Here is a 72,089-nt window from a genome sequence, read left to right on the forward strand (position 1 = left end):
TGGGAGGGCTACTTTTTTGTCCTTAACCTTACCTACTGGTGCCCTCGTTTTGTGTCCTTTTTAGGTGGGGAGGGCTGGGGCAAACACCTTAAGCTATAGTGAGGAGCATATTTTAGATATTATAAAGGAACCATCACTGTTTGATCCATCAACCGCTGGGCACATAACTCAAGGATCAACAAGTGCTGGTAAGTGAACTCAAATTGAAGTAAAAGGAATTCTGCACGGACCTCCATGGCCATTTCCTTAGGGAATAACTTAAATCCAATGTTATTCCAGTGGGACTAGTAGTTCGGAATGAACCAGCACTGTTCCTGGAAGGTGAGATTTATTAAACCAACTTCAGTTACAAAGCAACAAAGAGAAGTAGAGACCTAATGGTACTAACCATCACTACAGCACAAAGATTGGGAGCAGGCATTCAGAAAAAACTATAGACTGAGGAAGAGAAATTCAGAGAAAATACAGCAATTTTGAATGTTAAAAAAAAAAACTTAGGGAAATAAACAATTTGAAGAGTTCAAGGCAGCAACACTGAAAAAGAAGACTAAAAAATGGAATAAGGATATTCAGGAATTAAAAGCTGCGAAAATATATGCTTTTCTAGCAGCTAATTTCTTAGAACCACGTGACACAGAAAGAGCACAACAAAACATAAGGAGAGGCCCATGCAGGTGGGTGACCTTCTCTGACACCGGCAGGGGAAGATTCATACAACTACAGATACAAACAACCTCTGAGGGCACGGGGACTGAGGCCTGTTTAAGGCAGAGGCTTCCTACGTGGATACTCCTGAGAGTGCTTCAACCAAGAGCATCAATCCTGGGGAAGCAGGAGGAGACAGAGACCCCAGAGGAGACTGTACAATCAGTGACAATGGGGCAACAGGAGTTGAACATTGAGCAGGATGAGAAACTAGAAGTTTTTAATCTCTCAGTAGTATTATTAACACCAGCACAGAAACAAGTTATAGCAAAAGGCCACTCGTTTGTGCCATCCAACCGAATACATTGTTTCACCTCAGAGTTAGAACTTAGGAAATTCTTTAGAAAATTAAGCCTGAAATGTTTTTTCCAAGAACAAGAGACAGAGAGCGAACATGAGGATACAGGTCCGCATATACTGTTTTTATATACACCCCAAGACATCCAACAACCAAAGGAATTACTACTTTTTGAAAGTTGTATACTAGGGGAGATGAAGAGACTGAACGCTGAGAAAAACAGAAAAACAGAGAGAGAAAGAACTTTTCCAATGTGGCACAGGAAGCACTGGAAATGCTTAGGGATGAATCAGAGATGGGTAATAAAACCTGCGGATAAGGGCTGAGGCATTGTATTGTTTAATAATGCACAATACGATGAAATGCTACAGGAACTATTACAGGACGAGCAAAGCTACAAGCTTCTGCGCAGCGACCCTACACCAGAAATAAAACAAGAAATCTTGGAAATGACACAGTTTGGTGTTGACAGAGGAATTTGAATATCTTAACTTCTCAGAACAAAGAATCCACTCTTTTTATGTATTACCTAAGATCCACAAAGATCCATCTAAACCGCCTGGACCGCCAATAGTTTCGGGATGTGGCTCTATATTAGAACCATTATGTACATTTGCGGAAGTTTTTCTCCAGCGCAAAAGCCAGGAGACTGTCTCCTATATTAAGGATACTATTGCTGCCATCAAAATCTTTCAAGGACTACGGTTCAATCCAGAATGTAGTCTCCTGATCACAATGGATTTCAAATCACTCTATACAAACATACCCCAAGATGAGGCCTTTGAAAAAATATGGCAGGTATTAACATATGGAACAGTACAACATGGGGTCCCAGCTGACATTATAATTGAACTCATGAGCTTAGCACGTAAGAAAAACATCTTTCAATATGGAAACCGCTGGGAGCAAGTCTGGCCACTTTGTTTATTGCAGCCTATGAAGATGAACTTGTCTTGACTGATAATAATCCGATTGTACATCAGATCTCTAATTGGTATCATTATATAGTCTATATAATCTTCGTATGGACAGGGGATCATGGCTCACTACTTGACTTTTTCAACATCTTGAACAGTTACTATAGTACAATCAAATTCACGATGGAATTTGACAAGCACCAAGTACATTTTCTGGACTTGAAAATCCAGGTGGAGGAAGGGCATTTGAACTGTTCGTTATATAAGAAAAGTACAGATAGGAACACCACGTTGCATTTTCGTCCGAGATCATTGAAAGAGAATTTACCGTACAGTCAGTTCTTAAGCCTAAAATGTAATTGCACTTCAATTGCAGACTCGAAACTTGAACTTGAAAGACAGAGGTTATCTGCACAAACTTGTGTCACACGCTTTTAAGAGGGCATGATTTGCACCAAAGGAAACACTCTTGGAGCTTAAGGAGAGACACAATGCTGAGGACAGACTCATATGTGTGACCTCTTATAACACAAATTCTAATCAGATTAAAAAAATATTGTCCAATGGTGAGTTCATGTTTAGAAAATACACAACTACCCCTTTTTGCATTAAAATGCTCAAAAATCTAATTAGTCCACTTAAGACTCCAAAATATAAGGAATACAATCAGGAACTGGCCATTACACCCCTTTAAGGGTCACTTCCCGTGTGGGATGTGTAAGGCTTGCAGCTACACCAAAAAAAGCTTACATTTATGATTGAAGACAAGATATGGGATACTACATTCTTCTTGTAATACTTCCTAGCGTGCATTGTTTCTTGTTGTAATTCTATTAGTGCTACCTTTTTAATTGAAATACTACCGGTGTTCCATACTTACTACTACCCGCATTGTGCTTTAATATTTTAGCGATTTTAGCTCGTGCCACAAATGTATTTAATATATTTTTAAATTGTAACAATCTACTTAGGGTATTTTATTGTACCATTGTTTGCCTTATTTGCACTTCCTGAAGGCTCTCTAGCCTCCAAATCGCCTGCTTTCCGAGTTAAGAGCAGAGCAGGCTTTGCCTTATAAAAAACTACAACTCCCTCCGAGTTTGTAGTTTTCCAGTGTATTTAGAGACACGTCAGGTGCGTCAGCACATCAGGGACAGTTTGTGGTGGTTCGTGGAGGGTAACATCATACACTGCTAACCAGTCCACTTCTATCTTTGCCCTCTCAGTTTAATCTATGCCATTCCGTTGTGACCTTGTCTCTACAATCCTCAAAAACCGCAGAACAAGACTGCAGACTGCGTTGCACGATGACTATATTGAGAACAATGTAACAGATAATAATCACATGCCGGTTCTGCCCAGGAAACATCTATTCCCATTTTATCAGAGCAGAACACGTCTTTAAACCCAACTTTACATTCTACTGCTGTACCTTTACACGCATCGAGTACTGCTACACATAATGTCTCCTCTAATAAGCACACTTTGAACTGTATGCTACTAAACACAAGATCACTTGTTAAACATTGTCACAAAGTGGCATCTCATCACTCCGGCCACACCGGACACATGTGCTTTGACTGAGACATGGGTCCACGATGCTGCCCACCACTCCTTCCAATTAGCAACTCCCAATGATACTCCTACCTCTACTTGAACCGGCTGGATAAGAGGGTTTGCGGAGTAGCTGCCATTTTTAAATCTACCATTAAACTACATGTATTAAGTTCTCCCATTTTAGATCATTGTGAGGCCCTCCTCCTGAAACTTAACCTTGATTCTGTATCATCCCTAAATATCATACTTCTTTACAGACCACCTATGCAAACTCACTTATTTGAGGAACAGCTATTATTCATGTAAATTACATTCTCCCACTTACTTTGGGAGATTTTAATCTCTAGGCAAATGACCCTACAGATGGTGTGGCCATATCTCTCATGGAATCTCTGCAAATTGTAGATTTCCATCAACATGTCAACATGTTAAGGCTCCCACCCATACAGGGGATAATACTCTGGATTGGGCCTTGTCCAAAAATCTCCTAATCACGAATTAAGGTTGATAATTGCATTTGGTCTGACCACCATTTGACTCTTTTGAAATTAACCACAAGAATATAGTTTCTAGTAACCAGCAGTCTCCCAAATCTCGCCTATCTAGAAATCAGATTAAGGTAACTCATGAAGCTTTTTCTGCCTTAGTCCTTCCTTTAGTACCTTCTCTTGAAGAGAATGTGCCCCCTGAAGACTTCATCTCTGGCATTAGATAAGCTGTAGATCGTGCGTTTAAGACATTGGCTCCTTTGAAATCCTCATACATAAAAAATCTTCTACCCTTAACATTCCTATTACACCCGAGGTCACTGAGGCTTGTGCACACAAGAGCAAATTAGAAAATGTATGGCTAAAACATCCTTCAGAATCAAACCATAGATCTTACAAATTTGCGGTTAAAATGTTCAAAACTCTCAGCTGTAAGGCAAAATAAATCCACCTTAATCATCTGATCTCACAAGCCAAATCTCAGCCTAAGGAGCTTTTCTCAATTCTCCAGGAACTTAAAGGGTATACCGCCACCTCGTCTGGACCTGCAGACAACATTTGGTGCCAACACATCCATGATAGTTTCACCAACAAAACACTTAGACATCAGGAGATTATTGACGGCCAAGTAAATTTACTACCTACTCACATGATTTCTATCACTAATGAGGCTGAATTAACTGCTGATCTTCCTCTCTTCACCCTTAAAACAGTCTACATAGATGAGGTTACGGAAGTGGTTCGTAAACTCAAAACCACTTCCTGCAAGGGGGATATCTTCCCGGCATCTCTCTTTCAAGAGTTTATTTCGACTCTATCTTCATGGGTAACCCAGATTCATAAATTGTTTTTTTCGAGAGTCATATGTTCCGGAAAGTATTAAGGAGGCGTGGGTCATGCCTCTGCTGAAAAAGGACAATCTAGATCCAGCAGAAGCTGGAAACTATCGACCAATAGCCAACGTCCCTTTCATCTTAAAATGTTTGGATAAAATAGCTTACCTGCAGTACCAAGCATTTGTGGAGAACCATGACATCTTAATGTTCAGCAATCCGGATTTTGCCCAAATCATGGGCCTGAGTCGGCTTTGCTTGATTTAAAGTCACATATCACTGGTCTTATAGATGAAGGTAATACAGCACTATTGCTGTTTTTAGATTTATCCGCCGCATTCGATCTTGTTGATCATTAACTTCTGGCAGATAGACTGTCTACAGTAGGCATATGTTCCACAGAGGCAACAGCCTGGTTCTGATCATTTCTGGGCCCTAGAAGCATTAATGTCACTAGGGACAATGCTTTCTCCAACAGCTCAACTCTTATGTGTGGTGTGCCCCAGGGGTCTTGTCTTTCGCCACTACTTTTGAATGTTTATTCAAGACACCTCTGTAACCTCCTCTCCACCATGGGAATATATTTTGCAAATTATGCCGACGACACACAGATTGTCATTAGGCTATCTGGCTTGTACACTGATGACTTGGAGTTTATTAATTATATTGTCACTCAAATTCAGAATTGGATGGCTCTGAATTCACTGGAGCTTAACAACGCCAAAACAGAGTTGCTTATTTTGGGCACTCAACAAAGACTCAAAAAGCTTGATGCCAGCTATGACAAATTTATGATCGGCCAACATACCATCCCTGTCTCGAAGACTCTTAAGACCTTAGGAGTTTTCTTTGATCCGCAATTGTCGTTTAATCATGAGGTCAGCTATCTAAAATCATCTTGCTGTTATTTTACACAGCTACTCTGGCAGAGCCAGCCCTTTCTGTCCAAAGACAATCTTTTCATGATCGCAGCAGCCATTATAAACTGCAAGTTAGATTATTGTAATAGCCTTTTAATCGGCACCTCACAGGCCAATATTAAAACATTACAAGTTATTCAGAATGGTGCTGTACGTGCTGTGACTGGACTTAAATGCAATGCACACGTCTCAGAAGCAAGAAGGAGCCTACATTGGCTCCCCATTCAACAAAGGCTACAGCACAAGGGCTTAGCCACTGTGTTTAAATGTGTTTGTGTTGAAGCTCCATCTTATCTCATCTCCAGGCTTAATAAGGAAGAAATCGGACTATCCTTGCGTTCCAATGACACCATCTGCTTGGTACAACCATGCTCTTCCGTGGAGAAAATTGGTGGTGCATGTTTCAACCTCTGGACTCCTTATGGAATTCACTGCCTAAACTCCTCGCTGACAGTGATTCAACGGCTCTTTTCAAGAAGCGTCTGAAAACTTTCTTGTTTGATGCGGGTCATGGTTAACTGATCTCAACGCCTCCAGCATCTACCCTATGAATACGCCTGCTCTTTATTAACATCTCCTGCTATTTTTGTCTTGTCCTAGGGTGGTCCTTTCTTCTTCTTTCTTTTTCCCACTGGATTTTTTTCACTGTCTTTGTGTGCGACCCTCTTGTGAGTGCCCTGAGGCCTTGCGGGTTAGTGGCGCAATATAAAAACACAGATAGATAGATAGATAGATAGATAGATAGATAGATAGATAGATAGATAGATAGATAGATAGATAGATAGATAGATAGATAGATAGATAGACTAAATTTCATGACAAACTGTAAAACAACAAACGTAGTTTACTGTATTGAGTGCCCCTGTAGCCTGCGATATGTGTGCCAGACAGGAAGAGCAGTCAATATCAGAATTAATGAACACCGTTCAAGAATACGATGTAAAAACATCACAGCCTCATTTGTCTCACACTTCCTTGAATGCCAACATACAGCGGAAGACATCAGATGGTGGGTACTGAGTGTGGCACAGAATCAAATCAATCAATTGCAAATGCTACTCAGAAAAGAGGCAATGTGGATTTCATATTTGAAAACATTTGAAAGAGGATTGAATGAGGAGATGCCAGCTCTATAGATACCATCGTGCCAGATGCCAGCTCTATGGATACCATCAGCATTTTCATCGTGATGCCATTTTTTGAGCTTTTTAATACCTGGAGCTGCCTTACTATTTTGAAAGCACAATTTTTTTCCCACAATTGCCAGTTTATTTGACAGTTTTTTGGCCCTTCCAAGATTGCTGCCGTGGTTTTCTTTGTTGTGTAGGCAGGCTGTGCTGAACCACCTCTCCCTGTGCTGCACTCCCATTGGTTGCTGAGTGTTTTCTTCCATCCAATCAGGGACCGGCAGGCTTCAGCCGGCCCTCTCAGCAAAGTCCCACTTTTAAGGCCCATGTCTGCTCCCTGTCTGCTTCTGGAACGCTGATTGGGGTTCTCCCTGCACCTTAACCACAATAATGCTGCCACCTCACTCCTCTAAGAAATCCGGACTGCCTTGACTTTGCCTCCTCCAGAACTATGGGTTAGTTCCCTCCTTATGGACTCACTCCTACCGCCTTTGACTATCACCGTTCTTTCTGCTTGTTACTCCCATGTTGTCATCCTGATGCACAGTGCTTCCTAAAACCCTTTGCTAACATCCGATTCCAAGATTGAAAAGTCAAATCTTGTTGATTTTGCTTTGTGCTAAAAAGTCAAATCTTGCTGTTTTTGCTTTGTGGTGAAAAGTCAAATCTTGCTGCCCATTGTGAAATTCTCTGTATTTTGCTTGAATACTGTTTCTTCTCTGTAACTTGCCAGCCAGTGACCTCACCACTCTCTTTTGTCCCCCACATACCTACCTTAGCCCCCCAGTATCTCCATCCTCTCCTCGCTTCCACCCCAATGGCGCTTTCTGTTTCTCCTATCTTTTCCAACTGCTTCTCCATTGAGTATCCTTTCCTTCTAACAAAATCTGGTAGGAAGAAGTTCAAAAAGGATATCTTGGCCTCTAACCCTGGTCTTCCTATCACCGACACCTACTCCAATGCTTCCGCCAGACAGACCCTCACAGCCATCCTCTTTGTCGTTCCTTCGCCAGATCTATGGACTCCTCATATGGTCTTGCTGCTCTGCCCTATCTCCTCCTCTCCCATTAATGGTGGCACTCACTGGGAAGTTCTCATGGCCTCCTTCGACTCCTCTAAAGTCACCATTAATGTCTACCTAAATGGTCATGGTCCAAGGCCCTCAGGCCAATCTCCTCCTCTTTGATAGGCGCTTCCCTCGCCTCATCATTTCCTCTCATCTCCTGCTATCCCCTCCTCTCCCCCCTTGGCTACCTTGTCCTCTCTCTGCTCCTCCTCCTCTGCCCCTCCCAGGGCTCTTTCTCCTCCGCAGGGCGTACCTCTGATCTGTACCCCTCCCCGGAAGGTCTTTAAGGCTGGCAAACTTCTTCATATTGCCACTCTCAACTCTCGCTATGCTGTCAAACACTCCTCTGACATCTGCCACCTCCTTGAAGAACTAGACCTTGATGACCTTGGTCTTACTGAGACATGGTTCACAGCCAGCTCTGTCACAAGCTTTGACACTCTCCTCCCTGATGGCTACAAGATCCTCTCAGCACCAAGATCCTCCCGGTCTGGTGGGGGGTGTAGCCCTGATCTTTCGTGAGAGGATTCCTGCCTCTATCATTCCCACTCAGACCTACTCCTCTTTTGAATGCCTTGTCTGTAGGCTTTCTCTCTCGCCTACCCATTCTCTTAATGTGGTTACCATCTATCGGCCTCCTGGTCAAATCACCTAATTTCTCTGTGAGTGGGCAGACCTCTCCTCCTCCCTCCTGGCCTCTACCATTCAACTCCTCCTCCTCAGTGACCTCAATATACATTTAGACTCTCCTTGCTCCTCATCTGTACTCTTCCGTGACCTCTGTGACTCCCTCTCCCTGTCCATCCTCCCCTCTGGCCCGACTCACTATGCAGGGCACACACTCGATGTCTTGATCTCCTCTGACCTCCCCCTCTCCATGCCTCTGACCGCTCCTCTCTCCTGGAGTGATCACTCACTCCTCTCCTCTCATCTCTCCCTCTCTTCCACCCAAGCCAAACCTACCCCAACACTTCCACCTACCTTCTCGGACATCCGTCCCATGAAGTGTGTGTCAGTTGAGGCTTTTGCCGCCACTTTCTCTCCCCCCTCCACCATTGGTTGTCTCACATCCTGACACAGCCCTGTCTCTGCTCTACTCTTCAATTTCTGATATGCTTGATGCTCTTGCCCCTGTCATGAGGATCTGTTTGAAGTCCAAAGCCAAGTGCAATTCCTGGTATGACTATGTGTAAGTGTAGGGCGGCTGAGAGGAAATGGAGGACTTCCTGTTCATCCTCTGACAAACTGGCCTGTTGCCTGCTACAAAGGCAATACCGACTCTCTGTCCTCACCAAGAAGAGAGTCCACATTCAAGCTCGTGTCTCTGCGGCATCTAACAACTCGGCCGAACTCCTTAAAATCGGCAAGGAGCTGGCCAACCCTACTGCAGTCTCTAACCCGACTGTTGCCTCCCAGGCTCTTTGCAATGCCCTTGCCTCTCACTTCATTTCAAAAACCCAGGACATCCTGTCCACCCTATTCACCCACACCCCTCTTCTCCCCTCCCCATCTGTGCTTGCTGACCCTCCTTTAGCCACCCCCCCACCATCCTTCTCATCCTTTCCTCTTTTCTCCCCTGACGAGGTCGCTAGACAAGTCCGATCTATGAAAGCCTCATCAAAACAGGTTCATCCCTGTTCCTCTAAAACCATCAAGGACCACATTGACACCCTCGTTCCGGCCCTTGCTGATTTTTGCAACCACTCCTTTGCCTCGGGATCCTTCCCCTCCTCTCTAAAGCACTCCTTTGGGCATCCTCTTCTCAAGAAACCCACAGCTGATCCTTCTTGTCCAGCTAACTATCGCCCAATTTCCATTACTCCTTTTCTTGGCAAACTCCCGGAAAAGTTGGCCATATCTCAGCTTAACCTTCATTCTAATTCTGTTGGCTATCTCCATGACCACCAGTCTGGCTTCAGAGATTCCAGAAGCACGGAAACTGCTTTCCTGAACATCCGTGAAGATCTGCTCTCCAACCTTGACCCTAACATTCCCTCTGTCCTCATCCTCCTCGATCTCTCTTCTGCCTTTGACACGGTCAACCATACCATCTTGCTCAACCGTCTCCGTGAAAACCTGGGTATCACTGATCAGGCTCTGGCCTGGCTGACCTCTTTCCTCTCAGATCGACCCTCCCAGGTCCAACTTGGGTCCTTTCCGTTCATCCTTCTTCCTCCATACCTGTGGTGTTCCCCAGGGGTCTAACCTCTCGCCCTGGCTTTTCAACCAATACCGGGCAACTCTCTCCCACTGCATTACCACTTTCTGCTCAAATTTCCAGTGCTATGCTGACGACACTCAACTCATTTTCAGGCTGCCCTCTGCCACCTCCTCTCACTCTCCAATCTCTGATTGGTGTGCCGCCAATGATCTTTGTCTGAACGCCAGCAAGACGGAAATCCTCCTCATCGGCACACCTTCACCATCCTTTCCCCTCTCTCTAGCCGGCCTCCCTTGGCCCTCTTCCTACCCTCACCTGTGAGGCTAAGAACCTCAGGGTCATCTTTGACTCCCCACTTTCCTTCTCCGCCCACATCTCTGAGGTCTCTAAAAAGTCAAATTTCCGACTGCACCTCCTCAGAGGTACTCTGCCTTTCCTCTCCTTCCCCCAGAAGCTCATGGTATCCCAAGCTCTAGTTCTCTCAAGCTTGGACTATTGTAAAAGCCTCTTTCTAAATCTACTTGCCTCTACTCTCCGCCCTCTGCAACTAATCCAGAACAGGACTGCGAGACTTGTCCTTGGCCTCAAGCCCTGGGATCGTATCTCTCCAGCCCTGAAATCTCTCCATTGGCTCCCAGTGGATGCAAGGATTATGAAAGGATGAGCCACACTGAAGAATTTGTGAGTTCTTTTATTACGGAGCTCGCCGGTCGCCCCTTTCCCTCACCAGCTTCAACGTTTCTCTCTCATCAACCGCCGTCTCTCGCTGCGGTCACGCGACTCACGTTCTAAAAGCAAACACGAGAGCGCGCGCGACCGCCGCGAGACACTATCTATTCTCTACATATCTTCCCCCTCAAACAGGGCAACCACTTTTTATAAAATTATAATAGTTGGAATGTAAACTTAACAACAACAAGTAAAATCAATCATAAAATAGAAAACGACATTAATACACTATATGTGCATGACCTCAGTACTCTCAATATCCATTTACCTCATGGATTACTTAACTACTAAATGAGCACTACAGTATCAAGTTTCATAATCCTTCATCCACACTGGCTTAGACCTTGCCCTATGTGAAAAATCTTCATTGACTTTAGAACCTTGAAGGTCATCTTTACCAAACTTCACATCTGTCTTTCTCATGTTCTCATCTTGCACCCCTCTTTCCTTCTTCTCATTCAATCTTACTTTATCATCTTCCACCTTCCTCAACTGTTTCTCACCTTCACCTTTTTTTTCCTCGCCCACCTTTGCCAAACTTCCTTTCGACCAAACTTCCCCACCTTCCAGAACTACCACATTACTTTTTACTGCACATATCTTCTTAGGACCCAGAAATCTACTTTCTACACACTTGTTCACTAGTCTAGGATTTCTGACATACACCTTTTCTCCCACCTTCCATTCACGTACTTTCACTCTCATCCTGTCATCAAACAATTCCTTGTTCCTTTCCTGATCCCATCCTCGTCGCCATTTGAAAGGATGAGCCACACTGAAGAATTTGTGAGTTCTTTTATTACGGAGCTCGCCGGTCGCCCCTTTCCCTCACCAGCTTCAACGTTTCTCTCTCATCAACCGCCGTCTCTCGCTGCGGTCACGCGACTCACGTTCTAAAAGCAAACACGAGAGCGCGCGCGACCGCCGCGAGACACTATCTATTCTCTACAGATTACATTCAAAACCCTCTGCATTGTCCACAAGGCTCTCTGGGGCCTGGGTCCAAAATACCTTCAGCTATCCCTCCACAAATACCTCCCCTCTCGAGCTCTTTGCTACTCTACCTCCAACTCCCTCAGGGTCAGTCGTTTTTCAAAGAAACAAGCTGGGGCTAGATCTCTATCTTTGGCTGGGGCCTCCCTCTGGAACAACCTCCCTGCCACTCTAAAACGTGAGGAGAACCATCTCCGGTTCCGGAAGCACCTTAAGACCTTCCTCTTTTCTTCTGCCTTCGCTCCCCTTCTCCCCTGCTCATCTGTTCTCTCTTGGCACCGTGCACCTGGCCACCCTCTGTCCTCCGGGCCCAGGTACCTGCTCACCCTGCCACCCTCCCGCACTGCCTCCGGGCCACCCCTTGCACTGGGGTCTGTATATGTACCCATACACACCCCCCTTTTTCTTCCTGCACTTAGCAGACCAACCCTGCCTGCTGCCTTAAACCTAGCACTTGCAAATTGCTGGCTGCACTAAAACTGTTTGTTGCCTTTATTATGTATGTATTGTTATTTATATGTTTCTCCTCTGCTTTGCACTTTCCACTTCTCCCCTTCCATGCACTTTTCCCATCCCCCTCTCCATGCACTTGCGCATTCTCAATTTCACTGGGCCTAGTAAGATCGCTGTTTTGTTCTCCCCTGTTCCCCTCCCTTGCCTTGTCGCGCTCCGAAACACTTGTGGAAGAGCGCGATAGAAATAAAATATCATATCATATCATAACCTTGACAACCTACGATCACGATGGTGAGCCACGATTCCCCTTGTTTACAATATGTACAACAGATTACAGTATTTAGTAAGGGAGTTATATGGCATTATTAGCCACCCCGTAGTTGCATCCCTCTCCCCTGATATATGACCACTGTGCCAGATAGACTTGCATTGAATGGTTTCCTTTAGTGTTCACAAATTGGTTCTTAAGCACCCTACAGAGTTTGGTGAGTGTTGGACTGCATGACACCTTCTACAGCCCCCCTATAAGTGTAGTTAGCCGCAGCTAGTATATGTGTGGCTCATTTATGCTCACAATTTATATAATTCAGATTTGCCAGATGATCTAAATACTTGGGTGCAGGGTATATTTTGAATAGTGATTCCGCCTATTAGTTCACCTAGCATTTGCATGCTACATGATAGTGTAGACACTTGGCCATACCCATACCACTGCAAGGTGGTGGTTCGAAAAGACTGCCTCTTGACATTACAAGCAGGGTAATGGAGCTGACTAAACTTAGACTAGCCGGATCCTGACGCGAGGTTGCAGATTAGATAGAAGGCGCAATATTGTCCCATACTTCCTGTCCACTCCAAGATGGCGATTTGAACAGACTGCCTCTTGATGTTAAAAACAAAGTAATCAGGCTGTCTAGTGGTTGCTAACCGGAACCAGAGGAGAGTATTCTCCCAGACGCGCAGATATATATCAGATAGGGAACATTACATTTCTCCTTCTAACTGTTAAAGTATCATGTTAACACTTTAATATGTACTGGTAGTATCTGAACCTGTACCCCAACGCATGTGCTTATGCATTCGCCTGCACATATATCCCTTTTTGAGCATGCTGCGACTTCTATCTTTCCCTCTTCTGGTAGTCTATGTTAGGAACTCCTAATAGTTACAAACTGAACTTGGAAGTTGGGTTGACACGAACCTGGTGAATGCTGTACACATAAGATATTGACAGTCTACACATATGAATGAATTATTGGTCGAGAAGGTATTCACTAGGTACTGCTTCCACATCCTAGATGTACTACCCAGTGTTTATTGTGATTATTCAGTGTGTACACACTGCACACACTCACAAGTTCTAAGCCTGCCTCTCATCTTATCCCTCATTTTGAGGGAGTCATTGTTACGCAGCCTTACGTCGCAGTATGTAATGGAGCATGAGTGCCCCAGAGCTTTAAGGAGTCATAATTCACCATAGGAATTGATGTGTCAGCAGGTCTGGAGAATGATCCACAGGCAAGGACTCTATATATGATAGGCATGAATGTATATGAGGCCCATTTGGAACTTAAGATTGTTCTCTCACTCTAGATGTCTGTTTTCCAATAGTTAGTAAGAGCAAGCTGTGTTTGTTTCATTATACAGCTAATAGGGGACCATTCATCCCAGCTAGGAACGGACCACAAGTGATGCCTATTCCTTGATGATATGGAGGACTGCAGAACATACCATAAGGTTAGGCCCATAATACATACATCCTGCACATAACTATTAGATTAAGCATGTGAAAAATGATCATTCACCTGACCTATTTGTACGATACATAGGTCGCATATGTTTGAGATTCTACCATCAAGACATAGGAAATGACAAAGATGCTCTGGGCCAATTGATCTGTAATTTGCTCGAAATTCCCATCCAAGTGGGGGTAAGCATAGCATGGGTGTGTGTGGCTCGGCAAACACATGGTGAAGGACATATTTTAAGCTTCCATGGTGGTTCAAGTATTATGTTGATTGCACAGTGTGTACTTTGTTGGTAAGTGCTTCTACTCTTTAGAGTCCTAATGGTAACAGGATTCTTTTATTTTTGTTTTCTGTTTTAATTTATAGGCCTAAATGGCTTAATCTACGTTACCTCTAATGAGACATATCTGTGTGCTTTCTTATCTCCCTACTTTTCCTCAGGAGTCGGTTATAGAAAGTCAATTTGTATTGGTCCTGAGGAAGGCGAAGCTACATCGACACATCTCCGAAACGTATAGCCACTGGTGGATAAATTGCAAACATTGGAAAAGAGGCAGCACAGTTCCAATGTTGGAAAGTGTGCTTTATATTATATGTAGACCCCTGAGCATATAAGCCATTGATTTAGGTGTATTGACAACAATTAGTTAGAGAGGCATGTACCCCGAGTACTACATCTTACAAAACAAAATTGATACTACACTACCTGTGTCTCTGTTGTGAATCTAATTGTTGATAATTTTTTTTGAACGTATGTATATTTGAGACTGTTTATTTGTTTTGTATATTTGTACATATGTTTTAATTTACTGTGATATATCTTTAAGAAAAAATAAATACCCTGTCAGGCTCAAGGATAAAAATAGTACTGACACATTTAAGGGTTTGATTTTACCTATTGAGGTTAAGAAATCCTGGAACATACATCAGATTGCCAGGACGAACCCATGAAATAATATTTGTAGTTTGCATTAGTGACACTGTGCAAAAACAGAGGAATTAGGTTCCATTGTAAAATCAGTTTCCTGTCAGGACACCCTTCTGTGCTCTATATTCGTACTTCCTCGGTCCTGTACAGAGTAGGGGATGACCTTTTAGAATATAACAAAAACGAATGTCCGCCATGAACATCACTTTTCATAGTAAATAAAGAGCTGTGGGGTGTTTTTGTATGGTGAATACAATATAAGAAACATGTTGTCAGAATCAGATTCTACTTTCATTTTCCCCTGCTGATTTAAATGTCTTTTTAGGTCCAACAATTGAATTGCCTCAAATCACAGGAAGCATCATACGAATTAGGTCCTTTTCTCCTGAAGTCGCCCCTTCAATCATTGGGTAATTCATTTGCACACACAATTTCCACATACATTTTCCTAAGCACATGATTACCGTTGTTTTGCCAAGATTAACATCCTTTGAAAGATCAATATATTAGATGCAGACATCTTGTGGAAGTCTTTTTTATTTGTTGTACTAGTCAATTAAAGTCGGTAAGAATATTACACCAGCATCCACATGTTGATGTCAATAAGGATATCTGTTTTGCATTCCATACATCATGTTTTATTCATTCTCAGTAATGAACTGGCATATGGCATTTCATTGAATTGGATTCGTGAGCAGTGTAATGTGCCCTATTATTTATAAATAAACATACTGAAACAAAACCATGTTTTTGTGTGTGCCAGAGTGTGGGTATGAAATTGCTGTATTTTGAAACTATTAAACTAGGGTTAATCTTATGTATCAAAGAATCTGATACAATATTTATGCAAATACAAAAACATAGATTTGGAGTGGTTGGTTCAATGTCCATGAATGAGTGTGACTCAAATCATTCTTACAGTATTGAGCTGCTACTGTGTTGGATGGCAGATGATAATCCTACATTGGGGCTGCATCTGCTTCATCCACAGGTTCCTACTGGGTCTAAGGACTCGGGCTTGGCACATGCACAAGGGTTGCATGTTCCCCTTGCATCTCCTGTTAGGAAGGTTGGCAATTGGTGTGTGATTGTAATGGTTCCATATGATGATTCCAGCCAGGTGTGCCTGCCCTTTGGTAGAGCACTAGCATTTATTGAAGTGGAGGACAATGTGTGCATTCTGTGCAGTTTAGGTTTGGCTTGGCCACATGCATTGGACTCTGTCCTGGTGCTTGGCATTCATCCTGTCAAGGCCTGATCAGTTCATGCATGGTATTTTCATATGTACGCAATGCCCTCCTGACATGCCATCTGCCAGGAAAATGTTGCCCACTAACATTTGCAAGGTTTCTGGTGGATTGGTGCTTGGTGACAAGTAAGCCTCTTGAGTAAAATGCAGTGACAATGCCTTTGCTGTGTGAACGATAGTAAATGCAACAATCCATATGAGTGTGTATTTATTTTTACATTTGTATTGCAGACTACATTCCTGGGTATCAAGGTGTAGTTTACAGAGCAAAAAACAGCAGACATTTATTAAAGTTACTAGACAGTGTGCGAGCCTTCAGACAGGCTTTGTGGAAAAGTTAGTGGCCAGGTGCCGGTTGGTTATCCTAGCAGAGGAAAGGACCATGTGCCCTACCTGGAAATCCAGATTTTTAGGTGTTTCCAGAAAATCCAGTTTGATTGCACTGCTCTCTGTGATGGGGGGAGAGAGTTCCACAGTTTTGCTGCAGTTTCTGGGAAACTCGAGCCGCCCGCTCTTTATAGTCTGAATACTGGGAGGGTGAGTCTGTTGGCATAGGCAATTCTCGTCGATCTTGTAGACAGGGGGCTCTTGTGAATTCCGGAGTGAGATACTGGGGGGCTGTCTTGGCGAGGCACCTTTGGGTGATTGAGAGAGTTTCAAACATGATTCCTTCTTGAATCTGAAGCCTGTGGGCCTTTCTCCTTGCAGTGGTGATGTGGTCTCATTTGGGAATGTTTAGTGCTGAGCGGGACTGTTATTTTGGATCACTTGTAGCTTGTGAATATTCTGCTTTGCCGTGCCAGCAAACAAGGCGTTGCAGTAGCCCAGTCTTTCACCTATCATGGCACAGGCGATGGTGAGGCAGCTGTCTGATGAGAGGAAGGGCCTACAGGCATTCATATGTTTGATGGTGTGGGCTCCCAGGGAGGCAGTCCCATTGACTTGCCCTGGGAGTGAGAGAGAGGCGTCTAGGTAGACTCCCAAGGTTTTTACTGACTGGGAGACAGCGATGTTAATACCGTCAATGGTAACAGAGGTGTATTGCTGTCCAAGGCTGTTGAATACTGTGGGAAGTCTGACAATGAGTAGCTCTGTTTTTTCATCATTTAAACAGAGAAGGTTAGTGGCCATCCAAGATTGGATGGTTTGATAGATGGAGTTTATCTGTTCTGATTCTTGGAGGTAGTTGCCAATTTCTTACACCAACTAGTCTGAGTTGTGTCAGTGTAGTTGGTGTAAGAAATGCCCATTGAGTCTAGGAGGTCAACCAGTAGTTTTATGTAGATCTTGTAAAGTGTCTCGGAGATGCATGAACCTTGGGGGACGCCACAGGAGATGGATGCAGGGGGTTGGGCGTGCTAGCTTTGTCTGCAAAGACCCTGATTGTTCTGTCTTTTAGAAACAAGGCAACCCAACTGGATGCCTCTGGTGAGATGTTGGCTGCAGACGAGAGGTGTTGGCAGAGTATTTTGTGGTCTACTTAGTCAAACGCTGCATAGAGGTCCAGAAGTATTATTAAGGCAGGTTTTCCAGAGTCCTTGCGACCATATACTTGGTTCTTTAAGTCAAGGAGGGCAGATTCCAAACTGTGGCCTGGGCAGAGCTCTATTTGTCTGATTCCAAGTATGTGATTTGATTCCAGATAATGCCGAATTTGGATATAAGCTTCTCTGTCCATAATCTTTAGAAGAAAGGGGAACGTTGTGATAGGTCGATAATCTTTGGGGATGGCGGGATCCAGTTATTCTTTGTTAGTAGTTGGAGTACCCATGCTTCCTTCATGCTGGTGGGGACTTGGCAGGAGGCAAAGGAGGTGTTGATAAATGTGGTGATGAACTGGACAAGTGCATCCGCACAATCTTTGATGATTGTGGGGGCATGTGTCTCCTTTACATCTGGAGGGCTTCAGAACTTTCAGTAGAGTAGTGACTTTGTCCTCCGAGATGGAGTTAGAACAAAAAGGGGACTGTCTCACAAGGCTGAAAGGATGAGTCTTTGCAATTGTGACTTGTTTCAGAAGGATCTTTTTGTGTAGCAGTGCGATTTTATGCATGAAGGCATATTGGACTTTCAAGCACCAACATTCGTCTTTGATAAAATCAAGTTCTCTAAGAATGGTGAACACGTCTCAAGTACCTGTGGCACATGAATTACACAGCCTATTTATGTGAGCAATTAACTACAGCACAGTCCTAATGACTACTGACAATGTCATTGTAAAACCACTCTTTGCCTAAACTTTCATCACAATGTCCTTGCATCAACATGAAAGATGCACCCTCTCTGTGACCTGACAATGAACGTGCCATGGTGCACATGCTGGCACTGCAATCATTGACTTGTCTGCATGTGACATATCCTATAAGGTCAGCCGGTGGCCACTATGAGGAATTGGAATTGAATGTGCTCTACTGTGTGGGAGTGTATTGTGGATGGATGTTGAGATATTTTTTGATATGTCATTTTTTTCACTATGTGGCACTCCCTCATCTATGGCTCCCTCGTATACACTCCAACCCCACAATTCTGGGACAGAAGCAGTTGTTTACAGTTGAAACTCGAATGTATTTAAATAAAATAAAACCAAAGGTTTTCCCTTTATGTAGGGGAAGTCACCACAATAATTTACATGAATGTTGCTAATTCATTTACACAATTAGAGTTGGCCTGCCTTTGACAATCTGACTGAGAAACCATGCTCATATGTGGTCACACTATATATCCAGGGAATATTGTTCTAAAATATCTAATCCAAAATAATACATTGCCACCTATAAACAGCCTCATCAATTCTATGACAACCATGACACTTATCAGTCAGTATATTAAAACAGTTTTAATTTATTTTTCCAATAATAAAAACAAGTATTGGTATAAGAAAAAATGACATTTATGTAAACACATTTAAATGAATCCACCCCTTTCTGTGTGAATGTGGGGTTATGGGTTGCTAGTATTTTCTTGCAATTTGAATGCAGGTTTATAGGAGTTTTCTCTAATTCTGTTGGTTTAGGAAAACAGTGCTATCAGTTTACAACACACAGGATATTGGTTTACCCAGTCAACATAGTCAAATGGCTTTATGATTTTCGAATACAGGGATGAATGACCTTCCATTTTCACTTTGCAGATTGGGTCCCATAGGTGCAAAGCCCTTCCCTTACTATACAATGTCAAGAAAAGAGTGCATGTAATTTACATCATCATCATTTTCTGTGGAAATGGAAGTGGCACAGCTAAACTACCCTTCACTCCCCATTCCCTTTTGAAATATCTTGGTTCTCACAAGTTGCAAATTATCAACCAATTCTCCAGATGATTATGGAATGTGGCATTCGCACCATAGCTTAAGTGGTTGACTACACCTATAAAAACACTCGGGGTACAACTTGATTGGATTTAATTTACAAAGAAATAGACTTTATCTACCCAGAAATGCTATCAATTATAGACTGCAAACACACTACAGAAATATGCTTTGGGTTATCATTGAAATTACAATATCACTTGACTAAAAATAGTGAGAAAGCAAAGTGCATTCTCCACTTCAACATGAAAGTATTTTATTTGAAACGTGCTCCTACTGGTGGATTTACTTTCCTGTTCCCTCCTTCTCCAGGACAATGATCCTAGGAGGCATATCTAATTACATTTGGGGGTATTTAAATACTCACTTAGGAATACCTCTTTCAGACACTGAGCAAGGATGAACCCCATTAGTTTTCAAGAAGCTTCCAGTCAGCCTCTCCTCCCTGTTACAAAGGATCTCTGCCCCAGATAATAGTCTACGCATGGGCAGGCCCCAATCCTCCAGGTAATATCCAGGCTCAGCTCTCACACATTTGGAATAAGTGGTATCCCTTTCAAGTAGCATTTAAAATCCCAGAGAGAGATTTGTATTCTCTGTGTATTTTTGCTTTTATAACTGGTAATACTCCCCCACTTTGTCATTATAGTATCAAATGTTCTGGTTGGTCAAATCTTTCCATTGGCTTGCTTAACACTCACAGTCAATACTCCCCACAGTTCCTATAGGCTAATCATATTTAATTGCCCATAATTTCAGATCTGGACTGTCCTTGTGTGTGGGACTATACTGATATGCACATTTATTTTATTTATTTATGTTTGTATTTGTAGAAATGCGGTAAACTCTTGGGCATCAAGGAGCTAGTAACAGAGTTAATACAAATGGGTATTTCTGCTTTGTTAAGAGTGCAGAGTGCCAAAACATGGTTGTTGACCAAACTGAGTGGAAGAAATTCCGTAGAGAATGGTATTTGACCCATGGTCATTCTCGGTAGAGGGGCCCCCACACTAATTTTCAATTTTGTAAAACTTGGGGTTTCACCCTAAGTAACCAAGGGTAATTCAGATGTTGACCCCTTGCTCACTGTGCCTTAAAAAGGCCAGCTTCACCTCACTGAGCAGGCCCAACAAGGTGCTTAACATCAATGGTTTTTATATTTTTTTTATTTATTGTTATATGGTTAGGTAAAAAACTCAACATTTAACAATTACCATATTACAATCAAATATGAAGCAAAAGATCCATTAACATTTCACAAAAGAGTTTAAACAACAAATCAACAAGTAACCCATTCAAAATTAGCACGGGTGCGTTCCAAAATAAAAACAATTACAGGGTACCTCAATGTTGTCCAACTATTCCCATTACACATAAACATCATAATAATATACATCTAAAAATGAAAGAAATTTCAACCAATATATATGAAGAAAAACTAACACAAGAAAAGTGCAGATTAATCAATACAACATTTACAGACTAGTTTAAGTTATTGAATGTTTCATCTAATTTCAAAAATGTTATAAAATTGACTGCTGCAATAACAGTCGAGGTGGTATCCAGAGAGGCATGTAGACCAAATTTGATCTCCATCCCCCAGCTCAAAGGATGCTGAGAATTTCTTGAGAGGCTTCCACCTCAGGCAATTCACCTGCTGGACAGGAGAGAACTATATCTTTAAGAGTTTCATGTTCAGACTCGATTTTACAAAACTGACACCCCATTTGATCTGATTCCAAATGGCCGAATCTAACCAAAACCTGTTTGGTCTTGACTAAATTCCAACAAAAATGTAAAAAAGCATGCCTCACTGCCTTGGCAGGATAAATGGACAAATAAGGTGCAAGCATTCCCAATTTCTTGTGATCACATTGCAGATGATTTAATGAGGGATGTGAGTGAAACTTCTCGATTGTTTTCGGACCAATCCTTACCAAATACACTTTTCTTGACCCTACATGGATTCTCACTCTGCTCCAACAAGGAATTACCCAGCTCTGATCAAATTACACCACATAAGTCATTAACCTCATTCAGCCATTTACTACCCCTTATCTGCAAGATTGTGGTTTTTATTTGAATATCTTCTTTGGTGTAGTATGCATTATTTGCTTTCATGTTCTTTCTGTTTTGACAATGCTGTTTATACTATAATATGCCTGCCTTGACAAATCTCTGAGAGCAAAAACATGTGTTAAACATCGGCACATTCCCCAAGGACTCTATTTATTTTTCTAGAGTTAAACTCTTTTAGCATATTTGAGCCTTGATTTGAGTGCATGATAATACTTCTTCTAAATTAAGATTTAGATTAAGAGTTACAAGACATCATTTTGTTAGCTTTAGCTTTGGTTGCTAAAGTCTTAATTTTTACTTTGCTTCTCACAATGCTCTATGGTTTCCTGAAGTGAAATGCAGAGTCTGCACTTTACTCTTTGGAATGTGTTTCACGTGAGTTTTTGTGGTGTGTTTTAGCAAACTCACATGCAACAGCCCTTTTTGCATATATTATGTGCTTCTTTACATGGTTGTTGCCCTTTCACTCCCATGGTGTCTCGTAGTTTATTCATATACAGGTAAATTTGCATGCACATAACGAAAACTGCCATAGGGGGCACACTAAAGTCACTTGACAAATTGGCACCATTTACCAGCTGTTGGTTCACATAATTTTCCCTTATTTGAATTACCATAACTTATCTTCTGCTTCGTTATACGGCTTACACATACGTGTGCAGCATTTACACCTACTAAAATCGGCCCCAAAAATACTAGAAAACAGCCACGCGCATGAAAATTTTTGTCTTGTTTTTTACAGAAGCTGCTATAAAACCAATGTATTCCCCGTGGAATCCGCCTGTTTTTCTCACCCACTGCATGCATGCATATTCCTTTGCAATCAGTTACAACTGCTGTCTGCCATGTGTAATGGCAGTCAACCTTTACACTTTTTTACAAAACAAAGTGTACAAGTGATCGGTTACAATGAGTGTGCCTATTTTATTGCTTCTTTTAAAATACGTATTTAAATGTGGACATTTGCACGGAGGGGACACACGGTCACTTAAGAGCAAAGGTGGGTAGTAGCCTCAATACAATTACTACTCTATAGAAAATGATGTACAGAAAGACATGTGTATAGTCAGACATGCTCACAAATATAGACCTACAAATAAGCGCACATGAACAGGTATGCAAGCATATACAAAATCACACAAAATACAAACTGCATACAGGCACATATGTACACCACATTTACATCTAACATAGGGTTCTGCAAATGGCACATCTTTTGAAATGTAAGGCTTAGTGGTGAGACACACCCAATTAGGTGTGTGCAATTGGGGGTACAAATTATTGCACCTTTTATTACTTTATTGGCAGTGTTTTTATTCTAGCCCTTTGTAATGCAGTTCTTTGCATTGCAGTGTGGCCACATGAGGGTTGTTTTCGAATTGGAGTCATATTAATAATGACTGGATATTGGAAATGTAAATCTTAGGAGATAGCCTTTATATAATTAGCGTGTTGTTTCAAGCAAAATACAGATTGAGCATAATCATTTGGTTTTATCTGTTCTATCAAATTGTATTGATTATTTTAATGGAGGATGTCTTTCTTTCTGTTTTCCTTTAGAATTATGCATCTCACTGTTAAGTTGATTGGATTCACCTTTTGATGTCCACATAAGTGTCGAATTAACATCATCATACATTTTTCAGCCTCTGATGAATGTCCAGTGCAATTTAGTTGTGTAAGCGGACAGAAACATGTAGGGCCAGTTTGGAAACAAACAGGAGTGTCATTATATTTTTAATTGTCCTTTTATAATGCGCCTAATACCAGATACCAGTTTCTAAGCGTGACACCAGGATTCAAACCTGTATTGCTATGTGTTGTCTTGCTTCCAGGTTGCCCCCGAGCTATCCTCCCTATGTGTTTTTTCCTATTGTATTTTTGTTACTGTGATTATGGGTGTATGAATGCAAATATTGTTTTATTTTCATGTGTTTTTGGGCCTATCTTGCGTAAAACAATTATTTTGGATTATTGTGTTTTTCTATTTACTAGAATGTTTTTGTGTAATTGCTGTGAGCAAGTAATTTGTTAATAAAGTCTTTTATACTACACACACTATAGTCAATTTTTTCAGGGCCATGTGTACTTGTATTTGTGTACAAAGAGGTCACAGACAATGGGCCTCATTACGAGATAGGAGGTAGCCATGCCATTTATACTGGCATGGCTACCCCCAAACTCGGGTTCTGCTCTGGGTCCTGTGAAAGGGGAATTACTGGGTCATTCCGGCCTCGGCAGGCCCGGTAATTCCTCTTGCGTGGGACCCGGAGCCGATACGTCCCCATTCCCATTTGAGGTAGCAGCGGTACCGTTCATAGCGGTATCATTGCTACCATCCAGTTCTGCTCGTGGGTGCCGCTCTGCACGCCTGGTCTGACCAGGTGTGTAGAGCAGCATCCGCGAGCTGAACTCGTAATGTAGCGGCATGGTAACACTACCGGCGCCGTTGTTGCCTTACCGCCAATATCGTATGAGGCCCAATGAGGCCCAATGTTTCTCAATATAGTTTTTCTTTCGTTCAGTATATATGAAGTTTGTTGTACCCAGACAGTAGGAAAGGTCGTTATCGGGTTTGATTCCCGATATTTCTGGGATTACAGCAGTGTGTAGCAAACATATCTTGTGAAACACTTGATACTTTTTAATTTGGATTGAGTGTTTTTTTTGTGGGCACTGAGGTAATTCCCTCTGGGCAATGTTTGGGAGCAGGATGCTGTGGTTAACGACAGGAGGGGGGTGCAGCTGGTGGGTGAAAGGCACATGCTATGTGTTCAGATGTTGTGAGCAGGAGATGGGGTCCGATTGAAGACAACAGTAGATTGTAAAAACGAGCTGGTGTATAGGATGTGGAATAGGATTCTAGGCCCATGCAGGGGGCAGCCAACATTACCATTTTTTTATATACTGGCTTAGGTTGTGTGGCAAAAGCATCATTAAAATGCATAAGAAAATGGTCCTGCGCACTGTTGGTGACTTGCTCTTTTGGTTTTTACATGAGCTGCCATATCAAATTGATAGCAAACTGTGTGTAAGTTCTTTGCTATATTAAACCCATATTACCCATGTCATCCTCATTGGCTATACGACACAGAAAACATAGGATTCCTGGATTCACTTTGATATGATATGATAGTTTATTTAAATAGCGCCTATACACAATGTGTTTCAAAGCGCTTCAAGGCAAGGGAGGGAATGAGGGAAAATACAAAGACATTCTTACAGGCCATGAACAGTAAGAATGTGAAATTAACTATCGTACTCGGCCTGACAACATTTCAGATAGTGCAAGAGCTAAGACATAGACAAGGAAGGGAGGGGGAGTGTGGGAAGAAAATGGAAACAGACAGGCGACTACTGTACTAGGCCTGACGACATTTCTGGTAGAGCCGGAGAAAAACAAAAGGTGATGGAGAGGGGTGCAGAAATGGAGAGGAGGAACAAAACATGCGACTATCATACTAGGCCTGATGACATTTCAGATAGTGCTGAAGGGGGAGGGCGGGTTGGTGGAGGAGGAGGATAAAAAACAAGTGGGGGCGGGGAGGAGACAGACGAGGCTGCTATCTTACTAGGTCCAGGGACAATTCTGATAGAGTAAATGCATAGAAGAAAGTAAGGGGAGGAAGGGGGAAAATGGTGAAAGGGAGAGAAGAGAGAACAGAGAGTAAGCAGTCAAAAAGAGTGGAGAAGCAAGAGGTGAGAGCCAAGTGAATTAATGAAGTCCATAAAAGTTAAATCCAGCATTGGCCACAAGACGGTAATGGTGAAACCAGAATGTATCAGGACAGACTCCTGCAGAAGTAAGCTGGTGGCGGGGAGGAACGGGGAGCAAAGTAGAAGAATCAAGCAAAACAGGCAACACCTTTACCATGGCCCTTTTATATTTTCATTTTCATTTACACACTGCTTCGCTTTGTCTTCATGTGGTGCAGTTTTCTGCACCTGTGTTGTATACATGTTTTGTAAGTCGATTCTATTTGTCAACATTGTTGTTATCGTTGAAGTAATATGCATGACAGTTCATGGTTCATATGCTTGCTCTGTTATTGTTAAAAACGTGTGTCAATTTGTGTCAGAGTGCTATTGAGCACTCTGCATTCCTGTTGTTTACATTTTGCCTTCTTTTTTGTGACATTTGGGCATGTATGCCACAGTATTAAAGATACACACAGTTTCAAAGAAAAAAACGTAGAGCACAAATCAGGCTAAGCTTTGTCGAATATTATAGACACCTTGAATTTAAATGAATTTCGCTGACAAGCCAATGCTGAATGCAGTAGAAAGATTATAAACACATAACACATACACAGGCATTTTCTGAAAGCAGTGGGCATTCCGTAGTCTAAGTTTAGAATGTACCACATTCTATGTGATACCTGCTTGGAAATTAATTTAAAACGCAGGGAAATAGGTTGTAAGATTCAGTCCAGCATTCCCCAGCAACAATCAAAATGGCCACCTTGCCGTGAGTGCCTAAAGCAGTCTGCGATTATCTGTGTGTAAGTAAAGTCTAGCGTCTTGTTGACATGGACGATGTTTTATTAAATGCATTGCCTCTGCTTGTTCAAGCTTCACTTCACATTTTCTCTGTATTTGCCAGCAGATCATGGGTCAAGGTGGCAATGACATTCTGCCTGCTTCATATTCCAGCCGAATGGATATGGAGCAGTATGCATGAGCCTTTTATTTTTCTCTGGTACTAGTATCAGGCTAATATATAGTTTAAAATTATTAACTGTAGCCCACATCCCTGTATATCTTTTCGGCCATTGATGTCATTCATATTGTGTAATATTACGAGCTGTATACGAAATATCATACACTGATCTAAATATCACACTGCCAGGCAAAGACCAGGGAAGAAAGTAACCATAGGCCAACTCCCAACTCACAGAGCCACAACAAACTACTGTGCAAGACAGGACTCAACACTCCCTGCAGCATAAAAGGCCATCAGCTACATCACTATCTTCAGAGGGATATGGTCAGGAAACTCCTGCCAAGAATACCCCATCCAAGAACAGTACACATGTGGCCATTGGAACTTTAAGTGTGGGGCTGCACACCCATTGCAAGGGGAACTTAAGGAACTAAAAGGTGTCATCAGGACGGGAGGGTAACAACAGAACACCAGGGCAGTTAATCCCAAATGAAGCAGGAATGGAAGCCTGGGAGGCCAAGACCGTCGTCCCCACAATGGTCTATGACCATGGCCACTGGTGAGAGAAGATCCACCTGAAAAAAGGATCTTCACTCAAGTCCCCCAATTAGTGGCAGGTGCCTCAAATATAGCTGACAAGTAGAGTAGCCCACCAAACAGCAGTGCCTAGAGTTGCATCTCAAGTAGTCTAAAGCCATAGATATTGAAGGGGGCAAATCTTGGTGCCAAAGTGCCCAGATTATGACCCCCAGTGGCAACATTCAACATGTTGCTCATGCAGATCCTGATTGCCACTACAGAACCAGGAGAGCCAAGGTGGGAGAATAAGAATGACATAGGTTAATTTGGAGAACAGGCACCACAAATGTACTTCAACAACACTGGTCCAAGCACACCAGCATACCCGGCATGAGACTGACACCACCCTCACAACTAACAGACTAGTGTCGGGGTAATGATAGGGACAACACTAAACAATATCTCAAAATTCTAACCGCGGCACACTGCTATCCTGCAAGACCAGGCTCTATGCATTCAGCAGTCAGAAGGTAGGAAAGTGGTTTTCCAAATGTGGCTCTGTCCCCCTGGGGAGGCCACCTGAGGATGTCCAAGTGGGGGCCAAAGCTCATTCAAAAGAGAACACAGTAACTGTGTCTCACAGAACATATAAGAAGTTCTGGCTTGAGGATGAGGGGCATGCCATCAGCAGGGCTCCATCCTGAAGTTATGACCAAAACCGGGTCCCAGGAGAACTGTGGCACTGCTGATTGTAGTTGCTCACTTTCAATGCCCTGCCAGCCTGGGATATGCATTTGCAGTCACCCACAAGCCTGAACATCCCTGGCGAGCAGCACCGCTTAAACTCCAGGGATTGCTCATGCTCGTCAAACCCGAGGCTGCGACCTCCCCTGAGGTACAACCCCTGTAGGGAGTGGGGGGAAGGCACACACCTCATACCTAGAATATTGCCTATGATGCCAATGTATCATTAGCGCATTGCAATGGGCATCCGTTCACTGTGTGTAGTGCACACTTTCCTGACGTGCCCATGGACGTGCACTCCTTCTCTACTGAGGCCTCCATTGTAAAGGATGAGTCCTTCAGTGTACAAGGCTGTGGAAGTGCAAGGCCACAGGGGGACTTGGCACACAGGTGCGGGGGCGGGGGGAGGGTCAAAGTTTACCGCAGCACTAGGATTATGTCAAATGGAGAAACACATTGTTAATTCTGTGCACTAAAAAAGGTTTATGGACTATCTGATGCATAGAGATTCTCCTTTTGATGCTTCATACCTCCCATTTATATGCCCCTCAGAGAAAAGAGCTCTTTAAATTAAGTTGTGTTTGAATGTTTTCCAACTTGCTGAATTTACTTCCAGCTGGTAAACTAACTAATAACAAGAACATTTTACCATGTTGTCCTGGACAGATCATATCTCTAGCACATGTTCTTCTTTTGTGTTCTACATACACAGACATTAGAAGGAATTGGCGTATCCCCATCTTAAAAAATGTACGTCAGCTCTCTGAAAGGTGCCTTCAAGTGGCTCTGGCTGTTTCTAATTTTCTGCTTAATACTTGGCAGATAAATTTAAAAATAAATATGTCCAGATTGGATTGGCAGAGCGTTTTTCCTGTTGAAAGCAAATTATTGAATTTATGAGGCCACGACTGTCTTAATGGACTTGGTATTTTCTTAAGTTGATGTTTAGTACTTTTATTTTTTTTTCAGATATTGTTAATGTGTAAATTTTATTGCGATTACATTTTTTAGTCGAAAATGTTGCTTAGATTATTTAATTTATATGTAATGCGGACTATTTTGGAATCTTTTAAGTATTTACTAATGACTATGCTTTTGTGAGATGTTTATCCTGAAATAAATATAAAAGTTAATGCAGAGCACACTTACCACAGATACCCATGGATGTGCACTGCTTCTCTATGAAGGCCTCCATTGTAGAGGATGAGCCATTCTGTGTATGAGGCGGTGGGAGCACAAGGCCACATGGGGCATTGGCACAAAGGTGCATGGTGGTCACAAATTGTCAGAAAACACTGTTGAACGTTCATTGAAACAGTACCTTGCAGTCATGCCACTTACACAAACATCTCCCCACCAGAGGAGGACATTGTTGAGGACCACCCTGACAGCCAACACTGGGAAGTGACTAAATGATCTTAATGCCTGTTGGCTGTCATACCCCTCGATATGGATAACTGTCCTGGTGTGATTCATGTGAAAGCCAATTACCACATTCACCAACAACTACAGTGTCATTGGACAACCATAACAGAGAGTGTAAAGGGTGTTCATGAGGAGGAAGGGGGTGGAACCATTTATGTGTATTGACTCTATTAACTGGGTCATAGTATTGAGAATGTACTCGAAACCTTCCATCAGCCAAATGCCACAGGATTGCCATGAACATGGAAGTTAGTATTGAAGGAGGTTTTGGGGTTAATGAAAGACATTGTGGTGGGCAAGTGTTTCAAGTCTCAAATCGAAAATCGATTGTCCTTGGGTGGGTGTGACATGAAGTTCAAGCTGACTGTGTCTGTAGCTGAGAGCGGGAATCCACCAAATACTACTAATTACAAGCGTGTGGTCTATATGCACAATAGGGTGCATGCAGATTAACCAGGGGGGGATGTGGGGACACCTCTCAACATCTTCCATGGATGGGCGGAACATAGCAAGCTGTAGGCAATGGGGATGAGGATCTCTGCTCTGTGAGTGTTGGTGAGTGACATACAGGTGTCAGTCATGAAGGAGTCAATGTTGTCTTGGAGATAAGTTTGCAAATGTATGAAACGTCACATAGTTGAGTGCATGGAGGTGGGCATCACTCATCATGTAGTGAGGGTTGCTGTAGTACATTATTCCCGTACTGAAGATGCATGAGGTAGCCTCAAAGCCACGTCCATGCTGGGGTCCGTGAGTGCAGAAGGCATGTGTGGCCTGCATGTGGAAAGAGGGGTGTGGAGATGTTTGAATGAAGCATACCTGAGGTGTGAGGAGGTGGACATCTGGATTTGCTAAGTCATGGCTCAAAGTAGTTCACACAGGAACTATACTGCAGTATGTCAGTACAACCCTTAGAATGGCTGTCAGATTGATGGCCAGCGACCTAAGAATGAAAAAAGGAAAGCAAGGTCATGGAAGGATAGGTGGGTGGACCGAAAAAGAAGACTGTAGGAGAAGGCCTACAGTGATGTGTGCTCACTCATCAAGACAATTGTCTTATATAGAGTTATACATTGTTTACATTGGGCCTCATTACGAGTTTGGAGGTATCCATGGTGCTTTTAGCACCATAGCAGCCTCCAAACCGGGCTCCATTACCGGGTTCCTTCAATGAGGAATAATCGGGTAATTCCAACATTGGAGGACCCGGTAATTCCTCCTTGAAGGAACCATTCCCCATTCCCATTTGAGCCCCCATAGGGCTCAAATGGGAATGGGGAGGGAGGTAATAACAGGCACATTACGAATGGCCCGTTATTACCTCCTTCTTCCCCTCGAGGGACCCGGAAAAGACGTCTGGTTTTACCAGACGTCTGATCCGGGTCCCGCTAAAGGAACCTCATAATCGACCCTGACGGAATGAAGGGGGCCGGTCCCGTACCGGCCCCCTTCATTCCGTCAGCGTCAGGGTGGTAATGAGGCCCATAGTCTTAGAATTCTTTGGATTCAGGAGGAGATTATATTTAGTAGCTCAGTGCACACTCATTTGTGGCAAATCAAAATCGTGGTTGCCTGTGAAGAAAATGGCTTAACATTGTTCCAATTCATTAGAGAACATTCAGTAACTGTAACTTCGTTTGCATCTTTTTGTGAAAAGAAAAACCTCTAGTAGTGACCAAACAATGTTTTAGAATTCTTTGGAGGTAGTTGGTGACTATAACCACTGGCCTCTCAAGTGTGCAATTGTTTGTGATTGGTCAATATACAAGTAGGAAGAGGAGCATTTCTGAGAATTCTTTGGATTCAGGGGCAAATGATATTCAGTGGCTGTTGGTCAGTGCTTCATTCTTTTTAGACAGGAGGAATACCCACTGTTGAATAAAAGTCTTAGAATTGTTTGGAGGCAGGAGCAAATGATATTCAGTGGCTCACATGTGCATTTTTTTTAGACTACTCCACTCCCTTCTATGCAAGCAGGACGGCCCGAAAAATTACACTCAAATGCGACATTCAACTTGCACTGATGTAAATGTGATTTATCGTTGGATCATCTATCAAGCTTGCTCAGATAACATGAATCAGTCAACATGATCTATTATTCAATTCCAGAAACGTCCAACTGCAGTATTTCGCCGTTCTGCATTTTCATGTTTTAGCCCAATAACAGCTTTATTATGCTTTTCCAAAATTGCAAGCATCAAAACAGGTGTTTCAGAAAGCTCACTATTCATCGCAGGAAATCAATGACAGGATGGAAAACTCGTAGAAATAAGTCGGATTTTAAAGCTGACTCACAAGACTATCTGCTGTTGTGTGCTAGCACCGCCCAGATGTTGCGTTGCGTCGTTGGCTTGCCAGTTCATCCCAGTCATTCTTTACATTGGATTCAATGATTCTCTGATGCATTTCCCACACGACTCCACCATTTCAAATAAACAAACATTGGGGAGTCATTTTCCTCAACGTGCCCATGCACGGAGAGGACTTGCAATGCCACAGTCCTCTGTGTGCAATGTTCATTGTTTGCTCTTTCAAGCACAGCAAATGGACATAGATGTCCGTGGACTCATGTCTATGTGCATTATTTACACCTTGTAGTGCAAACAAGTGTAAATGCCCCTGCAAGTATGAATGGCCGGAGGCATTTAACACAGGTTGCTATGGAATCTCCCAGCTGTTAGCATAGGATTCCAATGCATTTATAGCAGCGTTCACAATATGATGCTGATGTACATGCATTTGTGTTGGGCAGGTAGAGTAGATGGGGGAATTAGAGACATACATGTGTTTCCATGTTTCCGCTTCACTTGACAAAATCAAAAAATCTCATGGAATGTAAGCGATGTGTGAAATGATCTATGCAATGATCATGCATAATGTGTACATATCATTTACCACTCTGGGGAGATCTGAAATGACCTTGCATAATGCAAGTGCTCCAGTCCTGTAAGGCAGTGTTTTGCATGTTAAGAATAACATCTGCAAATATGGAGAAACAGGAGGAATATCATTCATTCAAGCTCTACCTTCAGACAATAAAACAGCGTCACAACGTGTAAGTCCACACACCCATGTACTGATACTCCTAACGTCCTGTCTCACTATGTTGCACTCAGTTTTCATCGATGCTGACAGTGGTGCACCTTCCATTGTTTCGAATGGTTTGATTTTATTCCACAAAGCAATATGATGTGAAAGAGGTTCCCGCAACTATTTGTGACCTTGTCTCACAATTGTATAGCCAGTCTCAGAGTCTCGCAACATTTGGGGATTATTTCTCCTGCAGGAAATATGAGTATTCCCTCTGCCTGCAATTTTCCTTCTGTCTTGCTCAATGACCAGAAAGTCACCTACAAGTGGGTAGGGTGGTGTTGGGCCGCCATGTGTCTGCCCATAGCAACCTCTATAGATGCAGGGTTCATTATACCCAGCTGAAGGTCATCTGACAGTGCAGCATGACACTTTAGTTGGTCCCTCTGCGCCTACCCAAGGAATAGCACACCAGAAGGCTACCACCGCCAACATCAAGCTAAGATGGTGGAAGGAAAAGACCTTGCTGCAGGAGGGTGCCTCTGAAACATTACAGAACAGCCAGATGTGCTTGGGAAGGCTAAAACGGTTGGGAGACTGGTTCCATGTAATAAAGTTGCCATAATAAATCCTGCGGTAAAGAATGCTGAATTCTTTTTATTTTTTTAAAAACGTTTTTCACATTTATATGCAGGGGAGATCCCCTACAGCCCCCCAACATTCCCCATAACATAAATACTTACCATTACCCACCCTCTACATATATATGTGAAATAAGTGCATTTTAACATAAATCAGCATTTTTTTACTGCAGGACAATCTATGTGACTTTATTACTGGGTATCGGGAGGCCGAGGGACTCCTTTGCTGTTGTATCTGGCCATTAGCATGTTTGCACTCCTGTGAGGAACTCGTAAAAATTCTCTCATTGCCATCCCTAACCCAAGAGGGTACTGTAGAAGATGGATTGCAAAAAGATGACTCAATTTCATGTGCTTTGCTTTTTTTTCAATTATTTTTTATTTTTATTTGTGTTAATCAAATAAATTATTTTTACAAAACTTTTCCATAACTACGAAAGATTTCTTTTAAATTTCTTTAAACTAACTGTTTTTTTCAGCCGAAAGTTGGCCCCTTCTGACTACTCCTCTTTCAAGAAGGATTCCTTTCATAAGGCAATATGGAGATGTCGGAGGCTTAGGTCTTGTTATTATTCCTGGAAATTTCCAGAGGTTAGGACAAGTTTTCCAGCGTGGTCATTATGTGTTGCAGTATTTTTGACGTTGCCATAAGCCACGTTGATTTGTCACCACTGATCATCCTGGACCACCAGCAATTTTCAGTCTCCAGCGACGGGTCGGACGCAAAGTATTGCATGTATGTTGACCTAATTTTTTCAGTTTCTGAGCATTTTAGGAGAAGGTGACAAACTGTTTCTTTTTCATTTGTCTTTCGACAGAGTCTACAATGGCTTGTGTCTGATAGTCCTCTGATGGCTTTGATTTCATTTGTTGGTAAAAGATTGAGTCTCGCTCTTAAAAGGCAATTTCTGGCTTGCCTGCTGGGGAATTGTTCAATGTGGCCCTGAAGTTTGTTCAATTTCTATATGAAGAGCAAATGAAGAGTTAGTTTATTTTCAGAGGCTTTTGACAGAGTCTGAATCCAATCTAGTTCTTTGATTTTTCTCAGAATCTTTGTCGGATTTTGGGCCAGTTCCTCCTCGTCGCTCTCGATTGATTTCAGAAGGGTTAAGATGTGTTTCCTCCAAGATTTTAGCGTCTTGTTTGTTTCAGCTGCCATCTCTGATTTTATTAGTCTGTAAGGCAATGGGCTCGTGGGTAACAGGCATTTTCTGAATAGTCTCAGAGAATTGCAGTTCAGTGTCCCTTGTAAAGACAGGAGGCTCAGCTCTCTTCGGATTGACGCTACTGGTGTAGAAGTAGGTAAACCAAGGACTGTCCTCCAGTAGTATGCTTCCAGTTTTGGCCATATTTCACTTTGTAGCAATAGCATTGCTTCCGCTCCATACGTTATTGATGGTACTGCTTTCATTTATAAAAGTCAATGGCTGGAATTGTTGAGAAGCGACCACATTTTTGGTCGATTGCTTTTCCTTGGGTTGCCAGTTTCCTGATTTTTGATCGAAGGGAATCTTGCATGCCTAATTCTTTTTTGGAACTGTTCAATATTATGCCCAGGTATTTGAAGCTTTGTACCTTTTCAATCTCAAATGATTGGAAGAACCATTTGGTCTTATCTGGTTTCTTGGTTGTTCTTTCTAGGATTACTATTTTAGTTTTTTCCTTGTTTACTTCCAAGTTGTTAGTGGTTACGTATGACAATAAATTGTCAAGTTGGCGTTGTAATCTTACTGGCGTCTGGTCAATTAAAATTAGATTGTCAGCGTAGAGTAGCATGCTGATTTTTTGTTGGCCTAGCTTTGGAGGAAAAGATCTGACTGAAGCTTCTGATAACTGATAGTCTCCAAGATAGGCCAAAAAGATTGAGGGGGCCAGCGGGCATCCCTGTTTGACTCCTCTATGGGTCGCAATTGTAGATGACAGAGATCCTTTGCAGTTTAGCCGGACTCTAACAGTAGTGTTGGTGTAGAGGGCTTTGATGGGATCCAAGATTTCTTTAGGACAGGACCAAGCTTCCAGTTTGTTCCATAGGAGGGTCCTGTCGCCTCTGTCAAAAGCTTGCGTGAAGTCTATGAAGACCATGTATAGCCTAGGGCCTCCTTCAATCATTTTGCTTTTCAGAGCACTTATTATCAGGATGTTGGCAGCAGTTCCCATGCATTTCTTGAACCCAGATTGAAATTGATCATTACACGGTGCTTCACTGCCCAGGCTTGAAACCTTCTCAACAGTAATGAGCCATACACCTTTCCAATTGGATCGAGCAACGCAATTGGACGGTAATTAGAAGGGTTATTGGTGTCGCCTTTTTTATATATTGCGATTATGATACCTGAAGTCCATGAAGCTGGTATCGATTTAGACTCTGAACATCTTGTGAAGACTTGGCTGATAAATGTTGACCAGGCTTCGGGATGTGCTTTTAAGTCAATGTTTATAATGCCCTCAGGGCCCGGGGCTTTTCAGTTTTTCAGTTTGCTTATTAGTTCAAAAGTTTCTTCTTGATCAACAAGTTTCTCCCAGAGGGTCTGGTTTTCATAGGTATTGGATAAGCCCGTCTAGAGGAAGTTTGAACGTTTCCTTGATGTAGTTTGTCCAGGTTCTCCAATAACGTTCTGGATATTGTCACTCTTGTTCAATGTAGTGGAATTTAATAATGACCAAAATTCGGTTCTTTGTGCAGATGTACCTAATTATTGCTTCTGAGTCTTGTTGATGTAAATTCAGTCGGTGTGCTCTTAACCAGGTGCGATATGTAGTTTTTGCTTCTTGCCAGGCCGTTCCAGCTTGCACTATGTCCAGCTTCGCTGCATTTCTCAGTGCTTTTCGGTATTCTCGTCGTTTGTCGACTAGCAGCGTATCGTAGGTGTGTTTTTTAAGGTTAGTGGACGAACACGTCTTTGGGCAGGGCTTTTTATATGCTGTTAACAAAGGGCCATAGTCGGTCATGTTGTTCTGTGCGTCGGTTTTGATCTTTTTGTATTTGCTGGTCAAGTCATTAATATCCTTGGCTGAAAGCCGAAGTCTGTTGCCTTGCATGTTTGGATCGAGCCGGTAGGCCAGTATTTCCACAGGATCGTTTATACTGTTCCAGGTGGTAGTTAGGAGGTTGTAGTCACTAGACTTGGTTTGGGTCACCTCGAAAGACGTGATCAGGTCCAAAAATGATCTTGAGATAAAGATGTGATCGATTGTAGATTTGGTCATCCCGTTAGTCCATGTCAGTAAACGGGCCGGATTGGGGAAAACTGTATCTAGGCTTTGCAGTTTTCTGGAATTCATTAGATTTAGCCACAAGGCACCTCTGTGATCTGCTTGGGTAAACTTTCTTTTGGGTCTGTGCGGGGTACATGTTGCATTTAAGTCCCCACATATTAACAAGTGTGGTACTTAGTGGATCGCCAAGATCTCATCAATTGCGATTTCTATTTCCATGAGAAAGGGTGTAGCTTCAGTTTTAGCCGGATTCCAGTATGTATTTAGAATGGCTATTGGCGTATCTTGTGCGTTCTTGTCAAGGTCGCTTTTCTGGGTCCATGTTAGGAGGGCAGCTAGAAGATGTTGGTTTGCCGTTAGTACTTTGTTGAACTTTAACCCATGACCAATGCAATTTGCCATAAGTAATCCCAACGATGGACGGCCCATAGTACTCTTTTTCGCTGGTGCCCGGATGATTTCGTACCCGTCCAAAGTGGGTGTTTTCATAAGCCATGTTTCCTGTAAGCACAAGATATCGAAATCGCTGAGGTTAACATCACCGGTGGTTTTTAAGTGCTGGACAACCCTTGTGTTCCAGGAACAAAGTCTTAAGTTGTACATGGCAGTAGCTTGTTTTCGTTGCTCTCCCGAAGTAATGGACTGATACTTGAGTTGCTATTTGGTCTTCTTTGCTGAAAGAATTTTAGAGAGCCAGGCCCATAGGCCAGAAATAGTCGGCTTGTTCACGTTGGGAGGTGGGAGCTTTCTGGTTCGTGTTCGGATGTTTCAGACACATTGGTAGGGTTTAGCTGCCGATAATCAGTTTTTTGAGACAGCACCTCAGTTCCTCTGAAGTGTTTTGTGGAGTTTCTATCTTCACTAGTTACTGGTTGATTTATTGGTCTTTCTGGGTTCGTTGCTTCATGAGGTTTGTCTATCTTCTTTCAGTTCAGTAAGGTCATATCCTAGTCTGAGCAATTCTTTTGCCTCTTTCCTTAACAGGTCTTTGGCCGTTTTCGATGAAATATGTAAGTAAGTTAAAGCTCTGCCTTTCCTGTGGCTAGGGTCAACGATCTCTAGGTCTTCGGTTGTTATCCTCCTTAGTTTGGGAACATAATGAAACAAGGTTAACACAGAACTTCTGTTGAGGATCATGTTGTCGTGATTTCCTTGTATTTGTTCTAGTTTAAATAGCCACCAACACTCTGGTTTGAGGTTTGGAACTTTTCGGTATTTTTCTGTTTTTTAATGGTATTGCTGCTCAGAGGTGGTCGGTTTTCGGGTGTGAGAGTCTATTGTGGGTCTCCTTGTCTCTTTCTCCCGTGCAAATCTTTAATGTTCAATGCTGTTGTTTCTGGTCGTTTGTCAGGCCGATGGAACTCTTTTCCTTGGTTTTTCTAAGACTGGAGTTGGAGGTGCCACTTCTATAGAGTTTTGCTGAAGTTTGCCAAGAGAATACTTGATATTACCCATTTTCTTTTCGTTTTCAGATTGTATTATGCTTTTGCAACGCTCTTCTAATGTAAAGAAGGGGGCGTTTTGATCAAAATTATCGTCTATTGTATTGCAAGGTGGACTGTGAGGTAAGGTGACTTTTTGCTCTGGGGAAGAACGAGACTTCCTCGCAGTACATTGCAAGGTGTTTTCTTCTAAATGTTGACTTATGTTCATGAGAGTCTCGTTTTCCATAAAATCCTCTATTGTTTTTGGTGATTGGGGGTCCCTACTTTGTTCAGATGTTTTTTTTTCCGCTTATCTGGGAGTCTTGAATTTGACCTTAATTTCATAGGCTGATCTTCACTTGATTTTGTTTTAGAATGAGTTGAAGCGATCGAGGGGTTTATGATTTGAAGAGCACTCTTTTCAGTGGGTGTAGCTCTTTCTGTTCCTGCATTTTTTTTTGTGAAGATCAGGAATGGTTGATCAGTGTTTTGTGAAGTGGCATGGTTTACGGATTGAGGGTGGACGGCATCGTCTACGATCAGTAGCCCTTCCCTTTTCCCTCTATTTTCACTGCTAGTTGGATTTGTTTTTGTTGTTTGTGGTTCCGTTTTGCTTTGGGTATTACTCAGAGCGATAGGTATGGTTAGGTCGATGACTGGAGATGTTTGCTCAGCCACGTCTCTCGTGGTTCTGTCCTCCATCAGCCCATCTTTCTTTGGGCTATTTTTTCTGGCTGGGCTTTGTGTTGATGTAATACATTGAGTGTGGTCTTTGGCAAGTTTTAAGTGATCCTCCTGTGCCAGTATATAGCCTTCTAAGTAAGTCAGCTTTGTGTGAATCATTGCCTGAAGTGTAGTGTGGTTCTTTAAAGTATCATTCATAGATTCATAAAGTTTTGTGAATGGTGCTAGTGCTATTGTAATGGCCGACATAATTGCAAAAATGTCTGGGTTTTTCGAAGGAGTCTCTTTTGTTGGTGGGGACCTTTGGGCACTCTGCTTCCTGGGTGTGCGTAGTGGCAAAAGTGGCGCGCATGATGGTCTTCGATGGTAGTTAGTTGATGGCAAGTCTAAGGAAAGTCTTCTGTGCGATCACGAGGCGGGGAAGGGATAGGCATCTCTTCAACTCTGCCCAAACTATTTCTGCCAACTCCGCTAGTCGTTGTATCCGGTGGACGAGCACTGCCCGGGGCTGTTATAAGAGTGTTCTTCCCCATGGGTAGTGCTCCTGTCTTGTCATTTTCTGTTGGTTTCTTTAGTTCCAATGCGGAGGTAGATGACGTGGTCATACTGGCCTTTTCGGATGATCCGTCCTCTGTACTGATCAAGGAAACTTTCTGTGCTTCGAACACTGATAGGTTTGTTTGTGGAACCGTGCTGCTATGATTTTTGTCGCCTTCTCCCAGATCTTGAGCGACGACTAGCCTTAGTTGGGGCAGGACCAGTATCTCTACGATTTTGCCGGGGTCTGATTGAGATACAGGCTCAACCTCCCCCAGATGCTGCGGATCGAGGTTGATTGAGAGGTCCGAAGGCTTGTTGCTTTCCAAGGAGTTGGTCTTTTGGGGGGACTGGGCCAGAATTTTTGGCAGAGGTTCAGTCAGTATTGGAGTAAACACTGTCTGGTGTTCGAACCTTCTGTGTTTGGACATAGGTTGGCATTACTGAATAGCTTCCAGGATTTCCAAGTCTGTTAGCTCTGCCCCACGGGCTGCTCGTAGGATGTTACTGCTATTAAAAAAGCTTGTAAGTAGATTCTGCTAGGTGTTTTGTTTCTTGGTTTTTCCCAACTTCGTGGATAGAGGGGTGTCAACATTGAGATTTTATTTACTAACTGCACGCTTGTAAAGGTGCAAACCTCTCTTTTTTGGTTCTTTCAGCTCAGTTCGGCAATTTCTCCTTTTCTGCTGTTCAGAAGGGGAGTGTCTTGTACGCGTTCTTGGGTTTGGTTCTGCCGATAGCTCTATTGTGTTCGGCTTTTCTTCCGCGGAGATCAGCTGTTGGTGGTCTCCACAACCACTGACGTCTAGGGCCTTTCCCCGGCAAGGTTGCTCAGGGGCGGTTCCTAGTGAGGGCGTCGGGAGCCCACACCGCTGCTGCCTCATTATAATATTGCCCACGTCTCAATGGACAAGGGTTTGAACTGAGATGAGAGTGCAGGGTTTGGCCTCTCCTGACCCCGCCCCTGCTGCTCCTTCTCCGCTCTCCAAAACTGGCTGCTCACGGTCTTCGATGCCTGCACTAGGCGTGTTACATGCTGCGTCCTCCTGTGTCGAGGCCGCTCCAGGCGTGGTCCCTGGAACCTCTCCACGAGGCGATGCTGTCCCGATCTCCCGTCTGGGATTAACAGGTAGGCGGGCCATTGGGGGAGTATTCACTGGGTTCGCCGTATTTACAATGAGATTTCCATCCTTGTGGTTGTTTCCCGCGGTCAGCGAAGCGGGCTGTTTCTTAGCTTTGGCAGCTAGTTGAGACGGTGTAACTTGGGGGTTATGCAGGACCTGCAGTTTCTTGTGCTTTAGTATTTGACATGACTCGTTTTTAGTTATTTTCCCTTTGTTGCCTCTAGGGCTTCTGTCTGCGAGGAGTCTTAGGTCTTGCAGGTGCTCCGTTGACATGGCTCCATCAGAATCCAGGTGGGTGGTGGACTGAGCATCCAGCGCCTTTCTTCACTCGGGGGGGGGGGGAATTAACAGCGGTGGCAGTCCTCGCAGCCTCGACTGCCATGACTGCAGGACTGCCACTTGCCGCCACTCCGCGTCCACTCCGCGGGCTGTAGTAGTTCTTGTAGTTTAGGCTGCAGGTGCTACTCATCCAAAAGTGAAGGACAGGGAAGACAGACACTGCTCAGTAGAAAACCCTGCAGGACTGCCACTTGCTGCCACTACGCGTCTGCTCTGCGGACTGTAGTAGTTCTTGTAGCTTAGGCTGCAGGTGCTCCTCCTCCAAAAGTGAAGGACAGGGAAGACAGACACTGCTCAGTAGAAAACCCTGCAGGACTGCCACTCGCCGCCACTCCACCTCCGCTCCACAGACTGTAGTAGTTCTTGTAGTTTAGGCTGCTTTTGCATTGCCATAGTTTCTAAGGTGTAGCCGTTCCTTGGTAGCCCCAATTTGATTGGCAACTTGCATATCAGGCATATCCTTTAGCCTTCTACCACCTTCTCAGTCTTTCCTTCCTCCAAGAAGTCCCAGGAACAAGACACTAAAGGCACTGCACTATACTGGGAGTATGTCGCCGTCCTGCCTGAAACCTGAAAAGTGATGCTTGTGGGTTATCCACAGCTGCAGAAGTATTACAGATGCAGGTAAAAATGAAAGTCAGTGTCTGTCTTTTGAAGTGAGTGCATGAGATGCGGGCCACTGTGTGAGGCTTGGAAGGTGGAGCAGTAGCAGCAAGCATGCATGATTTTGTAGGAAACAGTAGCAAAGATTTGGGGAGTTGGGAAACACCAGTCTGTGACCCCCTCTATGGTAATGAGTCACATACCATTGAGGGACATCTAGGAGGAGCAGAGAATCCCTGAGGGCACCTTTTTCAAAACTCACAATTGCAAGATTGATGTGGGAGAAAGTAGCAGAGATACAGGTAAGTGGGAGATGCCAGTCAGTGTTTGACTTGTGCAGTGATCGAATAGAACAACTGTCGTTGAGTGACACTTGGGAAGATTAGTAGAAGAGCAGATCATCCAAGGACGCAGATTGTGTGAGACTCATTTGTGTGATGTTTATGATAAAAAGAAGCAGAAATTGAGGGAAGCAGAAAATAGCACTCAGTGAGTGAACAACACATTTGGATCACATGTCTGGAGCCACTAAATGATCCAGAGAGACTTAGAATGTGTTGCTTTTGGTCTTTTCGCATCTCCAGAACAGCTGATCTGTGCATTAGGGATACCACAATTATATTTGGGAAATTGAAGGTATCATCCAACTTACTATCATAAATGGGTCCATTGTTGTGATTAATACAAGTCATTGATGCCACTAAAATACCGCCTTCGACAAAGCAAAATGGTATTTGGAAGTATCCGGGAGGTGGCTGAATAAAGTGAATATATGTGATCTTGTACTAACTTCATGAATTCATTCATAAAACCCATTGGGGAAAGTAGGCCTATTTGGGAACGCAGGGTTAAAATAATGACCACTTTTCATAGCGTTTAGCAGTAGTAGAATTATACATGCAAATATAAAGCTGGCACTCGGGAGACAGAGCCTGAAACCTTCATTTGACTTCCATTTGAGACACATTTCACAATAGGCAAGTTGCTTTGCCAAGTTCTCTAACATTATACAATACATTTTCAATTTGGCAGTCCATGATGTACATTGGTGATATGTTTTGAAGCATCCAACCTGCTCACAATAAGATATCACAAATCAAAATAATGCAGAATTGCCATTTGTTATAAAGAAACACTGAACACAATGAACAAGCTTAGAATCCAAAACAAAATAACGATAAGAGATTAGAGGTATGTTTTTATGTGATAGTGCAAAACATATTCTGCCCGATAACAGATGGTTCTAGTTAAGAAATATAAGTCACCAAGTAAATCCTGATAAGACACAGATGAGGAAGGGTGCTGGGTTTCCCAGCGCCTGGCGGGCCGAGGGAGGCCCTTTACAAGAGTAGTTGCAATGCAAAACTTGGAAAAGCAAAGCATCAAATATTATGGTTTCCTACGTTTGACTCAGAAGAGACCATTTTATTTTTTTAAAGTGTTAATCTAAAAGGTGAGCTGTGAGACAAATAGAGTAACGCCTACTCAAAATGCTTAACTATTGCCATAATCATAATGTAAAGTGAGCTAAAAGAACTAGCATAATGTCTACAAAACAATATTTAACTATACACATATTCATATTATTAAGATGACCCGGTAGTAGAATCGCAAGTGAGCGCAACCCACATTTTCTAGATGCAATAGACATATTTTACACTTTAGAATGGTTTAGCTTTTGTGCACAGTTGCTTAGCACTTTGCTTTTAGATCACACTAAGGTTGGGTTGTTTAGCAACAAGCAAGAATGTTTTATTGAAATGAATAAACATTGCAATATCATTGTTTTATAAATCAATTCTGGTATTTAATGAAATACAGAGCAACAACGCTAATTACGTCATTTAGAAGAACAAGAAAGCATTGATGAATCACATTATTAGATTTTATCGAACAGTAAAATTCAAACTGCTATGTTGAGCCAAAAACTTTTTATATAAATAATTGAAAAATAGCACTTGTGTGTTAATTTAAACCTTCATAGTCTAAATGACTGGTCAAGTGTTGGGTAAGCATTCTATTTGGTAACAGTAACTTACAAATGAAAAAGGTTCTCATAAAACGGAATAAGATCCCTGCTTGCCCAATCCATTCAAACAGGTTGGTGTGGGGGCTAGCACAGAGTAGCCAGATGGGCTGAAGTCAGAAGGAGAAGTGCTTGATAATCAAGCATTCTTTGTAATCTTTGAACTGCAGGGTGACCCTTTTTTGGGTTCAGGAGGTAGAATTTCACCAAAGTTAAAATGCATGTCATCGCATTCCAGAAGCCCCATCACAAGTCACTCTGGTTTACATAGTCCAGGGACATTCATGATGACTGCGCCAGTGGGATTAACACCTTTGAGACCGACAGACGAGGATGAACTTTCAGTTCGATCCCCTACCTCAGGGACAGAAGGGGGAGTGGTGCAAATCTTATCTGCTGAAGACCAGGGAAGAACAACATCCTGTGTAGATGAACAGCAGAAGGAGTTTGAAAATATTAGGTCTTTAACTCCACCACCTTTTGACAATGATAAATGAGACAATAATGATGATGGCAAGGATGTCGCTGGTGATCAGAGCAAGGATTATGATCTATTGGAGTACAGAAACGCGTGTTTCTGTATAAAAACAAGGTTTCCTCATACTCTGCCCTTTCCTTTCTCTCGTCCTATCTGTAGTCTATATGCTATCGCCTCTTCCTCCTCCTGCACAACCAAATTGATAAATGCCGCTAGACACTTCCTGACACCATCCAGCTGCCTCACCATTGCTCGAGCAGTCATATCGGCTATACTAGACTACTGCAACACCCTCTTTGCATGTAGCTGCAAACAAAACATCAGCAAAATGCAGATAATCCAAAACAATGCCCTCCAATCTGCACTCAACATATCCAAAATAGATCACATCTCCCCAGCCAAAAGAGAGGCCCACTGGCTCCTTATTCACAAAAGGATTATATGTAAAACTCTATCCATCATGCACACATGCCTCTCTGACACTGTGCTGTACCTGGTATAAATAATTGTGAGAGCTAAAACTACTAGAGCAGCTAGGTCTGTGCACACGCACCGTCTAGCGTTACATAAGTTCTTCTGAAGATGCGTGTAACAGTGTAACAGTTCTTGATTCAGTGCCTTGATACCTCCGGGTTTAGACTATTTACAAATGAAAACATTCATAAATAGTCTATATTGCATTACATCCAACAGTGTGTTGCTTGCTGTGTCTGCAGAAGGCATCCACTGTATGTTCCTTTTTTACCCACACAAGCATATCTCAGGGAAGTACACTCCTTCTTTGCGCCTTAGGGACCAGATATAGAAGAAACCCTTGCTGCCCCTTCCATGGGCTTGCAAGGTGTGGTGCTTGTAAAGGTAAAGTGCAAAGAAGCATTGGGCTTCCCACATTTATGTGGGTAGTCTCAAGTATGACCTTTGGGCATCCCTATTGGGATTCCCCATTGCTTGTCCAATACATTTTTCCAATTGATTCTCATTCGCCATCGCAGTCTGACTTTTCATCCTGTTCCATTGTTCTTATTTACCTGGTCTGGTCTTCCTCTGTGTTCACCCTCCTGCTCTATATGCTTGCCCGTACCTTTATATCAGCATTCTAGACCCATCATTATTTTACTTTAGATCCCTATCAGTATTGCACCAAAGTACTGTAAAGAATACTGTAAAGAAAATGCTGAATGCGCATTGCAGAAACTGTTGAAGCCAAAAATGCCGAACGAGATGAGCAGGGGTTGTGGGGGTGTCCCCCACTCCCCTAGTTCAGCATTTTTGTCTTCAAGTGTTGCAGGGGTGTCCTCCACATACATTAAATGCATAGTGGGTGACAAAAGAAGAAATCGCAAAACCTCAAGTAGGCTTTGCATTTTTGTTACTCAAGCTTTTGGGATTTGTTATTTTAACGTAGATCCCATCTATGTAGATTGCCATGTGCGCCTCCTGACAATTAGGCATGGCCATTGCAGCAGGCCTCCTAGAGTACAGAAGCAGGAGAAGCAGGTCCTTGTGAAGTGAGGTATCTGGTGGAGCATGTGGACATGGGTTGCAGATGGTGCAGGAAATGGACACAGGCATGTTCCTCATATGGCAGGAGAGGCAGTTGCTGCAAGCACCTTGAAGGCATACAGTGAGACATTCCTGTTTGGGTAAGGGTGATTGCTGAAGAGAAAGTGGTCTTCATTAAGCAAGGTGAAGGTACAGAGGAGAGGGTGATCCTAGAAGAGGAGCATCATATTGAGGAGGATCCTAAGGGGGCGAGGATCAGCCTTTGGTGGTGATGCAGCAGGTGGTGAACCTACCAGTGGGAGTAGTGGAGGAGGAAGGGTCTCACCCTGTGCAGAGTGCCAAGTTCCACGCCTGGGAATAATGGACACGTGCAATAACATCCACTGGTGGTATAAAGACATTTGCTGGGTGAAGGAGTCCCCAAACATCACTGAGCTTACCAGTGTAGCACTGGCTGTTACTGCAGCCCTCTACAACTATGATGTGGATTTGGGTGCCAGTCCCTCACCACTGCAAGGTAAAGCACAACATCATCAGGCATTCTGTCTGACCAACATGGAGCTACTCCATCCTCCAAGCTGACTGAGCCAATGACAGTGGTTCTGGTGGCTCTGGGCAGCATCAGGCCATGATTTCCAGCATTTCACCACAAACAGTTGGAGGAAACACAGAGATTTGGTGGTGGATCTCTTTCTTCAGCTGGGGCCTCCCTTTGGAACTGCCTCCCTGCCTCACTCAAACTTGAGCAGAACCACCTCCGGTTCCGGAAGCAACTTAAGTCCTTTCTCTTTGCTTCTGCGTTCTCTCTTCCTCTCCGCTACTGATGACCCATCTGCTCTATGCACTGGTCACCTGACCTGTATCTGTAACCCTACAGTCCCTTCTCTCTGCACTTATGAGCCACCCGTTAGCTGCACTTTCTGATTACCTGCACCTAGCCACCCCTGGCTGCACTTTTGCTTACCTTCACCTCTTCACTTCTCCACCTCTCCACCCTCTCCCCCTCCGGCACATCTCCTCTTCCCCGCTTTTGCACCATCTGAATGACACACGGCCTAGTAAGATCGTTTTTTTGTCATCCCTCTGTTTCCCCCTCCATGTCTTGTCTATCCTAAAAACACTTGTGTACAGGCGCGTTATAAATGCCATATGATATCATATCATAACACACCACTGCTAGAGCCTCTCTTTGGACTGAATAAGTTGGACCTGGTGCTGAGGCTTGCAAGCACCTCCTGCCCGCATTGCCTGGTGCCTCAAAGCCATGGAGGACTGGACTCGATGGCAATAGTAGAGGCAGTAGAGAGGTATTTACTGCTGTAGCTATTTGGACAAGGGTGAAATGATGAACCATTCATGGGAAAGCGACTCCACACGTGAGAGTTACAGTGCTTTGTGCTTGAGCCCATGAAATGTAACGGGTGGGCATCCTCTGTTGGAGTGCAGTGAAGTTTCGGGGTGGCTGCACTCTGTGGAAGAACCCAATCAATGTAAAGGGTGTCAGTGCTCTATGGCAGAGCCTGAGAACTTTAGGGACTGGTTGCACTTTGTAAGGTCCTGGTTCAAAAGCCAATTGATGTATTTCATCAGCAAGTCAGCAAATGACTAGGCTTACCAGGCCCTCTCAGTCACTACTACAGCTATCCATCTCCCATCTCCCAATTATATGCACGCCAAAAAACCCTTCAACTTTTCTGACATGGTGTGATGGCTATGGGTAGATGTTTTTCCATGGTATTTTGCAATGTAGTGATGGTTAATTATTTTATTTTTATTTGCCGGCTTATATCACGCCGGAGCCCATAGGCATCAGGGCGCAGAAAGAAGAGAGTGAAGAGAACGAGAAGCCAAAGTCGAATCGCCAAAATCCAAGCTTATTCGGAAAGGAAAGCTTTTAAACGTTTTCTGATGTTTAGCAGATTTGTTTCAGCACGTAACACCTTTGGGAGGTTGTTCCATGCCATGGATGCCTAAACTGGGTACAATCTCCCAGCTCCTCTGACCCGTTTACTGCCTGGAACAATCATGCATACTTCCTCATTACGTCTACTGGTCCTTTTAGCAGTGTGTTTTTCAAGTATCTAGGCGCTTGTCCATAACAACACTTGTGTACAATGGTTAGGGCCTTAAAGTAGGACCTGGCCTTCACTGGGAGCCAATGACGATTTCTCTGATGCTCCGAGATAGGCTCACGTCTATTCACATTTTTTACCAAACGGAATGCATCATTTTGCAGAACTTGAAGAATACCCAAACTGCCTTTGCTTTCGCCCATATGAAGGGTGCTACAATAATCAATTCTGGGCATCATCATAGCCCTGATGACAGTTTCTGAGACGTATGGTTTTACCAAACGCAACAGTCTCAGTTGATACTGAGTTTTATTCACAGTGTGTTGAATGTGGGAATCTGTGCTAAGGAAGGTTTGGAAAATAACCCCCAAAGTTTTCACTTTAGGGGCAGCAGGAATGTAGTGATTATCAATAGAAAAGCTGACACACGAAGCCTCAAGCTTCCCTCTTGCTTGCGATGATCCAAAGAGCAAGAGCTCTGTTTTTGCAGCATTCAAGCACATATCATTATGTGTCATCCAGCTTTGGATTTCATCATAGATTTGTGTCACTTTCTTTATATCAGTTTTAGAGATACCACTTAGTTCCATAACCAACTGAGTATTGTCAGCATGGTTGGAAATGTAGACACCTAGTCTTTCAAGTAAAGCACATAAAGGTTGAGAATAGACATTAAAGAGGGATGGAAACAAACAGGAGTCCTGCGGAACACCACACCTCAAAACTTCACATGGAGAGCAAGCATCTCCCCAGACCACTCTGGAGGTTCTTATATCAAGAAAAGACACAAACCAAGCAGCTGCCTCTTCTGTGCATCCTCTGACTGACTTCAGCCTCTTCACAAGTTGTTCGTGGTCCACTAAGTCGAAGGCTGCTGGAAGGTCTAATATTATCATCAGCCCCCCTTTGCCCTGATCCATAATAAAGGGCATCTCCGACTGTAGGTCCAAAGGGGCACTTTCTGTGCCATGATGGGCTCTAAAACCGGATTGCCTCCAATGCAGAGCCTGTGTTTTTTCTGGTGTCTCTGAAACTGGCCATGGCAACCTTATCGATAACTTTCAGGAGAAAGGGGGCGTTCAAAATAGGTCTTAGATTAGAGTAATCTTTAGGATCCACACCTGATGTTTTTATTAACGGAGTCACTGCCACCTTTTTGAGGGAGCAGGGTACTCTATTTGCCCTGAAAGAGACATTAACCAGGCGTGTAAAGAAAGGGGTAAGTAGTTCACTGATCAAGAATAATTTGAGCAGGAAGAGTTTCTCCCGCACAGGTAGATGGTCTCATAATTTTCAGGGCATTAGCTACTTCAACACATGTGAGTTTGAAAGAGAATTTAGGATGCTCTGTTGAATCCCAATGAGTCTCCTCCTCCATAGAAGTGTAAGTATTCTGCTGTTCTGTACTTTGAGTGATTTAAGTGTGTGCCTTAGATATTTAATTTCATCTGCCAAGGATTTCTGGATATCAGCACATTCAGAGTTAGAAGGGGGACTAACACAGAGATGGTTCGTTTTTATAAAGGTCCATTGTCTATTATACAGCACTGAGAGGCTTCTCCTACTGTTAGAGATGAATGTACCACCTCTCTAAAAACACCCTCCAACAGCGTACTTTGGGGACAGCTTAATGATTCAATAGCAAATCACACAAGTGGTTCTGGCCAGACAGATGGTTTGCTGTGTCAGTACTGCACTGTGTCATCATCCATTCTCACAGGCGAAGTGTACAGACATGAAGCAGCTGTGCGGGGGATGGTCCACTGTATGTTGCTGCTAATTACTCAGTTGCATCTCCTTGGGTGCTGTGCTTGCAGTGCTCACACGGCTATCAACAGGTGTCAGTGATGCACTAGCCATTGATGCTTTCTATCATAAGCTCTAGTTGCCAAGCTTTGGGCCATTTGATGTTCTTCGTGCTAACTGCATTCTTTCTGCAACTGATGTTGCAATCCCTGCAGCAAAGTATTCTTTCACATTTGCACACTGTCTCCTCCTTGTAATATTTGCTGCAATTCCTCCTACCCGACACATGCAGATGAAAAGTGACCACCTTTACCTTGAAACATGGCTTCACAAATTAAGCAGGCAGGTACTTGATGTCACTTTTAAACCCACCTGCCTCTGGGCCACCATGCAACATTGAAAGCAGGCCCCCCAGCGGCTGTGCCATATCTGCATCACCTGCCAAGTCAATGGACCTCATCTGGTCCGACAGGTTAAACTCAAGAATTTAAGACAGGGGGAGAACCTGACCATTCTAGGATGCCACTATGAGGCATCCTAGAAAGACCATCACTCAGAACAGACGTTAGACAGCAGCTGCCACTGACAGGGTGTCACAAATCCCCTTGTGCGAACAATTTGTGATGGCATTGATATGCTCACTTGGACTGTCCAAAATGCACAAATAGGAGTTATAATGGGTGGCCATCGAGGTCTTCAGCTTGTGTAGTGGCAACTTGTAGATCACTGCCATTGGAGGGTACACTTGTGGCATGAACAACCTGGCTGAAATGTGAGCTTATCTTCTGGGCCACAGTGACCATTGTGTCCACATTCTGTAAATTGCTGATAAAGTATTTGACTCAAAGGTGAAGGACATGAGCAAAGCCATTTGTTCTGCCAATTCACGAGGCAGCAAAGCTATTCAAAGTGTTGTCTTCTGGAACAAACACCAAATGTAAATTCTGAAGCCTTATCCACTTCTCGGCCACCTCCTCCACATTCTGTCAGGTGTCAAATCCCCTGTGGCTTCTTCCCTGAAATAATTGAATGACGTTTCCTGATGCTGAATTTCATACATCTGCTAACTCCTTAAAAGGATCTATGTGATTATTATGCAACGCGAAATTGCGAATCTGAAAATAACAAATTCTAAAATTGTGCAGTGATACAATAGATCACTTTCCTGGCATTACCGCATCCCTCTACCCTTCCCTCAATTACCTTTTCAGCGGCACACACAGAAGTGTGCCGCTGACTCTCCTTCTGTTTTTTTCTCTTCTTTTTTGTCCCCCTCTTCAAATGTCAAGGAAGCAGGGGACATCGCCACAATCTCCGAAGCACATAATGCCAAAAAAGGGGAGCAGGGGTCAACCCTGCAACCCCTTCTCATCCTGTTTGGCATTATGGGCTTTGATTTTTTTCCCCAGCCAAATGCGCATTGAAAGCGCATTCAGCATTTCTTTAATTTATTTCGACCAATAACCCCTTAAGATACTAAAGCATGCAACTTTTCTGGTAGAGGAAAGAAAGCCACCAGATATTTCTCCTTTGTGAACAGTACAGTGAGCAAAAAACGATGGCTGCAGACTCTCAAAGTGGGTAAAAACCACAGAAAAGATTATCATGCCATGTTCTGGCTAGAGAGGGGCGCCTGCTACCTTTTTTGTATTTTTGCAGGGAACTTGGGGTTGGCCACCCTACGTTACCTCGGGGAACCCAGACGTGGACCCCTTGCTCACTGTGACGAGAGAGGCACAGCTCCACCTCTCTGATGAGGACGGACTAGACCGAAACAATTGTCTGGGGTTGCTGTTGGCATTCTTGTTCAAAGGAGGTTTGCCAGGCATTTTGGTGCTGGACTGCCCTTATGGGCGGGCAAAGATTGATATGCAGATGGATATTCCTCCTTTGTTAAAAGTACAGTGAGCAAAAAGCGATGGCTGCGGACTCTCAAAGTGGGTAAAAATCACAGAAAACGTTATCATGCCATGTTCTTTCTAGAGAGAGGTGCCTTCTACTTTTATCTCCTTGATTTCAGCTTTAAAAGCACTTTGAAATTGCTCCCTCTGAAGTGATGTGACATCAATGACATTTGTGATGTCATTTTTGTTGTCCCGAGTGTTAGTTTTAGCAGTGCACGGTGGTGGAGCAGTGCACGGTGGTGGCACATGTTATGGTATCCCTTTAACTAAGTTTTTTTCAGTGTTAGTCGCTCTCTCCACATCCAAAGTGGACAAGCCGGAGCGACTAACACGCTCTGGAACCAAGAAATAACACTCATAGAAAGTAACACGTTGGATATGTCCATTGTAAACCTGTCCTCACACTCCCTTACTGCAGATGAAACCAACATATTACAAAAAGTTCTAAACTTTTGTCCCTCATCACGCTACAACTATGCTGAAACCAGGATTGATTTTGACAAATACATGCGTAAAGTCAGATTAAAGAAATGTTTCGCCATGTATCCGCCGAAACCCAAACCTCATACTAATTTCAAGGGGGGCACTGACATTTCTATTCAAGATGCGCTCATCCTCAGAGATTTGGAACATCTGTATTCGGACAGTAATCCGGATACTGATGTTTGGGACCAAGAATCTGCCTCCATGTATGTCGATACTTCCTGGCCAGGTAAGACCTTGCTTAAAGTTAAGTCACGCTTCAATCCAGTATTTAATCCTGGAGGTCATGTTGAGGCCTTTCAGGATTTGGTCATTGATGACCTAAAAAAGATTAGGAAGCAACGAGAGACTTACAAATCTAATCTCACAGTACCACAACAAGCCACCATGGAGCGTTTGAGTATGATGACGGATCTTATTATTAAACCATCGGATAAAGGTACGAACATTGTCCTCATGAATCGCGTAGACTATGTCAAAGAGGCACATAGACAATTGTTAAATATGGACTGTTACGCTATTTTGCCTGGTGATCCATCAGAAAACATGAGCAACACACTAGGTCATCTTTTACAAACTTGGAAGGAGAAGGATTTACTAGACAAGGATATTTGTCTATATCTACATCCTAAATTCCCAGTGATACCGACAATTTATTTTTTGCCAAAAATTCATAAGAGTCTTATTAGGCCTCCTGGTAGACCTATTGTCACACTATGCGGGGCCTTACTAGAACACACCTCTAGGTTCATAGACGAGACTCTGGCATCATTTGTTACTTCTCTGCCCTCCTATGTGAGGGATACCAAAGACTTTTTGAGTCGTATAGATGGCATTCCATGGGAATCTACCTTCCTAGTTACAACACTTGACGTGGTTTCTTTATACACGTCTATAAGACATAGTGATGGCCTGAAGGCGTGCAAATATTTCTTACATACACGCTCTCTGAATTATCTTCAACATTCCCAGATGATTCTTGAGATGATTGATTTGTGTCTAACTAATAATTGTTTCCTCTTTGACAAACAGTTCTACATGCAACTTCAGGGGACTGCGATGGGTTCCACCTTTGCGCCCTCTTATGCCAACTTGTTGATGGGTTGGTGGGAGAAATTTGTAGTCTGGAATCCTAGCAACAGTCACTTCACATCTAAAATTGCCCTTTGGCTTAGATATATTGATGACCTGTTAGTAATCTGGGAGGGTACCAGTGCTGACTGGTTAAATTTTTTTAACGTACTTAACATCAATGATTTGAACCTACAGTTCACCGAGAGCCACAGCAAGACTGCTATCACTTTTCTTGATATTCTTGTTACTGTGGCTCAGGGTGAACTCATCACCAGCCTATACAGAAAGCCCACCAGTTCAAACATTCCACTACATGCTTTAAGTAATCACCCCACCGCCCTCAAATGGAGTATCCCCTATGGTGAGTTCATTCGTATACGCAGAAACTGTACAAAGATTGAAACCTTTGATTACGAATGCGCTCTCATAGCTAATAGTTTCAAACAACGTGGCTACCCTAAAAAAATTCTCGAGAGATCCTTCCTGAAAGCGAGAAGTATGGATCGCTCACAGCTATTGTTGCAGGAAGCTACTGAACATATTACTACTGATTTGAATGAGACACGTCTCATTTTTACATTTGGAGCCAAAGCACATAGTATACGTAAAGTCATGCAACGCCACTGGCACATTCTGAAATCTGATGAACATCTAAACACCATTTTGGGCGACCATATTAATATTACTTTTCGACGGTCGACCTCAGTCAAAGACACTTTAGTTCCCAGTTTTATGAAGCCCATTGATAATGTTACAACTAATGCCTGGCTCAATATTAAATCTTGCGGCTTTTACAAGTGCTCCAAATGTAAAGCATGTACATACGCTGCTAACAAGACCCACTATACCCATCCTATTTTGGGTACAAACATTAAGATCACATCCAGAATTACTTGCAATACTGATCATGTGGTATATGTTCTCAACTGTCCTTGCAACAAGTGGTATGTGGGCAGTACCAAAGGCAAACTGAAACTTAGGATACTTCAACACATTCGGGCCATCAGAAATACTGACTCCAACTATCCGATGGCTTTGCATTTTCAGTCCCAACATGACAGTAAACCTGAGGGTTTTTCCTTCTTTGGGATCCTCACAGTGCCCAAGTCACCAAGAGGAGGCAATCGAGAATTATTGCTAAGGCAACTGGAGACTAAATCTATTTTGGACCTTGAGACCAAGAAACCCAGGGGTCACAACCTGGATGAAGAATTATATACTTTTTTGGGAACCTAATAGCACACATTTCTATGTACTTTTTGCATGCATTCTTGCTGCTTCTCTGGGTTCCCTGACACAACATTCTCCTTTTGCCCCATGTTAATACCATTATTCTATTATTCTATTTTGCCTTAGATACTTCCTTGATACTTTTTTGATACTTTTTTGAAACTTTTTTGATACTTGTTTGATGGTGATTTCTTCATAAACTATGATTGGCCTGCTTTGTATTACTATCTGGTTGTAACATGTATTTTAGTAGGGAGTATATCTATCTTTTTAGATTGATAATTATGTATTATATTGCCTTTCACACAGTGTTTTTTGGACTCTTTTAGACACAGTATACTCATATTGCATTTGTCTCGTATTTTGAAATCATTAACTGTATGTTTAGGGTACTATGAATATATATGTATACTGCATTTTCATTTTTCTTTTTTGTTTATTTTTCATATGTGGATTTTTAATCTATGAGTAAACGGGCCTATATAACATGTATGCACTATTTAGGTGAATTTTAAGGAATATTAGGAAAGTTGTGTGCCCCTTAAATTGGAGCATTTTATGGTCTATGCACTTTGCACTTTACTGTGGATCTATATATATTTTTATCATTCTTTAGCTGTCCATGGCTGCACGCCCTTTTGCCATCCTCCTTGTTTTATATGGGAGGTCAGGCTGGTTTTCAAACACTGTGATTACACGAACTGTGCACCCATGGACGTAGAGCACTATGCGTATTATCTTTGCTATACAGAATGAAATTTTGATCCCCATGCATTTCCCCTTGTTTCCCCCTTTCTTCTTTCCCTGTACCATGTTTACCTCTACCTTCCGTACTATTGCTGCTATGTATTCACACTTTGCACTTTGTCTTTGGCACTTTGCACTTTGCACTATTGTGTTTGCACTAAGCACTTTACCCTTTGTCTAATATTGCTATACGTGTTGTGATTCAACCCGTTCTGCACCCTATCTTATACACGATGTCTACTCTATGTATAGGTTAGATCGAGATTACCAATGATGAAGGCGTATACATCAATGTTATTTTATTAACGCACGTGTACACTTTGCATAGAGGGTCCTTAGATGGGAGACGGCAATATACCTGTGAGTTTGCCCCATTATTATGTTTCTTTGGGGCAGGATTTATTTTATTACATTCTTGATTTTCGAAGGAATGCCGCTGACATCGCACCGCACCTTCCTAAGTACATTACATATTTATGTTTCATACATTATATTTAGGTGCTATGCAGCTCGCCATTGCTTTTTGTATTTTGCATACGCAAGGTGCTCCTTACTTTATGCTTGTGCGTTTTTTTCCTTCTGTTCTACGGGTATTATTATATATTTTTTAATGATACTTTACCTTGTATTCTGACCATTTTAGGGTCTTGTGAGGTATTTGTCGTCTCTCTCATCTATTCCCTCTTTGTTGTACTCTGTGGCGTTACCGGCAATATTTAAATTTGTAAATTGCCGTTCAAAACGCAGCATTCTATTTAATGGTTTTATTTCAGACTATTAAGGTCGATATGAGGTAACACTTGGTCACTACAATATGGCCGATTGCTTTTCTCTCTACATTGGAGTTACGTGGTGTATGAGACACTCTATACATTGTAACCAGAGAGTTTGTATTGTGTTTAAATGAGTCAATTTTCTGTGTTTACCCTACTATCGTGAACAAGCGGTCAGTTGATCGCGAAACGCGTCGGTGTAACCTTCCGGTTCTCCCCTGGGTGTAACCTTCCGGTTCTCCCCTGCTATGCACCTTTTATGAATAAAGAACATTTGGTGCTACCTGATCTTTGCCGTGCAGCCCCTTATTTGCCAAGTACTGGATTCTCTGGACCTGGCTGCTCTTGGGAGTGCATTCCGCAGATTTGGCCCTCTTTTGGGCTTAATTTTCGTTTGAAAAAATATATATATATATATTACACGGCCGTGTCGGTTATGGTTAAGTTGCTCAACTCATCAGAAGAGCACTCTTTGGGTGATTTATAACTTCGCTCCCCTTGAACGAATCCTTACCACACCTTGCAAAATAAGTATATCGCCCACTCTGGGTGTTTTTAGCAAGTTTGGGGAGCTTTAGTTAAGGGAGGGCAAAGTTATAGGGGGAGTCCCACACATTTTATTTTTCCATAGACGCAATGGAAAAAAAATTTGCTCACGCCTACAGCCCAAACTGATAGATGGATTTTCACAACATGTGTGGCAGCAGCAGCAGCTTGGTCCCAAAAGCGTGCTTTTGTAAATTTGGTGTAAATCCGTCCTGTCGTTTCTTTTAAAACAACCAAAAAGTTGGTAAAAAATATTTGTGCTATCTGGGTCCGGTCCGCAGACCCACTTCCCTGTTTGGTCCACGGATGGGCATTTGATTGGCTTAGAGGGTGAAGTGATGTCCATGGATAACAGATGCGCCCCCTGATTCGATGCGGAAAAGTGTGAAGTGCGTCAGATTTTTGGAAACGCCCGCTATGTTGGATTTGCGGGCATCCGCCGGTGTCTGCGGACATAGTGGTTAAATCATATTAAAAAACACAACATTGCAGTTGTCAAACTTATCAAACAATCTCTGGGGAGGTGAGGGGTGATGAGGATGGGATGGTATATGGCCAGAAGGAACAAAAAAACTGGTGTTTTTCACCCCCGAAACCCACGAAGGCTCCAGATGTTCGGGGTCATCTATACCTATTTCTGCATTACAGGGTTGGTGAAAAGCAGTTCTTGGATGGCTTATAACTTTGGCGCCACCCAATAAAACTGCATGAACATTTGGAATTTTATTCTAGACATGATTCTGAATTGTCTTGGAAAGTGGGGGGCTGTTTTGTCAAGAGGGAACAAATTTAGAAGGAGGGTCCCAAAATATTGTAAAGGCTTATAAATGTGGTGCCATTTGACAAATCTGCACAAAGGTTTGCAAAACAATTTTAAATCTAGATATAAAGGGTTTTGCAAAGTTTGGTGGGATTTTCTCAAGTGGGGTTTAAATAAGAGGTGGGGCCTCAACATTTTTAAATGGCTTATAACTTTGTTGCCGTTTGACGAATGTTGACAAAAGTTTTCAAAAAGATTATAGACTCAATCATCAATGTTTGTGTGAAGACTGAATGGATTTTGTCAAATGGGGCTAAGTCATATGACTATTGTATGTACATACATTTTGACACTTTTGAAAAAATAAAACATGGGTGGATTTCCAGCAAACTTGTGTAAGGAGCATTGGCAAGGACCTACAAGCATGGTTTTGCAAATGTGCCCGTGTTTTATTTTTTGACAAGTGTCATAATATAGGTACAAAAAATAGTGATGTATCTTTGGTGACTGAGGTATAGCCTGTGGCCATGGGCAGTTGCCAGATTGTCCGGGTCATGGTATAAAGTCATGACCCAGACAATCTGGCTACTGGAAATGACTGTGAGGGACGAGAAATGGTGTTAAAGTGGCCATCTCCACCTGGGACCGGCTATGTGGTAGTTATTCGAAAGTGGGATAGGTTTGAAAGGGAAAAAATGTGCTCATGGTAATATGGTCATAGGGTTCTGACTTTGCCTCCTGCAGCTGCCATGGAAAAGAAAGAGGGGCTCAGTACCGAGCCCCACCTTCACTTTCCATGGGGGCCATCTTGGAAAAGGTTTTTGTAGCACTGCTTTGGGAACCCGGGGTGCTAATGGCCTTTATCCCATTGCAGGGGCTGCAATGGAGGATAATGTTCCGGGGGCCCTCGTTATTTATGTATGTATTTATTTATAACGCGCCGAAGCCCGCAGCATCAGGGGGCACACAGACACACTTCGTTTGGGCCGATAACTTGCGCTGCCGGGCCGTTATCCCCCATTCCATTGCCTGGAATGGGGGAAGAACGCCACATTATTCCCATTAGCATAACACAGAATGCTAATGGAAATGTTGGAAAAACTTATTGAGTCTATGTACTTTACTGAGAAATCTAAAGTAGATGGGGTCTTAATGATTTTTTTGTGTTCTATTTTTTTAACTGTGAAAGGTGGATCCTAAAGGAACTGTTCAAGGGACGTTATGGTTAAGTTGCACTAATAAAAACCTATGAAATTCAATGAAAAAACGTTGTTAAAGGGATGTTATGGTTAAGTTGCACTGACAAAAACCTATGAAATTTAATGAAAAAACATTATGGTTAAGTTGCACCAATAAAAATGTATAAAATTCACTAAAAACTTTGTTAAAGGGACGTTTTGGTTAAGCTGCACTAACAAAAACCTATGAAATTCAATGAAACAACATTCCTAAAGGGACATTATGGTTACAGGAAAAACCGAAAAACCCAGTTATGGTAAGCTAAGCAACCATAACTCGCGCCACCACCGTGCACTGCTAAAATTAACACCCAGGACATCAAAGATGACATCACATGTGAAATTAATTTTGATTAAATGTCCCTACAAGGGGTTGTGTTTATAATGTTGGTAACAAAATGTTAGGGGTGATTGTGTAATGTTAAACATGTAATAACTAGCTAACACTTCAAGACTTACTACACACTTGTGCGAGTACAAGCAATACATATGAAGACCCACAATGCATACAAATCAGAGGCACGTACAGGGAAACTAAAGTAAGGAAGAAAGAAACAGCATCATCCGGAAATGCTAATAGCATTAAAGTTTATCTTCATGTATACAAATGAATTGTGTGTTTGAGGCCTGCCTATTGCCCCATGTACGTGCAGCATGAGCTGAGACCAAACCCTAAGGAAATTTTTTTAAGAACATATGACAAGGTTAACGTCTAGATATACAGCACCTTTTGAATGTTACTATTCTGACTGTCAGTGAACAAAACCACATGGCCTAGATATTTCAGTGAACAAAAACAAGTGGGCCAGATATGTGATGTCATCAATGACGTTTGTGTTGTAATCTTTGATGTGCTGGGTGTTAGTCTTAGCAGTGCACAGTGTTGGTGTGAGTTGTGGTTGCTTAGCTTATCATAACTGGTGAATTTCTCAGGTTACTTTAGTTGTTCAGTTAGCTGAATATTAAACTAAGGACATATTCATCACATTAGGAATTATTATGTAGGGGCACACATTGATACTATGGAAACTGTTCCACAAAGAATTAAAGCACCTTTAATGCAGACTATCTTTACGACAACTAATAAGAAACCTTGGAAAAACCATGGGCATTTTTGTCAAATAAATACATTACCATCTATAGTATAAGAGATGGCTTAACACGCAGGTTTTGGTGAGAGGGAAAGTCGCAAGGGGTCTCCTAAATGATGTGCCACTTGCACGAATCTGGCAAATTTCTGAAACGGATTCCATGCCAAAGTCGACCAACAATCCACACTCGGGCCTGACCAAGTGCAGGTCAGTGGGTTATATGCAATGCGGATCAAAACTCATTGGAACGAATGTAAGACTGGATGCCTTAAACAGTAACACTTTAACAGTGTCACTGATTCTGAACGAGAAGATCCACAGAACCCTTTGGCAGTAAAGGTGGGAATGGGGTGTTGGTAATGAGTAGATGTTATATGCAGTGGTGTTTTCAAGTTGTGCAGAAGGAGACAGTGGCAGGAGTATCAGTAATATTTCCACAGATTATAAGCCAGAGGAGGCCCTCAGAGACCTTTGGCAGGTGAGGATGAAGTACGCACCAGATCTGCGCAATAGATGGAGCAACACCAGTTGCAAGTAATGTGCAAGACGGCTATGCCAGCACTTTACCTGTTGTGAGCAGGACATTAAGGATGAGGACACTAGAAACGATTCTATAGAGAGCTGCAGGAGGAGACAAGAGAATGAGCCACAGGGGTTCCAAGAAGGAGGATCACCCACAGAGGGGCATTTGGGAACTGTACAATGGTAGTGTGCAGCGCCATTTTTTATCAGGTTCAAGAGGAGATAGCAAAAGCAGCCATTGGTAGCACTGGTACCTGCTGTGAGTGGAAGCAAAGCCCACATAGCCCATTGGTGGTATGGGGAAACAGCATTGATAAGTGGTCACAATTGTTGAAGTTAGCGCGGGTAGAGGCAATGAAGTTAGATGACACTGTCATTGGAATTGGATACAAGTGGGAGGAATGCTGAATCAGGTACTTTTTGAAGACTGCATGAACCTAAAGTGGGAAGCACTAGAATATTTATTCGCTTCATTCACCTGTTGTGTTTTACTTCAGTTATCACCAAAAAGCTGCACATATGGGACGAACGTGGACAATAGCACCCCAAAAACAGTATGGTTTTGCTACACAGCAGCAACATTCCTATAGGATGCATTCGAATAATCTACTGAAAGCCTAAGGGCTGGCACTGGTTTATATGTTATTTGAGAAATATTGAGACACATAAAAAGAAAATTGACACCTGTTCCTACATTGTCTCGGGAGGATAGAGCAACACAGGTTCGAGCCCCGGGTCTGCGCTTATAAACCTCTTGGTATTAAGCGCGTTATAAATAACCTATCATATCATATCATTGCCCAGAGCTTAATGTATCCACCTGTAATTTTATAAACTTAAATGTTGGTATGTGTTTCACAGTGCACAACCCTTTAATTTAAATAATATTAAATATAAATGTGATACCTTTGCAAATGTAAATAGAAGTCTATTACTAATACATCATTAGATATAATAAAAGGCCAGATGTATGTTTGTCTTATGCTGTCACTGCTAGAGGGAACTGTTGCCTTAGGATATTTAGAAATCTTAACACAAAAAGAGAACCAGATTGTTAGTTGAAGATCTTAAGCCCAATCGGATAATTGCGGAGGTCCTCACAGGAACAGCTCAAAACTAGATGGTGTTATCCCGCAAATAGATTTAGCCCCTGCCAACACTGAACTACGATTCATTTTGAGGTGTAAAAGGTTTCCAATCAAACTTGCCTTTGGAATTACCATTAACAAATCACAAGGTCAAACTTTAGAAAAAGTTGGAACATTCTTTCATGAGCCAGTGTTCAGTGACAGACAACATTAGGTTGCAAAGTCTCGAGATCTGATGTCAAAATTCAAATATTTAAAGTTTCCAAGCAAGGAAAGATATTACCTAACATTGGTAACATTGCTTAAAAAACATTGTTTTGAAAGAAATATACTTCAAATAAATACATACTTTTTGTCAGTTATTTCAATTACAATGTGCTTATGTATTATATAATTATGAATTATAATATTTCTTGGTATGTATTATTATCTCAATAATATTATTCACATAAGTTTGAAACTTTAATTTACCTTATGTAATGATCTCATGCCTACTTTACTGTTTATATATTTAATTCTTTATTTTGACAAACTAAATTCTATTAAGATAAATTACATTAAAATATAATGAATAATATATGAACACTCTGAAAATGTCTTCCATTACGCACTCCAGCCCATGTGCATGTACTTTGTCCCTAGTTGAGAGATAATAGTGTACTAGAGACTTTAAAGTAGGCACTACATTACTATTTAAATGTATAAGAAATCATTTATTTTTATAGATGTAGCTTTGCCAATGGTGATATTCCAGGAAACCAGACAACAAGCTGAACTTATATTTCTTGATTAACCCTGAATATATTGTTGATGGGAGTAGGGCTGAAATCCATGGAGATTAATGTGGTCATTTGGAGACAAACAAGGCTTATTTATCTCCCATCAGAGAAACCTATTAAGAGAATGCGTAACAATTAGCATTTGTTCAAGAGCCCTAGTTAATGAGATGCCTCCCACTCATATAGACCCATCTCAAGGAAAATTCTGCAAAGATACAATCTGGGCTAAACACAATATATGAGCTCAGTTTTCCAAAGTCCCCAGCTTCAAAAAGCTAAAATGCACTGGGTATCACTGATTGACAAGTTAATAAAGTCCACCTGTGATGCCTTAACGTCTGTCCTGCAGTAAGTAGTACAAAGGTGAATACAGGCTAAAGCGCCCACTCAGCTGTCACACTTCTACAAACAAAGAGCCAACTCAATAATAAAGGTAAAACAGGCACACTCAAAAGATATACCTCCTTCTCGTTTTGTGGTAACATGGCCCAATCAAGGTTCTATAAAAATATATAACCTTTAATTAAAAACTCCATGTACAATAATAACTAACTAGAAAGACACTACACAACACCCACCACAGAGAAAATAATACAGAATAAGCAAAGATAGTAGATGCAGCACTTTGGGTAATGATTCAGGGGTGCAAGGCAAGCAAAAGCAGCAATGTTCTTGAAAAAGGATATTTACTGGTGAGCAAAAAGGGTTCAAAGAGGCCAAACAGGTTTCTACGTGCCAGAAATGGACCAAAGGTCAGTTAGCAGTCTTTAGTACATTCTTTAAGGTTCTTGGTGGTTCAGCAGCATCAAACCAGACTTCTTGGCGCTGGTGAAGATCGGGAGAGAGAAATGCACCAACAATGTGTCCTTCTAGTTCAAATGTGTTGAGTAGTTCAGTGGCAAAAAACACAAGGATCTCAGCTGTCTTGGCTATCAGGGTACTGTAAGACCCAGTCGAGGGGATCAAGGACAATATGAGCCATTTAGCTGTGCTCCCAAACATGGGGGAGGTTGGCATACAACTGCATGGGTCCTCCGGCACTGTGAGGTCCTGCGTAATGTAATGAATCCTATGGATCCCTCACTGTACCCCTGCCTAAAGTCTCCTCCCAGGTGGCCAAGGAAAGGCAGACTCTTCCTGATCCTGACCTTGGTGGTGGTGTACCGCAGATGAATCACCTGAGAGGAGACGGGCCCAGGAAGGTGAAGGGATCCCGTGGGATGAGAAGCAGTATTCTGTTTTGAAAGGGAAAAACCTTTTTTTTAAATATACCAAAACATACAATGACGTATTGCCATTATAATGTGTATGATCCCCATATTAAGTTTAGAAATGTGGGGGAACGGGATGCAACATCTTTAAATATCCCACTTAAGGAGGAACCTGTTACACCTGATGTGGTTAAACATCCCTCTTACTCCCAACGGTATGGAGAAAGGAAATCTGTAAATGGTGGCCTGAGTGAACTCCTTTCCCTACTTCGATAAAACATGATGAAGTATTTAAAAAAATGTGTAAACAAAATAGTTCTAAAGTTAACACTAGTGAATTACTAGTTAGCACTGATTTTGTTGCTTGGCACTTCAAATTCCATAATCCCAAGAGTACTGGGACGAAGAAGAGGGCTGAAGAGCAGTGCAGGCCTGAAGGTCAAGCGATTAGGCTTAAGAGCCAACACCTGAAGAAGGCTAAGAGGCTTAAAAAGCTCCCTCAGGTGCAGGCAAGTAGATGCAGTTGTGATTGGAGAAGTAGCAGTAGTAGCAGCAGGAGTACCTGCTGGGGCAGGAGGAGGTGGCAGAAGAAAACACGTTGGTGGCAAAATCCACAGAAGAGGGAGGAAAGAAGGGACGCTGAGATGTACCTTCCACTTATTCCAGTTTTCAATCCTGAGTTGGCCGTTTTCCCAAAAGTCTAGATTGCAGAGGTTACGCAGAGTGCAGGGTGAAGTCTGAAAGATTTCCCCAATGTGAACCTGATTGCAGAGCTTTTGCAGCAAGAAGGTTGCAGTAGACTGTCTGCAGGCTGGCGTGGTCCAGGAGGTTGTGGTGAGCCAAAATGCGTGCCTGTGAGGTGGAACCGAAGGCAGCTTGCAGAGAGGTTTGTGCCCGGTCAAGAAAACACCTGTTGTAGAAGCCGTGAGTTTTGCCACATGATCCCAAGTGGTGAGCAGTGTCGGATTGGCCCCTCGGCCTTTCTGCCCATGGCCGGGCCGAAATCGTCCCTGGGGAGTGGGGGCCATGCCTGGGCCGGTTTGGAAAAAAAAAGAAAAGAAATGAAACTTTTTATTTTTTCAAAAAGCCTTTCATCCTTCTTAGGTCGATAAATGAGTACCAACACAGGTTGGGTGATATTGTATGCATATTTGTTCTATAAAAAAGAGCTTAAGCTTAAGTGCTATACAATAACATATCATTTGGCCTTGGACGTCTGCTTGGATTCACAGCAATTTAGTGTACTTAGGTACAATGCTATTTGATGTCACTTCTTGTTTTGTCAAGGGGTGAAAGGTCGTGTTTCATCGCTCTCTCAGGATGCCACTTTGGGGTGGGGTCAAATGGCATCACTTCCGGTGATGTCATCAGGGGTCAAGGGTCTTGAGGCGAGGTGTGGACCACTTTTTTTGAGATGACGGGTGGCCACTTTATTTTGGGAGACCGGGCCTATTTCTTGTCCCGGTCCGACCCTGGTGGTCAGGCAGTGACCTGTAACCAGTTGATTTTCACTCGTGAATGAGTGAAAGTGAATAAAGCTTTCCAGAGCGTGTCAGACAATGGAGTGCAACAAATGTAGCACTCACGTATAAGCAAATAGGAATGATACCATAATTCCGTCCCAAAATGTTTGCCCATTTCATTACCGTGCCTTTGCGAGGTAATGAAATGCTGACCCCCGAAACATTGACTATTGGAAGCTCCCTTTTCTCGATGTAGTGGGGGTCGTAGTGTGACCACTGCGGGGATTGCAAGGGTGTCCCCCACTCCCTTTTCTTGATGTAGTGGGGGTCCAGGATGCAACCACTGCGATACAGTGCCAGAAACTTTGAAAATTTGACCGACCTTTCACCAGACTGCCACTCATCGTGGGCTAATTTTCAGTGACTTGCTTTGTTTTGCAATGTGGGGTTGTCATTTTTATGCACTATGCAGTTGGGCAGGCAAACTGTCTCACTAATCATTTTTATGTACAATGAGGTCGGGAAAAATGCTTCACTTGCTCATTTTTATAATCAAAGCAGTCTCATCAATGATACTTTTTATTTGAAATTAATATTTTTAATTGGCATCAACAAATGAACATATCATCTACACTTCTATCCCATTGGAAACTTCTATTTCAAGTATTCATAAATATAGCATCAAGACTAGCATGAATTTGTTACAAATCCATGGTGGTTAAAACAACATACATGCCCAATCATTGAATTATAAAAGCCACATTAAAGGCAAAACTAGTAATAGTCTCTGATATTCATTTCTGAAAATTTTGCAGCTATTTCCTTTACATTTTTGCTTTGTTTAATGTTTTTTTTAGTGGGTTGGCATTGCTGTACCACTCATGTGCTGCAGTATTCTGATTTCTTGCCCGCTTTCTTCAATTTTTATTGTTTTCAAGAAATTTCACAAAGTAGGTTTTCCACCTCCAATTGCCACATGTAGGCTGGCATGCCACCCCTCCAGTTTATTGTTAGTCTTTGGTGCCTCTGTTTTAATTGCATCATTGCAATTACAAAAGTCCACTGAGATTTTTGGCTGACGTCTACCATTTCTCGTTTGCTTTCCCAACCAGGTTTCTTCGAAGTAATTCAGAAAATGTGCAATTGATTTTTCATTTTTCTCATAGTATTCACCTGAAATTATTTCAACGTAACTGTTGACCACTGCTTCCTTTGGAACATATGCTAATGTACACACTTTATTTATTTGCAACTGAAATTCGCTGTCATAATTACACCAGGATTGTAATCCATGTTTTTGGATATTCCTCCACAAACTTTGGTTGTCATAAAAGATGCAGGCTTGTATTTGTTTGGGAAAATTTGTTGTATGGCTTTTATAGCCGCCAATTCATAGTCCATTCTACACTGAATTGTGCTGAAAACTTGTGTTGGTAGGTTTTCTTATATTTTTTTTAAATGTCAGGATATGATTTTTCCTATCTGTTGCTCATCAAAATATATACTAATGGGAAGAAGTCACTACCAATCCTACTATGTATGATATACAGTTGAACAAAAGGCCTAGGACAACTCTTGAAAGTTCAATTCGTTAACCAATAGTCACATTTCACTAATCTTTCAAGGTTTTGGGTTGTTGTAAATATGTTTTAAAAAAATCCCTCAGTCACATTGTCTGTAAGCAATACTTGGTCTTCTTTGCTTGTTACTGTACAGTAATTCCACTTCTGCTGTACAGTTTGGAATTTTGGGTTGACTTTCCTTTAATGCGCTTTTTTGTAATAGCCTTCTTTTCAGTGTTCTGGCATTCAGCATTTCACCCGCTAGATGTTGAGGCAGTTCACTTAATACTTGTCTCACCACCTGTCTACTTGTCAAATGTTCATTCTCTGGATTCATATTTTGTGGATTTTCTCCCTTATCTACATACATGCCTGTCCATGACAATTATTTATTCCATATTGTGTACATTTCCATAGTGTTATGGCACGTTTCATCCTTTACTTGTAATAAATACCCTTTAGGCTCAGTAGTTTACTGCCTTTGTTCGAGAATACATATGTGGCTTTCTCAATTTCTACACCTATAATGAAAAATACATATCAATCCAGTGAAAAAATACTTTCCTTTTCTTTGCCTACAATACCATTTATATTGTCACAAACCATAAAAAACGTACCCTTTTTTTCAATTTACATCCTTCACTCTCACTTAAAATAATATCAAACAGTTTTTTGATCAGTATTTACTCAGCTCCTAATCACCTTAACCTCTGATCTGACCGTTTTATGAGATTCGTTTGTTCTCTTTGCAGCAACTAATTTAATTTTAACGATTTGTTTATCCATTCCGCCTAAAACCTTCTTTTTAAAGTCTTTACATGGGCATAGTATTATTACCCTTATTTCGATGCGTGCGGGCTTAGCAAACACAAAAATAAACATGATTTCCCCTCTGCACGTCTTACCCAGCTTCATGATATTACATTCCACTTTCTCTGACGTGCCCACATATTCCTAGAGTTACATTTTCATCAATTCCAAACATATTATATAAAATCTGTGTGTGCATTCACTTCCTGCCTTTTTCCACTTCACGACCTATCACATCTCTGAATTCACTGTCGCTGTGAACAGTGGTTGAAGTGTACGAAAAGAAGTAGTGGAACTATGTTCCATACTGGTCCTGCACCTCTCCACACAAATCCCATCGCCACACCCCCTCCCATGCACAATACAAACCCCAAAACACATGTGCCTGCTGTTTAAGGGAACGTCCAGTGCAGTGCACTGAAAGTGCAAGTTTCAACTTCTTCCTACACTTTTATTTTAAAACAAAAACGTTCCGGAACGGTTTCTTTTTAAAATAAAAGTATAGGAACAGTAAAGCTTAATTAAAAGAAGTAGAGGAGCACCGCTCCCATCCGCTCCCGCCCACTTCGACCACTTGCCGTGAATGTCGTCATCAATTTGTAAGTCGACATTTTCGAAGACGCGCTGATCACATAGATTCAGCGAAAATGCAGTGGAAGGAAGTTTTAAACCTTGTACGTTATAAAAACAGCTTTAACAAGGTTAATAATGGTCTTGTGCATTTAAAATTGACCTCAACACAAAAGCCCTCATTCTGAGTAGGGCGGTAGGGTCTGACCTGACCTGGCGTTATGGACGGGACCCGTTAAGGGACCTGGGCGCAAATAACGGGCTTGACATACCTATGGGGGCTCAAATGGAAATGGGGAATGGTTTGATGAATGGGGACTTACCGGTCCCGCCAAGGTCTGACTAGACCGGTAAATCCCCATTGCACCAACCCGGACACAGTACCGTTATTGGTGGCAGTCATGGCGCAAATAGCGCCATGACTACCACCAAACTCGGAATGAGGGCCAAAGACCAAGCCTCAGTAAAGACCTGACAACATTGTATCTTGTAAAACCAAGTGTTAAACCGCAAAAGGCTGAATAGAAAAGAACGAACACGCATTACCTTCAGCCAAGAGGTGAACAAGCATTGCCCTCAGCCAAAAGAGACTGAAATAACGGTTCCTTTGGGAATAACCATTACTACCAGAGGAAAAGGAGCTGATATTTTATTTATTTATTTATTGTGCCTTTGTAAGGCACTTATACATCAAGTAAATCGGTTTTCAAAGTGCCCACAGGGCAGCAGGGAGGGGACATACGAATGAAGAACAAAAACAACACGAAAAATAGAGGTGGACCTACTAGGTATTTTGAGCATTCAGAACATGCAAGTTCAGAGAGAGGGAGGAATGAGGGAGAGGGGGTAAGTGCTAGGTGTATCAAAAGGGAAGTGCTAGGTACTGGGCAGCCATAAGTGCCTTGGTGAAGTGGCCCGCTACTAATAAATAAGTGCAGGCCTGTGGTGACATAGGCCAGTGGGTGCCAAGGCAAAGTGCTGGTAGAGGGAAGGCTGTAGGTGATTGGGTGTGGGAGGCCAGGACCCAGGAGGACACATAAGGGCCCTGGTCACCAATCTCAACAACTGTGGGATTTAACAGAAGAGGGAGGAAGGGAAAGAGGAGGTGAAAAGGAAAGTCTTGAGGAGCTTCCAGAATTTGAGGAGATCCGGCTCAAGACAAAGAGGAGGGAGGAGGCTATTGCATAGGAGGGAGCCTGCTAAGGAAATAGATTGGCCATAGGCTCACTGTTTAGCAAAGCGCTTAACACAAAAAGAGTTGGTGTCAGAGGAACGTAAAGATCTGGAGGGAGAGCATTTAGTAATAGTAAGTTGTAGATGGCGTGGTTCCCGCTCCCAGACAGCCTTGTGGGTGATGCAGAGGGATTTGAATTTGATCCTTGCAGCAACCAGGAACCAGTGGAGAGTTTGTAGAGTTGGAGAGATGCGGTCCCTGGGCCTGTGGCCAAGGATACGTTTTGCAGCCCTATTCTGGATTAGCTGGAGGGGTTGTAGAGAAGTACAGGGTAGATTAAGGAAAAGGGTATTGTACATCTTTAAAGGTAGAGCTTGCAACGGAATGACTATGGGGTAGAAGAAGCAGCTATTGGTTAGGAACTCACATTGCCAAAGGCTGTAGAGGTTGAATTGGAAGCACCTGGTTGGTAGCTTAACAAAAGACAACCGTATTTGAAAAGTGGCAATAGAAGGATGGCAGTGTTTAAAGGGAGACAAAGGGCCTCATTACAAGTTGTGCGGAATGCGTTTAACGGCACCGGTAATGGTGCCGGCGCCGTTAAACGCATTCCGCACTATTACGAGGCTCCCTCGTGGGACCCGATGTGGACGTCTGGTTTATCCAGATGTCCATAGCGGGTCCCGCGAGGGAACCAGGGAGCTAACAACGGGCCCTCTTGTAATGGGCCCATTGTTAGCTCCCTCCCCATTACCATTGAGCCCTATGGGGGCTCGAATGGGAATGGAGAAGGTCCGGGTTCCCTGAATGGGAAAATACCAGACCCTCCATACTCTGAATGGCCCAGTATTTCCCCATTCAGGGAACCCGGACCCAGACACGGTTTTGGAGGCAGCCATGGCGCCAATAGGGCCATGGCTACCTCCAAAGTAGTAATGAGGCCCAAAGACGTTGCTTGTCTAGTAGAGCTAAAGGAGCATTGGTGAAAATATTATCTTTCCTATAATGTTGTACTGAAATGTTGAAAAGCTGTTTGAAGTGGAAGAAGTGGTTGTGTTTCAAAGCAGAGAAGTGAGAACCGTATGGTATACACTTGAAGGAGTTAGGTCTGTTGGGAGAGTGGACCAGACAGAAGCAGAGGTAGAAGACTGGGAATGGATCACCCCAGTGGAAGTTGAAGATGCTGTGTTTCATGGTGCCAAGAGAAAAGCACTTTGAGAAGAGTCTTGTGTTTCATGGTGCAAATAGAAAAGCACTGCGAGAACAGTCTTGTGTTTCATGGTGCCAAGAGAAAAGTACTGTGAGAAAACCCTGTGTTTCATGTTGCCAAGAAGTAAAAAAAACATTGTCAAACAAACCTTGTATTTCATGGTGCCAAGAGAACACTATGAAGAGACCCCTGTGTTTCATGGTGCTAAGACAAACGTACTGTGAAGAAAAACACTGTGAACAGAATCGTAGAGGAAACTGGTGTGTTTCATGGTGCCAAGGAGGAAGCACAGTGATATTTTCGGAGTCAAGAAGTTACTGTGTTACATTGCACTGCAAGAGAAGCATTAGTTGTTTGTTTTAAGAACTTCTTGAACTATATTTCCTGGAGGAGAAGGATCTTTTCTGGTTTGAACTGTGAAGTGTTGGACGTTTCATTAAATCCAATCAGACTTTATCAGGAACTGTTTTAGAACTCTGTTTTCACCTTGGATTTCCTTGTTGTTTTGTGTTGGACCTGACTTTCGGCCTCATTACGAGGATGGTGGACCCACCGGTGCTACCGGCAAGTTGCTACCCTCCTCGTAACACTGAATCCGCAGCTGGATATCCTGGTGCCACTGGGACATTACAAGTCCCGGCAGCCCAGGATATCAGGCGGCAGATTCGGGAAGTCCCCATTCCAATGGAGTCTGCTAGGACTCCATGGGAATGGGTTCACGGACACACCAGCACCATTCTTAATGGTGCTGGTGCTTCTGTGAAAGTTGGAGTGTGGCGGTCCGGAAAGGGTGTCATTACGGTGTGAACGGGACCCTTATTTCCAGACCGCCACACTCAGAACAAGACCCTTTGACTTAAAACCTGGGGAAGAGGAATTCACTCAGGTTATGAACATAAAATTCAAAGGCGTTACACATACAAGTGTTTGGGCCTCATTACGAGGTGGGCGGTAAGGGTTTAATGGCGCAGGTAAAGGTGCCAGAGCCATTAACCCCTTACTGCCCTATTACGAGGTCCTCTCGCGGGACCCGCTCTGGACGCCTGGTTTTACCAGACGTCATTAGCGGGTCCCGCGAGCGGCCCAGCATGCTAACAACGGGCCAGTCATTAACTGGCCCATTGTTAGCATGCTCCCCATTCCCATTAAGCCCTATAGAGCCTTAAATGGGAATGGGGATGGTCCGGGTCCGGGTTCCCTGAATGGGGAAATACCGAGCCCTCCAAGGTCCGAATGGCTCGGTATTTCCCCATTCAGGGAACCCGGATCCGAGTTTGGAGGCAACCATTCTTATTAAGGGCATGGCTGCCTCCAAACTCGTAATGAGGCCCTTGGTCTTACAACATGCAATATACTTTCTTGTTTATGTTAATGTATAAGTGTGAGGGCAAGAAATGTTATGTTCAAGTGTTTTTCCTTAGTTTATTTAGGCATGGAAGTCCCCATTAGTGTAGGGCAAGCAAGGTGTTTGATTTACAATTTTGGTTTAATAAAATGGCAATGCTTGAAAAACCGTCTAAAATGTGTCCGCCTCACATTTCTGAACCCTCACAGTACTGCTGTGGCTGGTAGAGAGGCAGGTCTTGTTCCAGCAGCATTTCCCCCCAATGATCCTTGAGAATGGTTAGGGGACAGAGCATCTGCTATGGAACACCTGTCATTACCACACAACTGGAGATTGTCACAACAAACAAACTCTTCTCAAGTGATGATCTAAAGATGCTTCAAGATGATTACAAAAAATGGTAAGAGACCCCTTCTTTTATAGGCACAAGTCTTCAGGTGATTGGACTAAACCTAGCCTGCTTAAAGGGTCAAATTCCTGCCCTTGAAATTAGTGGATTGTGCCCTTCTGATGTCACACCCAATGTGCGTTGCTCGAGATGGTGTGGAGGGGACAAGTAAGAGAGAGACAGAGTGATTCAAAATGATGGAAGTCTCCCTTCCCTCCCCTCCCCTCCTCTCTAAGAACACATGCCTTTAGAATTGCAACACCATGGTGTGAGGCCTGGCTCTCTGTGAAGGGGTCTGCCCCTTGGTTCATGTTCCCAGGCCAGCTTCCTGAGTGGATGTCCTTGGGGAAAGGGTGTTGCAGGCCCTTACAAAGGAACAAAGACAAGCACGTCTATTCTAGTCTGTTCCAGTGTATTTTTGGGCCAATTAACCTGCAGGCCTCAGAGCGCTGTGGACTGTGGACTTCCCCAAGTCCACAGTCTCTGAGGAATACACATAATCCTTCCACAGCTGAACTTGGGCCACAGGGCTGACACGTGTGTAATATCAATTTAATGTGGGTGGTAGAACTATGAGAGATGCTGGCCACCATACCTGAATTCATGTATGGCTTATATTTACAGTTTAGTGTGCCACCAGGAAAGAACACCCAGACTTATGCATTTTTTGGAACAGGGGAGCATATTGTAAATGCAGCCCATTCACTGCAGGGACTTGGATGTCACTGGAGCTTTCAAATAGGTAGGTGTGACTTCTGAACCTGCTCTGTACAACTGGTAGAGCAGGGGCTGTAAATCAGGATACTGATGCAGCCGGTCACAGATACTAGTATGCTTTTGTCATGGAGCCTATAAAAGGGGACTCCGAAAAGCAGATTGCCCCTTCAGAGGTGGAATTACCTGCATAATTTCAGTATTTTATGAAAATAAAAAAAGAAAGGTCGTTCATACCTGTAACGCTCACCTGATTCTCGCAGAGGCGCCGGTCTTGACTGGGCGACTACCGTATCTTCAAAGGTGATGTGTAGCACCCGGTTGGCTCTTTGGGCTGGACCTCTGTGCACTGTATGCCTGACGTGAAGAGTAAGATGTCTGCAGATAGAAAATATGGGGTTAATGAACTGGGGTTATTGGGGTGCCCCTATCTCTTTCCTCTTCTCCTCTCCTGAAGACCCCCAAAGGTTAACGCTCTCACCTTAGGTAAGTGAATGCCGAGCTCTCCATCTGCCTCGGGGCAGGGTGCTGTAACCAGTTTCTTCACTGGATAGGTAGCGCAGGCCTCTTGACTTCAGAGGACTGCTGTCCGTCGTTTACTGCACGAACGGTAAGTTTCGAGTAATTTAAATGTCTTTAAAGTCTTTAATAATGATGTCTCTTGTTTTGCAGGGTTCCGGCAATGGCGGATTACGGGCTGAAGTGAGTTGAAGATGGAGCCCGTGTGATGAATAGAAGCGCCTGGAAGCACGTAAGTAAGCGCTTGTTGCCTGCTTCACGATGCGCTCTAACTATCTTTTTATTTTGCAGGTACAAGTTCGGAGCGGCTGCAGGGTGCCGGAATACCCACTGGGTTAGATGTGGAAAGGAGTAATGGCACGTGAGTATTAAAGTTCCCCAATGTCTTTAAACGCACCTTGTTTTGTCTTTCAGATGCGGGATGCAGCGCCGACGGCCTCCGGAGCGTGCGAAGAGTTGGTAAGCTTTTGTCTTTCAGATGCCGGAATGCAGTGTGAAGACCTCCGGAGCGCACGAAGAGTAGGTAAGCCTTTGCCTTTCAGATGCCGGAATG

This window comes from Ambystoma mexicanum, chromosome 6p (genome assembly GCF_040938575.1).
Source record: "Ambystoma mexicanum isolate Mex_15411 chromosome 6p, UKY_AmexF1_1, whole genome shotgun sequence".
Classification (NCBI taxonomy): Eukaryota; Metazoa; Chordata; class Amphibia; order Caudata; family Ambystomatidae; genus Ambystoma; species Ambystoma mexicanum.